The sequence below is a fragment of the Anabrus simplex genome, chromosome 6 (genome assembly GCF_040414725.1).
Source record: "Anabrus simplex isolate iqAnaSimp1 chromosome 6, ASM4041472v1, whole genome shotgun sequence".
NCBI lineage: Eukaryota > Metazoa > Arthropoda > Insecta > Orthoptera > Tettigoniidae > Anabrus > Anabrus simplex.
The window spans coordinates 63439153-63511241 of record NC_090270.1 but is presented as its reverse complement, the minus strand read 5'-3'; the positions used below and the strand labels follow the sequence as shown (position 1 = coordinate 63511241).

General features: G+C 40.9%; 1 long non-coding RNA gene across 1 annotated transcript; it reads right to left on the bottom strand.

Moving 5' to 3' along the window:
- Window positions 1–12106: 12106 nt before the first annotated feature.
- LOC137501178 (uncharacterized) lies at window positions 12107–54114 on the bottom strand. The gene is made up of 2 exons (XR_011018398.1): window positions 53997–54114; window positions 12107–13167 (listed from the first exon to the last, which is right to left on the bottom strand). It is a non-coding gene; the product is annotated as an uncharacterized lncRNA (long non-coding RNA).
- Between the last annotated feature and the right edge of the window lie 17975 nt (window positions 54115–72089).

The window sequence follows — 72089 nt, the reverse complement described above, 5'->3', positions numbered from 1 at the left end:
TGATTTCTGTTAGAAAAACGCAACTCATTGCACCTCGGAGATTTTATTAGGTAATTTTGATAAGACGAGACCCCTAGGTTCCATTCCTTGTTCTGAACACAAAACCATTTACCAAAAAAGATTAATTTGCTACACTTAACAAAGTAGAAGCGTTCTTGCTGATAGCGATCGATTAGGGTGTTAAAAATGTGCCTACTTCAGCTAACTCCTTCTAGGAGGAGGGCGTGGTACGGTAATAGAGGAGCACTATTGCCCTTTAGCCCATTAGCACTTTAGCCCTTCAGACCATTAGCCCTTTAGCCTATTAGCCTTTAGCTCTACAAGGAATCTGCGGTAGGGAGGATGGAGAGTCCTTTCATCCTTTTTGCCCTTCTGATAAGACGTAACCCCTGGGTTCCATTCCCTATCATGTGTGTAGCACGATTATTTTTCGGTTCAGTATTTTGCAGAGTATCCCTCGCCTGCACAAGCTACATGCTTGTAACCCACGCCAACAGATTAAAACAATAATATGTTTCCGAACCGATATTTTATGTTACATGTTTATGCGATAACGTGTTCAGCTGCTAGGGACTTAAATGTAAGAGGTGTATTTCTTATAGCATAAGTGTTCTGTTTAATTTTACTTTCCGCATGAGCTGCATGCTTGTAACCCATGCCAACAGATTGAAACAATAGGTTTCCGAACTGATATTTCATGTTACATGTTTATGCGATAACTTGTTTGACTGCTTTTCGCACAAGACAAATGATAGAAGGCAAATTATTTGAAGTTGTACTTTTGCTCTGTCGTTTACCGAGCGAGTTGGTGTTTGTGAAGGGAGGCGATGGTGCCTCGTGCGTAATGATGTTATCGCTTCACACTCTTGCCCTCGCGATGCATCGTCGAGAAGTCCATCAGTTCAAGGTACTGGCAGTGCTGGTTTAAATAAGTGATAATCTCTGAAAGCTAGCTGGAGGGGAAGGTTTCTAAACTTTAATAATGTAACTTTAATTTTCTAAAGTGTAAATTTCACACTTTCAATGTAAAATTCAAACTATTAATGTAAATTTCGCCGCTACTTGTTGTTTTAAGGGGCCTAACATCGAAGGTTATCGGCCCAATGTAAATTTCAAGCCATCCGAAGGAACTTAACCGTAATCAGGGAATAGAGATTGAGCGACCCTCTCCTGCTCCCTATGAAATTGGTTTTGAGGTAACTATGATGTTGTAACGTTTTTCAGTTTGTAATCTTTGTAACTTAAATATTTTCTCCTCCTAGTCACCTCAGTAGTATAGGCTTAGCCTCTGTAACTTTGGCCCATAAGCAAAAATAGGGTTTTAAATTTTTCATTTCAATTTTTAAGGACCACAAGTGTCCGCCTCCTTACCATTTTAATTTTGGGCCATTAACTCTAATCTGTTGTTTTTCACAAAGGTCCGGTAGAATGGGTAGTCGATACCCCTGTGAAATTCTATTTCATTCCTTTTTATGTAAATATGTTAGACTGTTGAGCATACTAGACAGTGAATACTGCTTGAATTTGTAAAATGTAGGTTGTGCCTTTGACAGGCCTGGACGTTTCTGGAAAAAGGTTCTAAAGTGTAAATTTTATACAGCATAGATGCTCTTTCTATTAATCTTTGAAAGGCTGAAATGGCGTGATGTTTGGAGAGTGTTGTCCTAGATAAATTCCCTGGAGCAAAGGTGCTCTTTTCTATTATATTACTTCTATATCCCATTATTGTACCTGAAATCTTGGTTTCGCTTAGCGAATTGTTTGTGAAAATTTAACATCTGAAAAGGAACCAAAAATTAACAGAGAAAAATGTAGCTCTAACTTTAAAGTTTTAAATGAATCTTCTGATTGTCTTATATCGATTCATTCATGCCCGCACATTCTTTCACCTCTCTGCTCCACAAAACAAGGTAACACAATCAATCAATCAATCAATCAATCAGTCAATCGGGTTTCAATCAATTGAAGTTAGTTTTGCAGCCAAGCGGCCCTCGCCGATCCACATTGTGGATGTTGTCGAAGCCCTGCATTTACTCTACTATGGCAGTACCTCAACATCACGCAGACAGTTCATAGAGATGCATGCCGTATGTGGACGAGCATTGTCCTGTTGAAAAATTGCACCACGATATTGTCGCATGAGAGGTAACACATGAGGACTTAGGATATTCGTGATGTACCGTTGTGCCATCAGAGTTCCCTCAATCACTACTAACCGTGACTGTCTAAAACACTGAAAGAATGCGACCTCTCCCCAGGTCAGCGTCATAACGGCGGACTTCCCGGTCACTGCGCCACTACAAACGCAGACGTATATGTCCCATGGAACGGTAATTCCCTATTCCACCTGCTTCTAGCTCCAGCCAATGATATGGGGAGACACATAATGTTGCAGGGAGTTCAATAATTGTTCTTGAATGTTAGGCGCAGATGTGAATGCGTTACGATGTGCTCGGTGCACCTCCGATATGGTTGTCACACGTGTTCGACCGGAACCTTTACGATGAGTATGCCTGCCCTCACGTTCACGTGTAGTCCAACATCGTGCCACTGTCACATCCGAATACTCCACAAATCTGGGCATTGCACGATTCGACCAACCAGCCAAATAGAGACCCGCAATGACGCCAATTTCAAATTCTTTCAGGAGCTGATAACGCTGTCTTTTACGAGTATGTGTCATCTCCGTGTCCTTCACGGCGATCACTATACATCTGACGCTGTTCACGCCGCGTATATACCCTGCCAGGCCTGGTAACAACAATGATGCACTCTGGTGGCCGTTCTATCTGTCACAGAGAATTGTAACTATTAATCATTTACATAATGCCGATCATGTGTATGTGAACGAAGTAACATTGGCATCTGACCATTTCTTCCAGGTACTTCAATATTTTTGTCAGGTTGAGCATTTTTTATAAACATGTCTATCATTTTCTCAAAGTATAAATGTGTCGATTCGTTTCCTTGTAGGAGCTCACAAACAGCACTTAACGCATTAAATATTCACTAATTTATTGACACATCATCATGGATACAAAGCGACAGGATTACCGTATTTACGCGAATAATCCCCACCACCGAACAATCCCCGCACCCTAAATTCAGGAAGGCTCACTTTGAAAAATGCCAACATTGACGCAAATAAAACCCGCACCACAATTTCGTACCCCGTTTTTTTTAATATGCGGGGATTATTCGCGTAAATGCCGTACTTGAGAAGTGACATCACCCGATATACCCCTGAAGCTACTGTATATGTGATTATTTACACTTCGAGATGTTACAACTTGTGGGTTGCTGCAAGCGAAGTGAACAGGGCCTGGTTCTTAGCACGGAGGACGCCACAACACCAGCTCAAAGCAGTGATGGGCGCCACTAGAGTTTCACACATCACAGCAGCAGCACACAAATGCAGGCGCTCCACTACGACTCAGAGGCTGTGAGTAGAATCAAGTGGGTGTAGTGACAATAATGAACACGGTGTGAAACAAACAATTGTCAGTGAAAAATATTCGAAAATTATTTTATTCTTACCAATAAATTACTTCCCCCTTTTTTATTTAGTCTAGGTTTATTTCCCAATTAGAACGTTAACTAATACAAACTTAGCTCACTACAGAAAGATATTATTTTTCAACCTAATTTCAGCTGAGTATTGAAGTCAGTACTCAGTTGACCACATGCTAGCTTGATTCAGGACTCGTCGAGATACAAAGGATGTGGCTCAACTGGTTTGTTCTTCAGACGATATACACATAGGCCCTCGTCATTTACTACACATTTCTCACTCGTTGAGAAGACGAATGCTGAAGCTATCAGGGAATCCACACACACCAAATGTTGTACACCTGGGAACACACTATCAATGTAATCTACAGAAAGATTATAATGTTCATCGCAAGGAAAATCTTCATATCCATAACAATACGTGAATCCATCTGGAAACCGGATTTCCACTTTAATTCCCAGTCCCTCGGGCAGTTTAGCACAGGGAGACGGTAAGCACTGACCTTGGCCGAAGTTCACAAGATCATATACTGGTACAAACAATGACCCTCTGGCGCAAGGACCCTGGGTATACAGTGTATGGCACTCTTTCTTCTTGCTACCCAACAAGGTAGCGTCCCGCTTAAGACAACTGCAAAAGGTTTCTCCAAAGAGATTCTCCTTCAGAAACAGTTTTTCAGAACAAAAGGCACCTCGAATGTCGTCAGATTTGTAGCATTTTTTATATGGGAGAAATAATCTGTATCCGGCCGGACAAGGAGGCGGTTGGCAGACAGGTTCTAACGAATTATTCGAATGCAGTACGTCTCTCCTATTGTACAAATACAATTCTCCTTTCTGGCACGGACCCTGCTTTCCAACGGAATTATACCAGGGGCATCTACCTGAACCATCTTGAATGCACTTTTTCCACTGATCACTGAAGTTGAGTCCAAATTGATGATACACAAACGCCTGAATATCTGCTAAAGTTGCTAGAGGCACTGCAGCATCATGTGAGGTACTTGCGGTTGAAATAATAGGCACCAGCAATACCAGGAGGAGGCAAGGGAGTACTGGCGCCATGACACTTTTAGGCCCTTCCTTAGTAGTGCAGATGGGACTTCCTCTTACGATTCAGTGAGGGACCCTATAACACAGACAATTGGGGTTTGAACAAAATTTACAATCGCACAGCAATATTCATTGTTGGACCAATAAACAGCAATGATGAGGATCATTGGAGAAAATCTAACAATAGTAATTGAAAAAAAGGAGGGAGAAAAATACGGGTTGGGATATGTGAGAGTCTGTTCCACAGGGTTTTCGTGACGAAGTCGATCGACGTAAGTCTGGCTGGACAAAATTAAAGGCACGTTAAATAGTCAATACAGTAAATTTGCATTCAAAAGTAGATTATGATAAATTCAGACAGAGACGAATGGCATCGTATGGGACAGCAGGCAGTCAAGAAATGAATAAACAAATAGATAATAAATAAATAGGTAATAAGTAAATAAATAATAAAATGTATTTGGGCACCAGTCATGGTTGGTAATTTGGTACGTCATTTGACGTGTGTGTGTGTGTGTGTGTCAGATATATGCTTCAGGATGTACGAGAACCAGTTGGCAAGGAGATTCCACGAGGTGCAGAGCTATCGCACTTCGATATGGGAATCATTGTGAGCTGCCTAGCAGGGTAGTTGTAGTGAAGATACACATTGAACAGTAGAATTCGACCTGCGTAAGTGAAAGGTGGACGGGGATTTTGCCCATGATGCACATTCTGGACGACCGTCAATTAGACCGACAGAAATCGTAGATTCCTGAAACGTGACATTTTCAAAAAGAGGGCTAATCCGATAAGAGTTTCACGCAGCAACAGGAGCATCTCTTTCCATTTAAACATTATGTTCAGAGGACCACCAACTCGGATATTCCGTAAGAGCAGACGAACATAAGCTCCAACTGGACACTGGAAATCGATTATTTCCACTTCATTTCTCTCCGATGGGCGAGTATGGGTGTGGTTTCTATCCAGGGAACAGGTTATGCCGGAGTGAACAGTGTCAAGCTCAAAATTCAATCATGATGGAGTGATGGCTTGGGGCAGTTTCTTTTGTGCGGAACAGCAGGTGATTTTCCATTGCAGCACCGAACACAGGGGCATATTACAATGATATGAAATGCTCCCAACATTGAAGCTTTTCAAGGGAATGGATTCTCGTTACTTCTAGGCTGACAGTGCTAGATGTCATATTTTGGAGGCTACTATGTAGTAGTACTTCGACAACAATGCTTGCCGATTGGTCTCTCATGCCCCTCGTACTATGACTTACGATGCGATGTCTTTGACATTTAGGATAATGGATTAATAATCCCCTTTCTAAAATGGAAGGTTTAAATGATAGTGAAAACGTTAAAATCTACATCAAAATTTTTGAATGGTAAAAATATTGTAATGGTTATAGCGTCCGCCATGCTAACTGGCAGCGGGCCGAGCTCGTCGCCCATCGCCCCACCCCCTTACGCTCGACCGCGCCAATCGCGAGCAATATTTAAGTACTGGGCCGGCCCTTCTCTCTTCTATCCGTGGTCGCGCCGCATGGGACGACGGAAATTACTCGACTATTAAACTGGAGTGTTCCATCTCGCGAGGTTCCTGGATCCATCGAACATCCGGACTGCTCTGGAAGGACCAGAGCAGGTAGATAAGGAGAGGAGGAGTAACTTGGAGTGTCAGTCAGTGAGAGTGAGTTAGAGAGTGAGCGAGCGAAGAGCGCCGAGATGTCAGCCTGATCGAGTATCTGCCTGTTAGAGCCGAGGACTCGTTCCTGTTTTCCTGATGTCGTGTGTGTGTGTGTGTGTGTGTGTCCCTTGAGGATGGCTGCTGGAGGAGAACCTGGAGTGTTCTGGAGCAGCGCGAAGGGAACACTGGGTGCTGACGTGCGCGGACCGCGAACGGAGTTCGACGGATTGAGCAAACAGCGGATACTATCCCGACCTGCGAAACTGACGTGTAGGCTGTGGACCGTGACAGCGCTAACGAGTGTGACTGAGTGGCTGAGTGAGTGTACTGTAAATAATCGATGACTCTGTGTGTGTGTGTGTAATGTTAGATGGAACATAAGAGAAACTAAGAGAGAGCGCGCGCGCGAACAGTGTAAGTGTGTGACCGTGTACGTGTGTAAGTTGTAAGCTCGGCTATCGTCTGTGTGAGTGTAAATCTGTAATTGTAGTGCCAAGTTAATAAATCTTAGAAATAGGACGCTACCAGGTTCTGTACTCATTTATTTATTTACCCCGCCAATACGTTACAATATTTTGAAATTTGTCTAGAAATTAACCGTAATCCTAACTCAAATTAGTCTCCGTTCTTGCAGTAGCAGTTCGTTTTCTCGGCCTATCATCTGTTTCTCTTCTTTGATGGCTTCCTGGATATTTTCCCCGCATTCATCAGGGAGATCCATTTGTCTCTGGTCTTCCTCTTCTTCTGCAGGGGTATCATCTGCTTGAACCATAATTTTCACTTGCTGTGGACGGTGTCTTCTTACGGATATTATATCTTTAAATTCATGTTTGTGGCTCAAAGACGTTCATACCTTTCCTTCTTATTCCAAACAATTGAGTGTGGTGGTGTTGCAGTCCTCTCTTTGTCTACGTATTTTCTCATGCCCTGGTATTATTATTATTATTATTATTATTATTATTATTATTATTATTATTATTATTATTATTATTATTATTATTATATATTATTTATTGTCCTTTTTTATATGGTGGGACTCAGGGTACGAAGCCTGCTATTCGAAGCCTTCGTCTGATTACATGGTTGATGGTATGTTGAAGCCTTCGTCTTCAGGGTCGAATGCTAATGGTTTAATCACTCTTTTACTTCTGGTAGTGGCATATTCCTTCTCTCTATTCTTCCCAGCTTGGCGGGTACCAAATTTACCTTTCTCTTCTTTATCATCTTCGTCATACTCATATCTCGAGCAAAACTGGCTTCACTCTTCTGCTTCTTCCTACCATCCGTCCGTTCCTTTGAGTTCCCTATACTCCCCTGTACATGACCAATCATATAAATATGGCTGCTGTTCTGCACTTGAACACCACCATCTACGTTAGGAACCGTCATTGCTTCATTCAGAACCTTATCTCCCTTAGCCTGAACGTTGATTACGCTACTGATCCAACTGCTCACCTTATTCTTATTAACCCAACCTTCTTATGCCACAGTGATGTCTCTTAATTCATCTTCAATGATGTTCATCCTGTCTTGCGGTTCTCTATAGATCATTCCATGCTAAAAAGCAGGATTGCTCTTATGGCAACAGGGTTGCCATATCGAACCGCTCTGCCCAACAGCATCTGGGAAAATCGGCGGCACATATATTGATGAAACTCAGCATTTAAGTGCAAGATAAAAGGGGGAAAACTGAGATCAAAATTATTTTTAGGAAGACTAGATTTTACAGCAGGCTCATTTTTTTGTTTTCACAGCAATGCGGGAAAACGGTGGCACCCACATTTTTGAAACTCCGTATTTAATTTCAAGTAAAAGTGGAGAAGAAAATAAGCCGCAAATTTAATGAACTCAAGGGTACAGGTGATTTATAGGGAGATCATTTAAATTTCCAGGGCATAATGGTAACGGGTTCGATTCCCGGCTCTGCCACAAAATTTGAAAAGTGGTACGAGGGCTGGAACGGCGTCCACTCAGACTCGGGAGGTCTACTGAGTAAAGGTGGGTTCGATTCCCACCTCAGCCATCCTGAAAGTGGTTTTCCGTGGTTTCCCACTTCTCCTCCGGGCAAATACTGGGATGGTACCTAACTTAAGCCCACGGCTGCTTCCTCCCCTCTTCCTTGCCTATTCCTTCCAATCTTCCCATCCCTCCGCAAGGCCCCTGTTCAGCATAGCAGGTGAGGCCACCTGGGCGAGGCAATCGTCATCCTCCCCAGTTGTATCCCAGACCCAGAGGCTAAATCTTCAGGACACTGCCTTTGAGGCGGTAGAGGTGGCGCTGAGTCCGAGGGAAAACCGACCCTGGAGGGTAAACAGATAAAGGAGGAGAAGGAGAAGAAGAACTGCTGTACACTACAAAATATAAGAACACACACACAAATAAACACAGTAGATGACTTTTCGACAGTGATAAGCCGTCGGTGATTCACAGTGTAACGGATTACGCGTTGCATGTACCTGAGCGACTCAGAAGGAAAATGAATGAAGGCAACAAAGCGATGGCTCTTACCGCCATTGTGATCCCTCCCTGCAATTTTTTAATGAAATATTGCATGTTAGGTAGTTATTTTGTTAACTCGCGAGAAAAATTATGCATCATCCTTGTTTCCTACTTTCATAATATACATTAATAAATTCTAGTAGGTTTGGAGCGATCTACCGGGTGAGTCAGCCGCGCCTGACGTTTCTACTTTTAGGCATCCCAACGAACATCAGTGGGCTTGATGGTCGATATTCTTCTGCCGTGTACCAAGCTACAGTCGCCTTTAAAGCACTTACTTCGTCATCACTGCACGACTTTTGCAAAAAACATGTATGCGACAGGTATTTACACAATACAACAAACTGTCATGCGGTTATGTAAGATGTACGTGCCAATCATAAGCTTTCGATTAGTTATGAAATTATCACTAAAAGCGATGGCATGCTGATAAAAAACGTGTGTGAGTATGTGAAGCGGGACATAGTTTTACACCAAGTAAACTTTCTGATAAACTGGCGGTAACAATCACCGTGGTGTAGTGGGCCAACCACAGACGTGTTGACGCAGGTTGCGTTGGTAAATGGGTTCGAAATCCACAAGTAGTAAATATTTTTATTCACATTTTAAAATTTGAGAATTTTTTATATTTTTCTTTACTTCGCACCGACATAGATAGATCTTATGGTGACGATGGGATAGGAAATTGGGAAGGAAGCGGCCGTGGCCCTAATTAAAGTACAGCCCCATCATTTTCCTGGTGTGAAAATGGGAAACCACTAAAACCATCTTCAGGGCTGCCAACAGTGGGGTTCCAACCCACTATCTCCGGATGCAAGTTCACAGCTCCACGGCCCTAACTGCATGGCCAACTCGCCCGATACTGTGAGGGTCAAATAAGAGGTCATTCGTGCCACATTCGACCAATAGCATGCATGTTGAATGTGTAGTGGCCTGACACTTGGTGTAGCCTAGCAGTCATGGTCATGCATTCAACAGATGAGTATGTTGACATGCTCCTCATCTATGGTGAAGCAAGACAGAACGTGAAATATTTCCACCCAGATAACAACCAAACGCCAATACGTTTAGGAGAGTGGAGTGACGTTTGCGTACAACATTGTCACTTTCCCGAACAGATCCTGTTAGTGAAGCACCAGCTACGTCCAGTGAAGCTGCTGAGATGGTGTTGGACACTTACCGGGAGAATCCTCACACGAGTACCCGGGCAGTAGCACAGCAGGCCAACATCAGCCAGTCGTCCGTTGTAAGGATAATGCATTCCAGTTTCTTCGTCCGTATCACCTGCAACTAAATCAAGAACTCCACGGACGAGATTGTGAAACTCGTGTTGATTTATGTGCGTGGATACTTACGCAAGTGGCAAATGATCCAGTGTTTGTATTTCACATTTTATTTTCGTAATAGGCACGCTTTCATAATAATGACTCTGTGAATCGTCATAATATGCACTACTGGAGTGTTGAAAATCCCTGAAAATCCCCACTGGGTAAGACATGCAGCATTTCAGGCACGATGCGGAGTAAATGTCTGGTGTATGTCACACAGTACTGACACACACTCCATGGCTCTTGGCACGGAGGGTGCCACTAAACTAGCTCACAGGGTGGTGTGAGCCACTCCAGTAATACACAGTAGTGACACACACCCCAATAGCTCTTTGCACGGAGGGACCAATTAAATTAGCTCACAGAATGGTGTGAACCACTCCTGTGATACACAGTACTGACACATACCCCAATAGGTCTTAGGACGGAGGGACCCATTAAACTAGCTCACAGAATGGTGTGAACCACTCCTGTGATACACAGTACTGACACATACCTCAATAGGTCTTAGGACGGAGGGACCCATTAAACTAGCTCACAGAATGGTGTGAACTACTCCTGTGACACACAGTACTGACACATACCCCAATAGGTCTTAGGACGGAGGGACCCATTAAACTAGCTCACAGAATGGTGTGAACCACTCCTGTGATACACAGTACTGACACATACCCCAATAGGTCTTAGGACGGAGGGACCCATTAAACTAGCTCACAGAATGGTGTGAACCACTCCTGTGATACACAGTACTGACACATACCCCAATAGGTCTTAGGACGGAGGGACCCATTAAACTAGCTCACAGAATGGTGTGAACCACTCCTGTGATACACAGTACTGACACATACCCCAATAGGTCTTAGGACGGAGGGACCCATTAAACTAGCTCACAGAATGGTGTGAACTACTCCTGTGACACACAGTACTGACACATACCCCAATAGGTCTTAGGACGGAGGGACCCATTAAACTAGCTCACAAAATGGTGTGAGCCACTCCAGTGACACACAGTTCCGACAGCACACCGCAACCATTAACGCCGACTTTGGTGTTTGGACGGTGCTGGAGGACCTCTCCCCCAAACTCTGAGAACTTTTGTTGGGCTGCCCACCATCCCGCTACAAACGGGGAAAAGAAAGATAGGAAAAGACGTAATAACAGAAACAATTAAAAAGGAGGGAATCTTAATTTTTCGTCGTAGTTCTCGACTCTAATCAAGATGTTTTTGTCCAACCGTGGAGGGGGGGCGGGGACTGCCTGAAGTGCCCTGTAAGTAAGAAATGTATGTTTACGTTATTTGTAATCAGAAATGAGGGATATTGCTGATTTTACAAGAACACCAGAACGTACTTTTTTCGCCCTGTGAAGGTTTGAAACTTACCTGCCCAATACTACGATGCAAAGAAAATTGAATGGCTACGCAATCATGTATGTCCATAACAAGAAAAACAGAAACTCGAAACTGTGGTGATCATTTTCATCAAACAGTCGACTGTTCGTAGAAACACATTCTAAACGAGTGAGAATTAGAAATCCCACAATGATTTTAAATTTGGGGTGATGACTTGAGCCTATCTTTCATTATTATACTAACAATAAGCGCCAAATTTGAGGCATTATACTTTTTAAGATTTTAGAGGCACAAATTTGTATTTCTTCACTTTCCACCCTTTTAAGTCACATATATTTAAAATGAAAAATTTCTAACTTGTTCGTGATCAAAGCACACCTTTAACTCTTATGTGGATTTTATGTGGATTATTATGGACTTCTGTCGTACTCATTCGTTATTGTTAAAAAGATCGGCTAATAAAAGAACAGTTTAGATTGTAAATTCAAAAACGCCTTAAACAATATTTTCATGAGGGTTAAATTTCAAATTCTCCGAGGCCCTTCCACTTTTATGTACTTTGGATTAGTTCACACGCGCTAATTTTCAAACCCTGGCACCCCTGACCACGACACGGGATAAGGGACAAAAGGAAATGTTCCAATACCGACTCAAATGCTGCAGCTAGGATGTAGTGAAAATAAAATAATGCTGTGTCGGAATTATTTGTATTTGTTTAGTCTACATTTAGAATTTTAACCAGCCACAGTTCAGAAAGATAACATTTTCATCATAATTACAGCTGAGTTTCGAATACAGTACTCATCTGAACACGTCAGAACAAAATTCAAGTCTCTAGTTCCACAGGATGTGGGTCAGTCATCTTTTGCTTGAGAGTTGGGTAACATTCTCCCTCGTCATTTGCTACACATCTGGCACTAACTGGGAAGCTTACCGTTATTCCACTATACGGAAATTTAAAAATCTTACACTGCAAGTAAGGTACACCTGGGAAATAATTACCGTTAATTTTTAGTCTATAATTATTTCTACAAGGACCCTGTTTCCCAAGCTCAAAACATTCCGTGAGTCCATCTGGCAACGTGATTTCCGCCATAGAGTTATTTCCATTGAGGTGTTTAGCACACGGAGAAGGTAAGCATCGGCCTTGGCCGAGGTTCACAAGATCATATACTGGTACAAACAAAGATCCTGTGGCACAAGGACCCTGTGTAAACAGTTTATGGCATTCTTTCTTCCCGCTGTTCAACAATGTAGCCTCCCTATAATCACAACCGCAAGAGGTCTCTCCAAACAGATTCGTATAAAACATCTCAGAACACATATCCCTTATGTGATCATCAGGGTAACATTTATTTTCTGCAATCAATAAACTGTGTTTGGGTGGACAGGGCGGTGGTTGACAGACGAACACAAACGAACCGTTCACACGTAATGCTTCTGTCCTATTGTACACAAGCCATTCTCCGTTTTGGCACGGGCCCTGTTTTGTAACGCCACGTAACCAGGGGCATTTATCTGACCAAATTCCAATGCACTTCTTGAGCGAACCACTGAAGTTGCGGCCAAATTGATAATATACAAACGACGGAAGATCCGATAAAACTGCTAGAGGCACTGCAGCATCAAGAGTGGTACTTGTGGTTGAAATAATGAGGACCAACAGCAGCAGGAGGAGGCAAGGAAGTACTGGTGCCATCTCTTAGGTCCTCCCTTAGTACACTTCTTCTAACAAACCAGCGATGAACCCTATAACAAAGACAATCCAGATTAAAACAAAATTTACAGTTGCTCACCAATGTTCATTGTTGGAACAATAACCATAATCTGTTAAGTTAATTGGAGATGGAATGAGAGAGAAAAATCAGGTTGGGGCAGGTTCAACCGTCCAACTGGGCATACCTATATGCAAACTGTTCCAAGATCGAGAGATCGCGTCTGGCGATTTAAAACAAGCTGCTATCATGTTGTTCACACATAGAGACCGTATGTCAGCTGGGCGAAATAAAAGACACTTTAAATAGTCATATCAACACAATATCATTTACAAGTTATCGGTGATAAGTATAGCTAGACACAAATAAGTGTAGTGCAAAATGGGCAGTCAATACATTAATACCTTTCAAAAACATTTAAACAAATATAAACCGACTAACTCTGAAGCAATTGATATGCCTAGAGATTTTTTCGTAAACTAACTGGTCGCCAAGAGACTGATTGTTTACCCTGAGTGTATGTTCAGTGTATTATAAATTTTTCAATATACCTTACGCCGTGAAATGTATTTCCTTTTTGTACTAATGACATCATTACGTCGGAATTTACAATCAGATACCGATGAATCAAATCTCAAAGTCTTACCATTGTGTCCCCACAAAAAATTTGTCCCCAAATGTCGTAGCAGAGCCGCCGTAATAACGTAATCTTGAGATTAAAGAGAGATCTGTAATGATACTTCATACACATGGTCAAATCATACATTATTATAAACTTTTTGTTTCAATTTTCAGTGTTCAGAGCCACGTATTACTCCTCTTCCCTATCATGTCCCATATTTATTTAGTTATATGTGAACAAAATGAGAGCTGAAAATTTTAAATAGCCAGACGCGATCTCTCGCTATGGCAACAATTTGCGTGCAGGAACTCACTCCTTTCAGCACAACAAAGAACGTTGTGTTGAGGTGGCACGTGAATTTTAATATTTTCGTTTGGGCTGTATTGTCCTTTGCATGAGTCTTTGCCGGCAGGATTCGAGCGAACTAACAGTTGTGTGTGGCGCTTTAGGATAAAGCATAGCACGTCAGAGTCTATACACGTGTATCCATGATGCAAGTATAATGGTGTGTCAGTGCGCATCCAGCCTACCGCAGTGACGTCACGCTGGTAGCAAAGCAGGGAAGGCGGTTACATTTCTCGCTTTGTGGAGAGCGCATCGTTCAAAATGTATTCGTTTACAATCGAGAGACCACTAATATGTTACTACAGCCAGTTTATTATTGTCATTAATATTCTAAGTATTTTACTCTTACATTTATGTAATGAATGCCTTACACATAAGCGTTATACGGTAGCTCTAGCAGTTTATAATGTTTGACATTTTCTTGGACGTTTATCTAATTTTCTTCCTGCTTAACTGTTTCAAGCGAATACAAGATCTTGTGTGCGAAGGTTAAACTCACTTCTCGAGGAATTTTCACCGCTGGCGGTAATTACTTCATGGTTCTCTCAGTTTGTCAAATATGTAGGGTTCCCCGTAAAGGTAGTTACCGTGAAGGTCATTAAATTCTTTCTCCAGTATATTTGTAACTTTCAGTAACTTGTAACTGGGTCTCATTAAATTTCCTCTTGAGACACATTGGAGCCAGTTTGTTTGTTTGTTTGTTTGTTTGTTTGTTTGTTTGTTTGTTTGTGGCTGCCGAACAGTTGTACCTTTCTTTCTTTCTTTCTTTCTTTCTTAATCTGTTTACCCTCCAGGGTTGGTTTTTCCCTTGGACGCGACGAGGGATCCCACCTCTACTACCTCAAGGGCAGTATCCTGGAGCGTGAGACATTGGGTCGGGAGATACAACTGGGGAGGATGACTAGTATCTCGCCCAGGCGGCCTCACCTGCTATGCTGAACAGGGGTCTTGTGGGGGGATAGGAAGACTGGAAAGGATAGATAAGGGAGAGGGAAGGATGAGGATGGGGCCTTAAGTTAGGTACATCCCGGCATTTGCCTGGAGGAGAAGTGGCAAACCACGGAAAACCACTTCCACGATGGCTGAGGTGGGAATCGAACCCACATCTACTCATTTGACCTCCCGAGGCTGAGTGAACCCCGTTCCAGCCCTCGTACCACTTTTCAAATTTTGTGGCAGAGCCGGGAATCAAACCCGGACCTCCGGGGGGCGCAGCTAATCACACTAACCACTACACCACAGAGGTGTACTTGATTTTATTTTCACGGTTCATTAATAAAATTGGTTTTCCCTGGAGAAAAAGATATATCTGAACACTGAAGTAATTATATCAGAAATGCCATTTGCCTTTTTTAGTTGTTTTAGTAATTCCCATTCATTCTTCAATAGCTCTTCATATTTTTTCGTAAGTCACTATTTTCTCTTTCCAACAGTATCTTTCTTCTCAAATCATCCAACTCGTTAGTTCCATTTTCTCCTTTATAGTCCACCTTTTCTTCAGTTTCATCTTCCCTAAGATTAACATATTCGCGGCTGTGAGCTTGCATCCGGGAGACAGTAGGTTCGAATCCCATTGTCGGCAGCCCTGAAAATGGTTTTCCGTGGTTTCCCATTTTCACACCAGGCAAATGCTGGGGCTGTACCTTAATTAAGGCCACGGCTGCTTCCTTCCAACTCCCAAGCCTTTCCTATCCTATCGTCGCCATAAGACCAATCTGTGTCGGTGTGACGTAAAGCCCCTAGCAAAAAAAAAAAAATTAACATAGACAAGTTATTTATTCTTTCAGTTGAAAAAACATGGAATGTCATATAACATTTAAACATGTACCGGTATTTATTGTGTTTCTTCACTCACTGTTGAAATCAGCAGCCAGCGATCTTAGAAGTTCAGCTAGATCCTTATGTCGATTTCTCTGTTTATCCCTCTCAGCCCTCCTGCCACTATTAGGAGTTAATCTATTTCCTCCTAGTGGTAGTCTCATACATCCGGTTTTAATTCACGGCTGTTTTTATTCCGATAATTTAGAAGTTGTTGTCTTAAAGGAATTTAAAAGCACGTCACATCGAAATAAAGCGAACAAACTCGACCTAAAGTAATAAGGTAATAACAAACTTTGTATTAACTTAACACAGCATGTATGGAATAAAGACATTAATAATTTATCGTGTATTATAAATACGTACCGTATTTCACACTAAATTTATCATTGCGCAGACAAGCATTTTCCCACAGTCTGGCAAGATCTTTATTTTTCGGGATTGAAAAATACTTTGGGTATAATCCTTTGGTTTTCCTGTAGTAGCTTAAACAGCCTGCTACTGCACAGCCCGGCATTTTCAAAAGCGTGATCCGTGCAGATTAATGAAAAGAATAAAAGAGCTTCAAATTATGTACGGCACGTATTTAATACATAACGTATGTTAATCACATTAAAAATACAACAGCGACAAGCCATGTAGCCGCAGTGCTCCCCGCGTGACGTCACCTGCGCAGAAGCAACGCGTTTTCGTCTCTCTTACTGACACACCATTATACTCACATCACGCGTGTATCCTCGTGCTACTAACATTGTCGTAGGAGGTATGAAGAATGCAGTGTCGCTATTCCGTTATACCGGAATAAGTTACAGAGAATCGGACATTTCATTGCATTGTCTTTAGAATGACACGATAAGGGCTCCGATCTCAGAGCAACAAGTGAATATATAAGGGGCGATCAAAAAGTTTTCGTTCGACGACCGTACAGTCCTGAATCGGGATGAAAATCAGGCAAAATCGCAGTGAGCATTGACGCACTCATTCACCCGATGCACCCGGTTGAAGATCCCCGTGTGGTTCAACACCATGTCCTGCTGCACTTCCTCGTCCGACAGGAAGCAACGACCCTTTAAAGCATTTTTGAGGGGACCAAAGGCGTGCTAATCACATGGGGAGAGATCAGGTCTATAGGCCCCATCCACCGCCCGCTTTTTGTTGTCCGTAATGGGTGAGGGTGTCCTCCCAGATCGACTGGTGTTTTGTGTCGAAACTTGGTGCACCTATCCACGACGGTGGTTTCCGACGGTCATGCTACCCAATACACAATCTTCAGTCTCCGATGGATGTCCACCGGTGCTTGTCCTTTGGCAGTCAACAACAGAATAACAGCACGTTGGTCCTGTTTGGACGCATTTGGTAATAAGCAACGTCCTCAAACGGACACTTTTTTTATCACACCTTATATAATGGAAATAAAAACCCACAGCCTGCTTCCAGTCATTCGACCACGTGAGGAATGGAATGAAAGAAGTCTCCATCTAGCAGCGAGAATGGGAATTGTGCCGGCTGCCGAAGCTTGTCGCACTCCTCAGGGGCAATGATTAATGACTGACAGATTAAACGAAATGATACTGGAGAGCGTTGATGGAATGAAAGACGACAGGGAAAGCCAGAGCACCCGGAGAAAAACATTCACACCTCCATCTTTTTCAGCGCAAATGACAGATCTTGTAAACTTGATTTGAACCATGGGACCCAGAGTTGAGAGTTCAGCGCGCTGCCGTCTGATGCACGGAGGCACCTAAATATACAATATTCTATAATTTCGTAGAGGAAAATCCGTTGAAAGTACTACTAAAACTATCGGTAGATGTGTAGGGACTAGGCAGTGCGAAAAATCCGCTGAAGTTTGAACGGTGACTCGTATCTCAGGTAAAAGTCGTCCTCATTGAAACAGGACGGAAGTTGACGAATTCGGCAAGAGAGTTGTGCGCCTCCACCTTTAACGCCCCCTCCTCCTAAGCCATCCTGGAAGTGGTTTTCCGTGGTTAAACATTTCTTCTCCAGGCAAATCATTACATGATCTGATTTTACTTCACCTGCTCTAATTCTCAGAGTCATGTTTAATAGTAAGGCAGCCACCCATCCTACAACTTTCTTCCCTAGTCCAATAGCCCGCATTCTCATCCGTAATCTCCCATGACCTACCTAGTCAAAAGCCTAAGATAGGTCAATAGCGATACCCTCCATTGCTTTACATCAAACCAATCGGGAAGGATGAAGAGAGGGGTCCCACAGGGCACTATTATTGGACCTTTGTCTTTTATAACATATCACATGGCCGCCAGAGCCGCACATTCTACTCCCGCACTAATGGCGAATGAAATATCTAATAACTTATTTTTCACAGGGTTATTACGCCTGCAAGAAGGTTATGTCAGAATACGAAGAGTTAAGAACTGGACGGCCGCTGGTTGGTATGTCCCCAACGCTATCTGCATACCATCTGCGAGCCATTCCGGCCAGATTCTCCACATACACAAATTATTCGTGTACTCTTCGTTGCTGAACACGCCAGACATTTTTGATTAGTTGACAACAAATATAGGGCTGTTATACCAAATACCAACCTACTACTCTGCGTTCGGAAACGACGCTTATAAATCGCAGATATGCCAAAAATATTTTTAAATAGATTCATTATTTTATGTTATAGGCCTATAATTAACGTTAATGCATGAGTTAGTGAATGTAAACCTCAACTTAGAAGAAAAAAGTTAGACATAAAGAGGGGTAGGCCTGTATTAGTCACATGTGCATATGGCGAATAAGGTAACAAGTATAAAGTTGTCAGATGTTTAAGGCACGGTATTGTGAACAATAGTGAAATAAATAGTATTTGTGTTTTTCACACACACACACACGCGCGCGCGCATACAAATATGCATAAAAATGAAAAGAACACCTATGGATATTTAAAGAGATTTTAACATTATTCTCATAGAAGTCATCGTTCATTGTAGCACTGAGCAAAACCTTTGATGTCTAGTGTAAAATCATTTCTCACACGACGAATGAAAACATCACCCGTCTTAGTTTTTTTTTCTTTTAGTATGGTATTGCGCAAAGCATCTATATATAAAATAAGAGTTTTGTCTGTACATTGCTCAGAATTTGAAAATAATGGTATTTCTGTATCGGTCATGTCCATAGTAACAAGAAAATGCACTTTTTGCTTTTCCGTAATGTCTGTCTGTCTGTCTGTCTGTCTGTCTGTCTGTCTGTCTGTCTGTCTGTCTGTCTGTCTGTCTGTCTGTCTGTCTGTCTGTCTGTCTGTCTGTCTGTCTGTCTGTCTGTCTGTCTGTCTGTACACGCATCGCGAGAAAACGGTTGAAGAGAATTTAATGAAAATCGGTATGTGAAGTCGTGGGATGAGCCTCTACAATCTAAGCTATAAATCATTTTACTCACGCTGAGTGAAATGGTAGCTTAGGGGAAGGCCTAAAATTGAATTCTCAACTATTTATGTTATTAGTGGTCTAATGAAAATCGGTATGTGAAGTCGGGGGATGAGCCTCTACAATCTAGGCTATAAATCATTTTACTCACGCTGAGTGAAATGGTAGTTTAGGGGAAGGCCTAAAATTGAATTCTCAACTATTTATGTTATTAGTGGTCGTATTTTAAAGAAAATGGGTATGCAAAGTTGGGGAATAAGTTGTTACAATCTAGGCTATCAATAATTGTATTCACGCTGAGAAAAATGGTAGTTTAGAGGAACGCCTAAAATTTAATTCTCGAATATTGTTATTAGTAGTCCTATCGTGATGAAAATCGGTATGTAGAGTCAGGAAATAACTTGCTATAGTCTAGGCTGTAAATTATTTTATTCATGCTGAGTGAAATGGTAGTTTAGTGGAAGGCCTAAAATGTAATTCTCAAATATTTCTTATTAGAGGTGTAACCGATGAATGCTACATAACTAAGGTTATATAGTATTAAATTTCCTATTATTCATGTCTTATACATTGTTACCGTACTGGCTATGATCGCAAAGATATTCATGAATTTGGATTTTTGTTACAAGTCCATATCAGCACCGAGTAACGAGAAAATGGGTAAACAGTATTTAATGAAAATCGGTGTGTAAATTTGGAGAATAAGAAACTACAGTTTACGGTATAAAATGTTTTATAAATCACAGAGTTGAAAGAAAACTAAATGTGAAGGCCTTCAATATACACTGACTGACAGAGCAAATGCAACACCAAGAAGGAGTGGTCAGAACTTTATGCCAATTGCAGGGTAGACTGACGTCACTGAGGTATGCTCATGATGTGAAATACGCCGCTGTGCTGCGCACGTAGCGAACGATAAATGGGACACGCCGTTGGCGAATGGCCCACTTCGTACCGTGATTTCTCAGCCGACAGTCATTGTAGAACGTGTTGTCGTGTGCCACAGGACACGTGTATAGCTAAGAATGCCAGGCCGCCGTCAACGGAGGCATTTCCAGCAGACAGACGACTTTACGAGGGGTATGGTGATCGGGTTGAGAAGGGCAGGTTGGTCGCTTCGTCAAATCGCAGCCGATACCCATAGGTATGTGTCCACGGTGCAGCGCCTGTGGCGAAGATGGTTGGCGCAGGGACATGTGGCACGTGCGAGGGGTCCAAGCGCAGCCCGAGTGACGTCAGCACGCGAGGATCGGCGCATCCGCCGCCAAGCGGTGGCAGCCCCGCACGCCACGTCAACCGCCATTCTTCAGCATGTGCAAGACACCCTGGCTGTTCCAATATCGACCAAAACAATTTCCCGTCGATTGGTTGAAGGAGGCCTGCAGTCCCGGCGTCCGCTCAGAAGACTACCATTGACTCCACAGCATAGACGTGCACGCCTGGCATGGTGCCGGGCTAGAGCGACTTGGATGAGGGAATGGCGGAACGTCGTGTTCTCCAATGAGTCACGCTTCTGTTCTGTCAGTGATAGTCACCGCAGACGCGTGTGGCGCGTCGGCGTGGAGAAAGGTCAAATCCGGCCGTAACTGTGGAGCGCCCTACCGCTAGACAGCGCGGCATCATGGTTTGGGGCGCTATTGCGTATGATTCCACGTCACCTCTAGTGGGTATTCAAGGCACGTTAAATGCCCACCGCTACGTGCAGCATGTGCTGCGGCCGGTGGCACTCCCGTACCTTCAGGGGCTGCCCAATGCTCTGTTTCAGCAGGATAATGCCCGCCCACACACTGCTCGCATCTCCCAACAGGCTCTACGAGGTGTACAGATGCTTCCGTGGCCAGCGTACTCTCCGGATCTCTCACCAATCGAACACGTGTGGGATCTCATTGGACGCCGTTTGCAAACTCTGCCCCAGCCTCGTACGGACGACCAACTGTGGCAAATGGTTGACAGAGAATGGAGAACCATCCCTCAGGACACCATCCGCACTCTTATTGACTCTGTACCTCGACGAGTTTCTGCGTGCATCGCCGCTCGCGGTGGTCCTACATCCTACTGAGTCGATGCCGTGCGCATTGTGTAACCTGCATATCGGTTTGAAATAAACATCAATTATTCATCCGTGCCGTCTCTGTTTTTTCCCCAACTTTCATCCCTTTCGAACCACTCCTCCTTGGTGTTGCATTTGCTTTGTCAGTCAGTGTAGAAAGCTCATAACATTGATCAACAATACCATTACATTGACCATTGTTTGTCGTGATGTGCTTTGTGTTTTCTGTTGCCCCTCATCTCCGGTAGATAGGATTACTGCTGCGTACAGAGTACTTTTTATTTGATTTACGTCGCACCGACATAGATAGGTTTTATGGCGACAATGGGATAGGAAAGGGCTAGGAGTGCCTTAGGCCTTAATTAAGGTACAGGCCCAGCATTTGACTGGTGTGAAAGTGGGAAACCACAGAATACCATCTTCAGCACTGCCGGCAATGGGGTTCGAATCCACTATCTCTCGGATGCAAGCTCACAGCTGCACACCGCTAACCACACAGTCAACTCGCCCAGTCGTACAGAGTGTAACAGCCTGCCTGAATATTGATGGGAAATAGCTGTGGAGTTCGATAACTTTCTTCTTTAGCATGCCATTCCCCTGGTTTATAAATTTTCTGATACTACTGGTACGTAACACACTGGATCATAATAGCATTCGGGCTATTCAATCCCTACTCTGAGGCACTGATTGGAATGAACAGTGTGCATATTTAACGGAATAATAGCAGATGAGTGTTCATGGTAATCTGCAGCCTGGTCATCCCATCTCTGGAATTTTGGACTATTAGATTGGCAACGCAATCTAACCGCAGCACTGTTCGTTAAAAGTGATAAAATGTGCGGCTTTCCATTTGATCGAGTATTTTATATGACAGCATTGCTTTTAATCGTTACATTAATACTTACGTTTTTGTAATGACCTATGTTGATTTCAGTTAGGAAAACCACAAAGTCAGTCTTTCTGAGAATCCCGTAGAGAAGCACGGGTACATCAGCTAGTTTGATATACAATGCAACATCACACTTCCCACATTTCATGGATGCCTTCTTGTGACCAATTCTGCACCGCGTTTCCTTGCCTTGTGCTATGATGATACGGTTTCTTTCATCATACCTGGAGAGTGCGTTCTCAAGAATACGAAGCCGACATATCTTCCTGGCAGTAGTCTGCTTGCTTGTTTCTAGAAGGACAGTTACAACCCGTCTGCGGAAGATCAGCTGGTCTAATTTATCTTTATTCAGTCTGTACTATTAACACGCATTTTGTTCACACACATCAATACAATGAGTTATAAGTGGAAAACACCATTCCTTTTACGAATGAAAATTATGTAGAGGCTAACAATCTGGTTACCACTATCTACTAGTCGCATTCTAGATTTGTACTCATAGAAGAAGTGTGGTTGTTTCAGAGAGGTTATTTTCGCGACCTATGCAGCAGAAACTTGGACGATGAAGACGGCGGATCGCCGCAGGATTGATGCTCTAGAAATGTGGTGCTATAGGAGACTACTGCGAATACCATGGACAGCACACCGTACTAATGAATCGATCCTGCAACAGCTCGGCATCAGAACAAGACTGTCGACCCTTATCAACCAAAAACAACTCGGATATTTTGGTCATATTGCCAGAAGGCAGGAGGCAATGGAAATATTTATCATAGAGGGAAAAGTCGAAGGCCGAAGACCTAGAGGACGTGCGCCGTTACGATGGATGGACCAGATCAAGAACTTAACCAGGATGAGCTTACAGCAAGCAAGTCACCATGCCCAAAGCAGAGACTCCTGGAGGAAGATCACCAAAAGGATTGTCGCGTGATGCCACTACACCCTTACGAAGGGTTGGACTAAGAGAGAGAGATTTTCTTCTCTTTACGAGACATCTCAGTTTTACTAAGATCGTCATCATCCTCCTCCGGTGCACACACTAAACCTGAAAACCAAAACGAAGGTTGTTATTGACCCACATTTGCCTAAAGGACACCATTAAACTAAACAATTTGGTGATTGCATGCCAAGAGAATATACGGTATGAAAAAAAGAATAGTGAGGTACTTGTAAAATTAATCTTATTACATTTAAATTCGTAGGCGCACGTTGTCTTCCATGATTGTAAAATGTGTTTTCTTTAGAGCCGCACACCACACACACGTAGGCTCACTAAACTAAACTAAAATGTGTAGTGTGCAAATTCATACCTTTCCCTCTAATACTGCAATATTATTAAACCGAACTCATTATACAGGGGCTGACAAATAATAGAAGAGGGTCAGCTGTCTTTTCAAAAGGACGGTAGGCATATTTGGGTTAACGCAAGGGGGCGCATTAGACGAGTAGCACTGTGGACATACCAGCCAGCGGCCGTCCTGCTGTTAACTCTTCGTATTCTGACGTAACCTTCTTGGAGGCGTAAAAAAATCAGTTATTAGACATTTCATTCGCCATTAGTGCGGGAGTAGAATGTGCGGCTCTGGCGGCCATGTGATATGTTATCTATATATATAAAAATGAATGTTTGTATGTTTGTATGTTTGTATGTAAATGACACATCTCCTCCTAAACCACTGGAGCAATTTCAATCAAATTTTGAACACTTATTATTTGCTATCCGGAGACGAGCACTGTGGGGGTAAGCCACCTCTAGCCCCCCTTAGGAGTGGGGGGTTAGGGGGGTCAGGTAAAAAATAATCGAAAATGGTGTCGAATCCATAGTTTTTGGGGTCGCTGAGGTGAATAGTGACACTCCCGATTTTTTAAAAGTCAAAATTCTGCTCCCATTTGGGTGGGGGGTGAGGGGGGACTGATGATGAATGTATGTGTGTAAATGACACATGTCCTCCTAAACCAATGGAGAAATTTCAATCAAATTTTGAACACATATTATTTGTTATCTGGAGACGAGCACTGTGGGGGTAAGCCACCATTACCCCCCTTAGGGGTGGGGTGTTAGCGGGGTCAGGTAAAAACATAATATAAAATAGTGTCGAATCCATAGTTTTTGGGGTCGCTGAGGTGAATAGTGACACTCCCGATTTTTTAAAAGTCAAAATTCTGCTCCCATTTGGGTGGGGGGCGAGGGGAGACTGATGATAAATGTATGTGTGTAAATGACACATCTCCTAAACCAATGGAGAAATTTCAATCAAATTTTGAACACATATTATTTGCTATCTGGAGACGAGCACTGTGGGGGTAAGCCACCACTAACCCCCTTAGGGGTGGGGGTTAGGGGGTTCAGGTAAAATTCGAAAATAGTGTCGAATCCATAGTTTTTGGGGTCACTGAGGTGAATAGTGACACTCCCGATTTTTTTAAAAGTCAAATTTCTGCTCCCATTTGGGTGGGTGGCGAGGGGGGAGTGATATATAAAAATAAACGAAAATGGTGTCGAATACATAGTTTTCGGGGTCGCCGAGGAGAATTGTACACTTCGGATCAGGAGATAAACCACGTGGGGGCAAGACAGCACAGGAAACCTTAGGGGGGGGGTAAGGGGGTCAGATACATAAATTAACGAAAATAGTGTCGAATCCATCCTTTTCGGGGTCGCTGGGATGAATAGTGACACTCTGGATTTTTTTAAAGTCCAAGTTCAGTCCCCTTTCGGGTGGGGGCAAGGGGGGAGTAATATATAAAATTAAACGAAAATAGTGCCGAATATATAGTTTACGGGGTCGCTGATGGGAATTGTACAGTCCGGGTTTTTAGTATCAGGAGACAAACCACGTGGGGGTTAGACAGCCCAGGAAACCTTAAGGGCGGGGGGGGGGGGGCGAGGGCGGTGAGATATTAAAATAATCGGAAGTAGTGTCGAATACATACTTTTCGGGCTCGCTGAAACGAATAGTGACACTCCGGAATTTTCAAATGTCCAAGTTCAGCCCCTTTCGGGGTGGGGGGCGATGGGGGAGTAATATATAAAAATAATAGAAAATAGTGTCGAATCCACAGTTTTCGGGGTCGCTGGGATGAATAATGACACCCCGGATTTTTTGTATCAGAAGACAAATCACGTGGGGGTAATACACCCCAAGAAACCTTAGGGGCAGGGGGGCAAAAGGGCTCAGATAGAAAAATCATCAAAAGTAATGTTGAATCCATACTTTTCGTGGTCGCTGAGATGAATAGTCACACTCCGGAATTTTTTTAAGTCCAATTTTAGCCAACATCGTGGTGGGGGAGATGGGAGAATGTTATATAAAGTTAATGGAAAATAGTGTCGAATCAATAGTTGTCGGGGTCGCTGAGATGAATAGTGAGAATCCGTTTATTTTATAAGTCCAAGTTTATCCCCCTTTGGGATCGGGGGCGAGGGGGTATTGATATATAAAATTAATCGAAAATAGTGTCGAATACATAGTTTTCGATTTCGCCGAGGTGAATTGTACACTTCGAAATTTTAGTATCAGTAGACAAACCAGGTGGGGGTAGGACACCCCAGGAACCCTTAGGCACCGATGAGCGAGGGGGCTGAGATATAAAAATCATCGAAAGTAGTGTAGAATCCATACTTTTCGGGGTCGCTGAGATGAATAATCTTCTCTTCTTAATTCTTCTTAATTCTCAATCCTAAGATTGGTTGGCAGCAATTCGTCTTCTCCACTCTTCTCTGTAATCCGCTAATCTCTTCATTTCCACATATGAGCCTGTTCCTACGTCATCTCTGATCTGTCTTGAATATTGCAGTCTAGGTATTCCTCTTCCTCTTTTACCTTGAATCTTTCCTTCTATGACATTAACTATGAATCCATTGTGCCTAAAGGGATGGCCAATTAACTGGTCTCTTCTTTTTCTTATTGTTGCTAAAAAGGTTCTTTTTTCACTTATTCGTCGAAGAACTTCTTCATTGGTGAGTTTTTCTGTCCATGAGATCTTTTCCATCCTCCTCCAGCACCACATCTCAAATGCTTCCAAACGTTTCTTATCACATGCACTAATAGTCCACGTTTCTGAACCATACAAAGCCACACTCCAGACATAGCACTTAATAAAACTCCTCTTGGTCTCCACATTTAAATTCCTTGACGTAAGTAGTATCCTTTTCTTGTAAAAAGCAATTTTTGCTTGGGAAATTCTGCTCTTTATGTCGACTGAACTTTTTGCCATCTGGCACTCCGCAATTTTTTAAAGTTCAGCCCCCTTTGTGGTGGGTTGAAATTGGAGAGTGATATATAAAAATAAATGAAAATAATGTTGAATCCATAGTTGTCGGGGTCGCTGAGATGAATGGTGAGACCCCGGATATTTTACAAGTCCAAGTTCATCCCTCTTTCTGGTGGGGTTGAGGGGGATTCATATTTAAAAATAATTGAAAATAGTGTCGAAGCCATAGTTTTCGTGGTCGCTGAGATGAATAGTAACACTCCCGGTTTTTTTAAACTCAAAGTTTGACCCCCTTTAGGGGGGAGGGTAATGAGATATAATAATAATAATCGAATATACTGCCTAATCCATAGTTTTCCGGGTCGCTGAGATGAATAGTAACATTCCGGATTTTTAAAGCCCAGCCCCTTTGGTATAGAGGGTGAGAAAGGGTGAAATAATAAATTGTCAAAAATGCCCCCCTTTGGCATAGAGGGTGAGAAAGGGTGAAAAAATAAAGTGTCAAATATGCCCAAGGTAATAGACGTGTATATGTTTCAGTATGACTTACTACCTGGAAAACACACTGTGGGAGTAAGACGCCCCTAGAACCACTTCGGAAGCGGGTGAAATATAAAATCCATATTAATAAATAAACGTCAGTTTGGCGCGATCTATATATACTGTACTATACATATATAAATTAAGGCATAAAAATGAAAACAGACGTGAATTAATGAGACCATTTTAGGCATCCTAGAAACTTAAAACTTGGTACCAGACAAGCTGATGACTTCAGGTTCCCTAGACAAATCTAAAATTCTCAAAATTCTCTAAGAGGGACACGTTGGGAATTTTCAAATCTGCATAAGAACACAGTCGGTGATATTTATCCTGAAGGATGACCTATACGTTTCATGGGCTTAAACGTTTCCTGAAAATCCTAATTTTTAACCCCCTCCCCATATCAAGATGGCAGCACAATCTCCCAGACGAGTTAGAAATTAGAAATTTGGCAAAATTAAAGCTTTTTGCCTGTAATCGATGGAAGATTTACGAGATGTTTAAAAAATAATTTTTACCCCCCAAAAATATCGAAATATGGAGGCAATTTTAATGACGGTGCAGACTTTCCTTTCGAGGTGTTTGGTGGCTAGACAGTAAGTCGTATCACAAAACGGATGGCACAATCTCCGTTCAATTTAGAGTGATCTACAACTTTGATCCTATAACATTTGTTGTGTCTCTATCCCTTATGTTAAATTTGGCTCTATTTCTGGAATTACCTAAATTTTGCACTCTGTACACGTAAATTGATGGTTTGATTCACTTATAGGAAAGATGGGATCATCAAATTCTACACGAATTTTGGCCCACCCAGCCAAATTCTATGTTTGAAGCTGTCGCATAAGTATCTGAAAAGTAATTCACTGTGTGAAAACCTTACACAAATTTCACCCTATTCAACGGTTCTAAAATAATCTTGCCTTTAAATAGATGAGATACGAGGAAATACCATAGGGCCAGCCATTTAGATAGCTCAATGAGGCCAGAGTCGTCTTTTAATAAAATCCGTTTTTCAATATGAATGCACCGTTTAGCAGCAGTCATTCTGTAAACGAAGGTGAACATGCATATACTTCCGTATGTCGATCTACATTTATTAACTTAAGTCGATTTTTAGCGATCTAGAAAGGGGTGTGTCTTACATTGTAATTAATACTTTACAAATCAAAAGTGACTCTCAGCAGGAGGGCGTCTGCTGTTGTAATCAGTACTCCCCACATCGACCTTAACTAGCAATAGGAATGGGGTAGTTCTCCAACCCCTGTGTACCGTTGTAATGTATAATTCCCTTCTTGATTTGACTAGCAGAAGGCAAGGGAGCGTGTATTTTTTTAAACTCTTTTACCTGATTCTCTTTATCATTAGGTATAGATGCACCCGATTATAAGCAAATTTACCCATCAAAATGTGACTGACGTTACGCATAGTGAGTTGCGGCAGACAAGTGGACCTGTCGTTATCATCACAACTCTGCAATTCGCACTTTGCATTGGAAACAACGTCTGCGGACCTCCCCATACTGTTTCTCGGATAACGCTAAGAGACATGCAATTTTAAAACAATCTTATTTACTGCATGTACAGTATTTACTTCGGTATTCGGATACAATGTAGAATACCGTTGCGAAGCACGGGTACATTTGCTAGTAAAATATAAAGGTCCAATAACAGTGTCCAGTGGGACCCCTCCCTTCATCATTACATGATCGGATATCACTTGACCTACGTTAATTCTCAGTGTTCTCTTTCCTAGAACGGTAGCCACCCATTCAACAACTTTCTTCCCTAGTCCAATAACCCGCATTCTCATCAGTAATTTCCCATGATCTACCTAGTCAAAAGCCCAAGATAGGTCAAAAGCGATACACTCCATTTGAATTCTTTCAATCTGCTTTACGTCAGACCGCCCGGCAAGAAACCGACCGTGGTCTTAATTAAGGTACAACCCCAGCTTTTTCCTAGCGTGAGAATTTGAATCTACGAAAAGCAATCTTCAGGGCAGCCAAACGTGGAGTTGGATCCCAATATCTCCCAAAAGCAAATTGATAGGTACGTGACTCAACCCGCACTGCCACTAGCTCGGCAGTCCATTTGACCTCCTAAATCTAAAATATCTGAACCTCACTTAAATAACCTTCCGTGAAGTCGAACTGCCTTCTATCAAACCAATTATTAATTTAGAAAATGTGTCTCATATAACGAGAAAGAATGTTTTCCCAGGGCTTACAAACAACACATGTCAAACTGATTGTATGCTTTCCATTTATTCGGTATCCCTCATTCATGCCACAATAATCAGGTAAGTATTTCAAATATGGTACTGAATCCCTACGAATATATATCCAGAAATCGTATCAATCCCAGCTGCTTTACTAAATTTCGAACTTTGTTCCTTTCTGTAAATGCGTTAGTATCAGAGGTAAATTTCAGTAACTCACCTGTATTAGTCACCTCCTCCATATCGACGTTATCTTTAATCTGCATTAACATTCTGCTGACAGAATATTTCGGTGTTCTGTAAGTCCTCATAAACACTCCCCTGGTTCATTAATGACCACTCGAATGTCCTTCCTGAAATCTCTTTCTGCCAAAGAGATTCCGGTAGTGTGTACATCTCTGATAAAAATTGAACCTATGATGGTTTTCTATTACTTTAACACACGGATTTCCAAAAGTACTGTTTTGTTTGGCTGATTTTTTTTAAATACTCCAATTTATTTGCTGTTTTGGAGGTGCTGTACCGTCATTAATTCGCACACTATGAGGTAAAATTCAATATACTCACAGAAACAGACTTTCAAGGCTGCACGAGTTTCAGGAAGTTCGTGCAGGTAGTTTCCGAGGAAAGGCGCACTAAGTCTTTCAAAAAAGTAAACTTACGAGAAACTGCTGTCAAAGTTCCAGTGCATTCCAGAACCATAACTTGGGTCATCTGGATCGTCCTGATAGGTTTCTTCCACCCATCTCTTTAGTTTTCTTCTCTTCTCCCGTGCCTCGTTTTCCACTTCCCTCAATACTTTCTCTTTTTCTTTGTCAAGCTTGTACATGGCTCGTATGGTGTGATACCCAACACTAAGTTTCTTCATTGCCTCACAGTTTGACAAGTTAAAAGTAATTACAGAATCGTAAACACAAAAATGAAAAATGGACAGCATAATTTGCTACAAATACTGTTTCTGGAATTCTTGACCAAATAACACTGTTGATGCACTCATTCTGATTTTGGGTACGACAATGTAAACACTTTTTCAGTAATTCTACATCAGATAAGTCTCTGAAAATATTCCTCTATGACAGCGTATTGTAAACCCTCCTTGTTTACAAATATTTTCGCTGCCGCGTGGGCTGTGTTGTGATTGCATCATGTATCAGTTCCTTTGGGACAGAGTCCGTGGTTCGGTGCAGAATCAGTTGACGCAACGCTGAAAAGACTGCTACACTGCTTCCTCTTAAGCATTTCTTGGTTACAAAAACGTATGTATTATTCGCCAAATTAAAGAGGACATTCCAAACATCAATAATCAGCAAAAAAATGATAAATTTCTTCATATTCCACCATACCGGAGCCTTTCTTATTTTAATTTTTTTTTTTTGCTAGGGGCTTTACGTCGCACCGACACAGATAGGTCTTATGGCGACGATGGGATAGGAAAGGCCTAGGAGTTGGAAGGAAGCGGCCGTGGCCTTAATTAAGGTACAGCCCCAGCATTTGCCTGGTGTGAAAATGGGAAACCACGGAAAACCATTTTCAGGGCTGCCGATAGTGGGATTCGAACCTACTATCTCCCGGATGCAAGCTCACAGCCGCGCGCCTCTACGCGCACGGCCAACTCGCCCGGTATATTTTAATTTTAAAGTACAGTATCTATACATATGTCTGGCCCCGCAGTGTAGGGTTCAATGCGTCCGCCTGTCAGCGGGCGGCCCCGGGTTCGATTCCTAACTGGGTAAGGGGTTTTTAATTGTAAATTATTAATATCCCTGGCCTGGGAACTGGGTGTTTGTGTCGTCCTTAACGCGCCTTTCCTTACATTCAACACTCTACACTTTGGCAATTACAATTACACGCAGGTTCATATCATATGGTGCAAGTAGTGGCAAAAGATCTACAGAGGTCAACGGCACTACGAATATCATTTTTAAAATAAAAAAATTACACATATCCTTCCATTCCTCTCTAAAAATTACATGGTTGACAATTATATTTGCCATAATATATCAGTATCTTAAGCTGATATTGTAAAAAATTATATTTCTTAGAAAATTCCTTCCGTATCTCCTTATCCCTAAAATCATTACTAAATCTATTCCTTTCCTAACCTTTTTATTTCACTTTTATGTTATAATAGGACGTTATCACTTTTAAAAGTACATGTCTGTTTTCGCACTCCTCATTAATTGCTTTAAATCTATCCCATGGCCCGTTTACATTTTTTGCCATTTTCCATTGATCACATTTGATTTTAAAATATTCCGCCATGTCTCTGTTGTCAACCATACAGTCTTGCATAATAATCCTAATTTTACAGCCCTCATTTCTGTCACAATTTTTAACGACAAAGAGTAATGTTCACTTATACCATCTGTCACATCAGTTTCTCTATTGAGCTCATCTGGTTTTATCAGCACTACATCTAGAATATTTTCCCTCTAATTCGTTCCAGTACTTTCTGATTCAGATGTCCTTCCTTATTAACTTTTTCATCATTTAATGGTCATACTTTCTGTCATTCGCATTCCCTTCCCAGTAAACATTTGGCTAATTCAGATCACCCGCTGCTGTAATGTTCCTTTGTGCCGTTCTCCACAAAACGATTATTTTTCAAAAAATTCCGCACCAGCGCTAGTCGTGCAAGGTCTGTGCACCACCAAAAACATCAAGTTTCCTATTATCTTATGCCTACAATTTCATGTTTCTCATCCTTAACTTCTTCGTAACTCACAAATTCATCTTTCAGCAGTATGAATACTCCCCCTTCTATCGTCCCTAACCTGTCCTTACGATAAAAACTCCGGTTTCGGGAGAAAATGTCCGCATCAAAGTTAACATATCTGAGCCACTATTCAATTCCTGTTTGAATATCTGTTAAATATACAGTATATCTGCACCAGGGGCACACCTTCTCCGGTCAGTTAAAATCCGGGCCTTCTATAAGGCCATCTATGTAATCTACCTTGAACAGATGTTATTAAGATATTTGGGTTTTAACCGTTAGATACCACTGTCATCGGTTTTGTTACTCCCTCTAGCGGATCGAGCTCTAATTGATTTATTAAGAAACTAGCAAATGTATCTGTGCTTCGCTACGGTATTCTACATTGTATACGGGTATCGAAGTAAATTACTGTAAATTACAGTGAAAATGTTTTTTTTTAATTGCATGTATCTTAGCGTTATCCAGAAACAGCAGGGGCAGGTTCTTTCTAATGTAAAGTGCGGGTTGCGGAGTTGTGATGATAACAACAGGCTCATTTGCCTACTAACATTCAGAATGTACTAGGGATGTCTTCATTATAATGGCTGGCCCCATTACCTACTGCTGGGTCACAATCGATTTGGGAAGTTTTCGTTAAAATGGCAGGCCCCCTTTCCTACTTCCTGATAGATTACAATTGTGGACTTTTTGTTATAATTGCAGGCACCTTCCCTACTGCCAGTCAAAACTGAGTTGTGCTGTTATCATTATAATAACAGGCCTTTTCCTAAAAGCTTTTCACACCGAGTTAGTGAGTTTCCATTATAAAAGTAGGCCACTATGCCTAATGCCAGTCATATTTTAGATGGGCAAATTAGTTTATAATGGGGGACACACATACCTACTCCCAAACACAATCGCTTAGGAGGAGTTTTGAACAAAATTACATGCTGCCTTGACTTCTGCGAGTCAAGTCGAGAAGGGCAATTATTCATTACAACGGTAGTCCCTCCTTACTGCTGCCATTTACACAGGAGTTGGGGGATCCCATTCCTATTGCCAGTCAAAGTCGATGTGGAGAGTACTGAGTCACTATTGATTTGTAAAATATTAATTATTATTGCAGACACACTTTTTTCTACATCGCTACAAGTCGACTTCAGTGAATATATATAGTTCGACATACGAGATGTTTGCTTCTTACACTATTGCAAACCTTCATTTACTGATTAACTGCAGTTAAACGATACGACATATCAACAAACGGATTGTACCATAAGACGCCTCATTTAGCGGTCTAAATGGCTGGTCTTATGATATTTTCTCCTATCTCATCTATTTATGGGTAAGATTGAGTTTGAAACATTATACAAATCTAACGTATAAGGAATAGAGATACGATAAAACGTCATAGGACCAAATTTGAAGATCACACCAAATCGAACCGAGATTGTGCCATCCGTCCTTTCATACGACTTACCGTTCACCCGCAAAATACCTCGAAACGAAGGTATGCACCGACATTAAAATTGCCTGAATATTTCGATATATTTTGGGGGCAGAAAGTGAAATAAATAAAAATCTTGATAACTTTCCGTCGCTTGCAGGCTAAGACATATAATTTGTCAAATTTCAATATTCTAGCCAGAGGAAAAAGGTTCAGAAATGTGTTTCCATCGAGGTTTGTCTATTTCGAGTCTTGTATATATTATGGAAGAGTAAAATCACTGTTTCGTTCCTATCAATCCCCAGTACATTCCGGAAATTTGACATGATATGGACCTAAAAAAAAACAGCTCTGGACAGGTGGATGCGAAATATGAAGTTTGGTTGAAGTATCTCCAGTAGTTATCAAGTTATAAGAAATACGCTTTACACCCACCCGCTCTTGAGTTAAGTCCGCTGAGATTTGTACCGAAAAACGGTCCGTTAATGACATCTCCCTCATTAATCAATCAACAAATGGATTGTACCATAAGATGCCTCATTTAGCGGTCTAAATGGCTGGTCTTATGATATTTTTTCCTATCTCATCTATTTATGGGTAAGACTGAGTTTGAAACATTATACAAATCTAATGTATAAGGAATAGAGATACGATAAAACGTCATAGGACCAAAGTTGAAGATCACACCAAATCGAACCGAGATTGTGCCATCCGTCCTTTGATACGACTTACCGTTCACCCGCAGCTAATGATGGATCTGTTGAGGATCCAACTAGCCTTCGGGCTGAATACCCCACATACAACACACATATCGGAATGATGCACATGAGAAAAAAGGTTTAGAAATTGATTTCCATTAAGGCAAGTGGATTTCTATGAAGTTCGGTTGTGTATAATTTGTGGGAGTGCAAAATCGCGCTTTCGGTTTCATTAAATCCCCAGTCACTTCAGGGATTTAGAAACAATATTGGCTCTAAAACCCATCCAAGGACAGGTGGATTATAAATAGTAGGTTTGCTGGAAATATTTCCAGTAGGTTTCAAGTTATAAGAACTCAGACAAACAAACAGACGAACAGACACCAAAGTTTAAGAAATATGCAGATTGTCATTATTACCACCTGAAACGTCTAACTCAATGAAAATTTCGCCAAAATATTCAAGGTACAGACACACGGTCGTTACTGTACCGAGAGGTACACCTCAACACCGCGCATTTAAAAGAATCGCCTTGGAGACCGTTATCTATCATACAAAACTTGAAACAGTTAGTGCACGATGTTGGGACATTGTTCAGAAGATGTCACTACTGAATGACAGAGTAATATGTTATTTTAAAGTTTCCTAAACTGACTATATTTCGTTGTTTTGTTGTATAACTTGGTTCAAGAAATTTGGACGTTTCTCCATAGATGTCTCTATGAAAGAACTGATGGTCATGCACTCTGGTGCAAAGTGAAATAACTAGAAATCTAAAGAAGTTTTTTGTTTATAGGTTTTCTCAACTGAGTGGACTTTCATTATTTTTTCAAGGTTTGCAACACTTCGTTCTCATCCCGCCAGCTTTGGAGTCTGGCCAATCACCAATTTTCTGTATTTATTTTTCAGCCAATCAAACGTTTCTTGTACCTATTTTATCCGCCAATAAAAATGAGAGGGTGTGTCCGGATTTAGTCCAGAGCCTCCTCGAATCTTCCCCTCGTTTATAAAAGCTGTAGCTTTTCGAGCTAACTTGTCTTATTGATCGTCGACTTACTGAGTGTGCGGGTTAAGACAGGAGGAGGCGGCCGCAATCTTCGGCAGGCAGAACATCAGCTAAGGTAATGGCCAATAGTTTTTCCATCTAAGTGGTTATCTCCGCAAGCTGATCCGAGGGGAAGGTTCTAATCCTTAACTATGTAACCGCCTGTTTTCTAAAATGTAAATTTTCTTCCTTCTAATGTAAAATTTCATGTGAATACTAAGGACTTAATCTGTAAATCGGGGATAGAGAGTTCGTTACCCTCTTGAATTTCCCTTCAATTAATATTCAGGTAACTACGACTTTTGTAACGGTTTTTCTCTTGTAAATCATAAATTAACTTGTCATCCTAGTCACCTCAGTAGTGTGGGATTAGCCTCTGCATCGTCAGGCCACAAGCCCAAGTAGGGTTTTAATTTCTGATTTCGAGGAGCGCAAGTCTACGCCTCCATATATTTTGTGTTTGGCCCAGTAACGTAACCTGTTTCTTTTCATGAAAACCCAGTAGTATGGGTAATAGACACCCCTGTGTCATATAAAAGGTAAATAATCTGGCGTTTTAAACTGTACATTGTGCCTAGAGAGGCCTAGAAATGTAATTTTATTGAGCAAAGAAGCTCTAATCTCAAATGTAACTTAAAGGTTGCCTGAATCAGGCTGTAAAGATTGGGAGCACAGTTTCCTTTTTGAAGTTGTAGAGCCTTTAAGCTCTTTTCTGGTTCTGTAATAGATTTCTGTGTACTATTGAATGGTGCCTTTGGAAGGCCGTAACTTGTAATTGTTGGTAAGTTATGAGCTTGAAGCTCAACTTGTAACTAGTCTTTTATGTTTTATGTTTTTCTACTTTGTACCTGACTACCTCTACCTGATATTTTGTAAAAATTTAATTTCTGAAAAGAAATAAACTCTTTATTTTAAATTTTAAATTCATATTTGACTATCGTAGAGAGAACCATTCCAGCCCGCACCTTCTTTCACCCCTGCGTTCTACAGATAACCCCAGAACAGTTACGATTGTATTGATATAGACAGTTTGTTTTGTTAATGTGTAAACGTTGTCATCACTTCTGCTGGTTCCTGATTCAATACTAATCAAACAATCAGAAATTTGTAATCATTTTCGCTAGACAATTAAACTTGGGGGTGTGTAAGGGAATCCAGCCTATCTGTAAAGAAGTTCTGGAAACCTCCCCTCGAAATACTATAAAAGTTGAACTCTTCAGGGCCGTGTTGTCATCTTCATCACTCCAGTTTATGAGTGCGGCACCTCCAAACGGAGGCAGGGGCTGCGGGTGTCTTTCGGAAGGCCCAGCAAAGCAAGGTAATGACATGTGATAGCTCCGGCAGATCGCTTGGGGGGAAAGTTTTAAAACATTTTTACTTATGTAAAGTTCCAAATTTGGTGGTTTAAACATAGAGTTTCTGAAAATACGAGGATACTGTTCTATTCCCTGTTGCGAAACGTGTAAACTAAGGGGAAAAAGAGTGATTTCCCTTTGTTGATTAACATTAAGATTGCAATGGAGTGACTAAGATTTCTAATCCTCAAATTATTTTTTTGGTTTATTTATTGTCGCTTTAACTTAGAAAGTCATATCGCGACATTTTTAATTATACATAAAGGAATAATTGCGTTGATTACATAGAGTTACAATTGCAAAAATAACAATAGTACATATCGATCAGGTAGTGATTACATGTCATTGAATAGATTTGTTTGTCTAAAAATCTTAATGATGTTTTTACACTAAGTATCTTTGTTCAAGATGTCACATACACTATTATTCTGGTTAAATATACACAATTGTTTTTGTTGATCGTATAGATGGCATTCCAGTAACATGTGGTCAGCAGTTTTTCTTTTTTGAGAGGTGTCACATATTCGTGGAGGTTTGTTAGAGAAGGTATGTATATGAGCCAGTTTGCTATACGTATTCTAGAAATGAGCACTTGTTCTCGACAATGGAGAAATGAAATCAAATTTATCTGTAGATCCACGCCCGATATCATGGATTTCTGTGGGTTTTTTCCGTGTCCAGTCAGTTAACCATTGTTTTCGGATCTTTTTAGTAAGAAAAGGAGCGAGTCTGTGTGGAGTGTTACAAAGTTTGGATCATATACAGGAAGACGAGTTGCTTCTTAACTGATATGTCAGCTTATTCATTGCCTTTTATTAACATATGTGAGGGTATCCATATTATGGTAACTTGCTGTCCTTTATTTTTCACAGTATTGTAAGTATGCAGTATGTCTTGGGCTAATGTATTTGAGGATGATACATTTTGAATCAGTTTTACTGTTGATAAAAAATCACTAAGGATTGAAAAAGGTTCCATTCTGGGGGAACTCTTCATGAATTCCATAGCTTTTAGGATAATATACAGTTCACATGTGAATATGGAGCATGGAGCTGGTAGTGCATACTTCACTGTGTGATCAGGGTGGACAACAGTACAGCAGCTACCATATTCGGTTTTGGAGCCATCAATGCATATAGGAACATGTCTGGTCAAACTTTCACACTTTTCAGATAGCATTTTCTTAAATACGGCAGTGACTGTTGTTTGTTTATTGAATTCAATTAATTCTAATATTATTGGTGGTGGTTCAGCTTTCCATGGAGGGAATGTGATGTCTTTTTCCGTTCTTGAAGCAGTCGAGGGGAACTGAATAATTAATTTCCTGTAAGTATTGCTTAAACCTAATGTGGAAGGGTATATCTCTCTTTTGTTGCGGGGAATAGCGTTGAGGCTGATAGCGTGGGAAAACATAAGCATGTGCTCTGGAGTGTGGAGAAGGCGCTGTTTTTACTGCGTAATTGATAGTCAGTTGTTTTCTGCGAGTCCGAAGCGGGGGTTCATTAGATTCATTTAATAAACTTGAGATCGGCCTAGTTTTGAATGCTCCCAAGGCAATCCTGAGAGATGTGTTTAGAATCGGGTCAAGCATTTTCCGTGAGGATGTTGTAGCTGAATTATGTATAATAGAACCACAATCCATTTTGGTGAGAATTATAGATTTGTTAGTGCACATTAATACATGAAAATCTGCTCCCCAGCTGTTAGCTGCCAATAATTTGAGTCCATTAATTCGATGTAGACAATATTTTTTACAGTTTTTAGATGAGAGTTCCATTTTAATTTTCTGTCAAAGTTCATTCCTAGTATTTTTATTTCAGTTACTATCTCAATTTTAATTTCCCTTGAGGTACAATTCTGGGCAGTTACTATCGCTCTTTTGTTTGGAGAATAAGATGCATTTAGGTTTGGTTGAATAAAAGGTAAAGACTGTGTGCTTTCCCCATTTGGCAATATCTGCATGAGAATTTTCTAAAAAAAAATTGGGTGGTTGACAGGTTGCGAACTCTACAAAAAATAGTCATGTCACCAGCAAAGAGGAAGGTCTTTACTGGAGGGTTAATGCATGATGTGATGTCATTTGTAGCTACTAAAATAGTTTTATACTCTGAACTGAGCCTTGTAGGACACCATTTTCTAAACTGATTTCTTGTGATCGAACACCATTAACTCGCACTGGAATGCGTCAGTCTTGCAGGAAGTTATAGATAAAACTGATCATATTTCCCCTAATATTATGTTGCAGTAGAGTTTTAATAACGTAAGTTTTCCACACCATAACATACACTTTATGTATATCTAGACAGACAGCAAGGAGATTTTGTCCGTAATGAAATGCATCCAGAATTTCTGACTACTAAGGTGTCAGTTGTTGAGTGAAATCGTTGGAAGCCACACTGTTCTGCAGTGAAGAAATTCTGTTGTTCCAGAACCCATTTTAGTCTTAAATTTACTATTTTTGGCATTAGTTTGCACATAGCGCAAGTTAGAGCTATTTTTCGATAGTTAGACTATCTGGTAAACTATTGTCGCAGCCAGGCTTAGGTACTGGAATTACTACAGCTTTTCTGCAGGCGACTGGAAAGACTTTCTGTGACCAAATGAAATTAAATATTTCAGTGAGGAATGCTAGGCTGTCAGGAGGATGTTCTTTCAAGAAGTCATACATAATATCATCAGTACCTGGGCTTGTACTTCGACAGGTACTGAGTTCAAGTAGTACTTCAGTAATACTTATATTACCGATGTAGCATTGTCTCCACTTACATGGATGTGTGACTGTAAACCAGGACAATCTTCACCAGAAGATCAAAATTCTTGTTCATAGTTGGAATCAATTGCATTTTTTTGCAAATTTTTCTGCTAATATATGTTCAATATCGTGATGTGTAGTTGTAACTGATCCAGTCGTTTTATTAAGGGTTATGATACGTAAGGATTTTTTTAAGTTCCCTTATTTTTGTAGGTGTTCCCAAATTGTGTTTTGTGGGGTCTGGTGAGAAAGAGATGACACATACGTCAGCCAAGATGGTCGTTTACTCCCTTTTATGACTTTTCTGGCTGCAGCACGACTGTTTTGGAGCAGTAATTTGTTTTGTAAAGTGCGATGGCGTTTATACTTTTAGAATGCTTGGTTCTTCTTTTTAATTGCATCTTTACAGGAATCATTCCACCAAGGAACTGATTTTCTGTAAGTTGTATTGTTGGTCCATAGAACAGAATTTTCTGCGGCTTTAAGTATGATATTGGTGAATTATCTTACGATATAGTAAATGTTGTAATTTTTGAAATAGGTAGGTGGTAGTAATCTGTATAACTCTACTTTAATATTTTCCTTGTATTCTTGACAATTGGCATGTTTAGTATTCCCTTTATTTAGGCGTACATTTGGGTGGGGCTTGTTGTTTCCATTTATTATGATAGAAAAATGATCACTTCCGAAAAGGGTTCTGCTAGCTGATGATGAATATATCGTTGCTGCATCTGGAGTGCTCAGATACAGATCTATAGTGCTAAAAGTTCCATGCTGGATATCGTAGTGAATAGGAAAATTAGAGTTTTTTGTGATAAAATTTTCAGAATCTTGCAACGAGTCAATTATTCTTCCCTTTGTGTTAGTGTAAAGACAGTCCCAAATGATGTTATGGGAGTAAAAATCTCCTAAGAGGAGGAATGGTTTAGGAAGTTGATTTAACAGATCTACTAATTCATTTAAATCCATGTTCTGGCTGCTGGGAAAATGAACATTATAGATGCACAGGGAGAATGTTAGAACGATTGTAACTGCTACTACTTCCAAATATCTTTTTAGTAGTATTTATCTTTGAGGAACATTGTCACGTATGTATGGAGCAACCCCTCTACTTGCATGAATTCCCATTCATGCTGTTTTTGTGATATGTTGTGAAATGTCTCATATTAGCTACGTAGTAATATCGAAAAGTAGTTTCTTGTAATCAAATTATTTCGGGTTGGTGTTCATTAATAAGTTGTTGTAGATATTCGTATTGAGGGTAATATCACTTAATATTCCACTGCAGTACCCAAGAATTCCTTAAGGCTTTTAAGAGATATGTACAGTATTTACTAGATGTAATCCTTATCAGTTATTGGGATGGTCTGATCCGGGGCAGAGCTATTGCTTTCTCCGTTTATGGCAGTGAGTAGTTTCTTTACAAGTCTGGTACTCTGGTTTTTAATTTTTGTCATAATAGTAGGACTATAGTTCATGCAGGGTGTTGATGAGATCTTCAACATGGGAAGTATAAGATAATGCAATAGGTAAGATCTTTGTTGTTGATGTTCCTTTAGTATTTTCAAATAAACTTTTGTGTTGTATGAAATTAAGAATAACATTTAAGGGATTATCTTCTATTACTTCCTTAACAGGAAGAAGTGGTTCTAGAAGACTGAGGGGATTTAATACCATTAGTTTCTTCTTAGATGGTTCTATTTTTTTCATATATTGGGCCTGAACTGTTCAAGTTCAAGGAGACGTCCTGTTCAGGGGGGTTTCTAGAGAAAGATGATGTGTCATTCGTACGTCATGCCATAGCTATCCTGGCTTAGACATCGACAGCGACCATACCACAGTATTAGCAAAATGTAGAATTAGAATCTCGCAAGTGATGAGGAAGGAGGAACAGGAGGAGTATAAACCTCGTTAAAAACCAGGGTCCATCTGGCTCCGGATGGTAACACCCTGTTATAGGACCCCTACCTAGGGTTACAGGTGAAGAGGACCAACGGCTTGAAAGGTGGATGAGGATATGTCGCAACAGCTGGAAAGGCGGAGGAGTGTCTCTCCTGGTAGTGGAAGCAGCGCTATCAGTATCAGCACAGTGCAGGACTAAAGGTGTCTACTGGACTGTCGCTGAAAATTTACTAGCATGGTCAGGAAGACTTGAATGGCGGTAAACTTCGATGTGGAAGGCAACGGGAAACCACCACATTATTTTTCCTAGTATAGCACCCATGGATAGTACGAATTGTAACTTAGACACTACTGATAATGGTACTCGGACACCAAGATCCGGCAGGGGTGTAACTGAGGTATCCCAGGTCGTCAGCAAGCGAAAACCTCAGAAGTTTGGAGAAAGGATTAAAATAGGAACATGGAATACAAGAACAATGCTAAGAACAGGAAGACTAGAAGAACTCAAACGAATTTTGGATGAAAACAAAATAGACACCCCGGGATTATGTAAAACTAGATGGTCTGGCAAAGGTGATTTCTACAGTGACCCATTCAGGATTGTGTAGAGTGGAAATGAAAATGGTGGACAATATGGAGTAGCTGTAATATTAGTAAAGAAATGGTCAAATATCGTGCTAAACACATATCATGTTGATGATAGAATAATGATGGTGAAAATGGCTGCCAAACCAATAGATATGGTAATAATACAGATATACTTCCCTACTGTTGGACATGACGACTATGAAGTTGAGGAAATGTATAATAAAATAGAAGATATAATTAAACTAAACAATTACAAAGATAATGGGAGACTTCAATGTTGTGATTGGCAGCAATATTACTAGAAACGTTGCTGGCAGATTCGGTCTAGGAAGAACAAATGATAGAGGAGTACGTATGATGACTTCTGTGAAGAACAGGACATGATCATAATGAACACTGCATTAGGCATGCCTAATAGAAGACTTACACATGGAAGGATTTCGGAGATAATAACAGATACCAAATTGACTACATTCTAGTTAAGAGAAGGTACAGATCTCAGGTAACGTCATGCCATAGCTATCCTGGCTTAGAATCGACAGCGACCATATCCCAGTATTAGCAAAATGTAGAATTAGGCTGAAGAAATTAAGGAAACCAAGAAGCAAGAAATGGAATCTAGAAAAGTTAAATGATCCATTAACACAAGTAGCATTCGAAGAAAAGACTGACATGATCAGGTACAACAACTGCAACGAAACAGATGGGGACACTGTCAAAGCTTCACTTACAACGGCAGCAGATGAAGTGCTAGGAAAAAAGACGCTTGAACCCAGAAAGAACTGGATGACTGAAGAAATACTACTGTAAATCTCATTCAGGAAAGAAATAAAGAACACCGGAAAAATACTCCAGAAGGAATGATAAACTATATAAAAAACTTAGTTACACAGAAGTGCCGAGAGGCAAAAGAAAGATGGATGGATGACATTTGTAAAAGTATAGAACATGATATGAAAATCGGAAATGCTGACAGAGTATACAATCAAGTAAAAAGAATGCAACTCAAAGCTAAAATTAAATTCAGTGTAATAAAAGATAAGGAAGGAAATCTGTTAATAGAAGATGAGGAGGTAATGAAGAGATGGAAAGAGTATTTGGAGGATCTACATAATGGAGAAGAAATTGACAATGTAGATGAGTACATCATAAAACAAGAGCAGGTTTCACAAGATGAACGAAGTCCTCCCATAATGAGAAGTGAATTCGAAACAGCACTGCAACAGCTAAAAAAGAAAAAGACTCCTGGACCAGACAAACTGCCTGCTGAACTGTGGAAAAACTACGGAAAAAAGCTGAAGGATGAACTCTTCAAAATCACCAAGTACTGCAATGAAAACGGAGATATGCCAGAGGATTTTGTAGAAAGCAAAGCAGTAATTCTGCACAAAAAAGGAGATTCAACGGAATGCTCCAATTACAGAATACTAAGCCTTGTTTCACATGCAGCAAAAATATCCACATGCATATTAAAAAACAGAATCAATACGAAAATTGAGCAGAATCTAGATGATGATCAGTTTGGGTTCAGGAAAGGAGTAGGAACGAGAGAAGCTATTATAGCACTTAAAACCATCTTGGAGAGAAGCCTAAGCGTAACAGAAATACATACATAGCTTTTGTAGACCTGGAAAAAGCTTTTGACAATGTTCAGTGGAAAAGACTGTTCAAAATTATGAAGGATATTCATTTGGACTGGAAAGACAGAAAAGCAATACTAAACCTCTACATCAATCAAAGAATAAACATCGAAAGTAATGAAAAAGTATGCAAGGTGAGGATCAGGAAAGGAGTAAGACAGGGGTGTTCCTTATCACAATTTCTATTTAATCTGTGCATTGAAGAGGCCATGAAAATTTTTAAATCAAAAACACCTGACATTAAAATAAATGGAACAACTGTGCACCGTGTTAGATTTGCCGATAATATTGCACTTCTGGCTGACAATGAGAAGAACATGCAGATCATGCACAACAAATTAACATCCATCTTAAAAGATTTCCAACTTAATATTGATGTAAATAAAACTAATGTTATGGTTGTAAGCAAATCTAAAATAAAGCCAGAGGCACATCTCAGAATTGGAAATATTTTAATAAAACAAGTGCACAAGTTCTGCTACTTAGGATCAGTTATTACGAAGACAACAGATGCACTGTGGATATAAAAAGAAGAATTTCCCTGTGTAAGAAAGCCTTTGAGGGGAAGAAGCAGCTCTTAATTAATAAATTCTTAAATACTGAACAAAAGAAATTGTTTATCAAAATATTCATTTGGAGTGTGCTGCTATATGACTGTGAAGGATGGACTCTCTTGAATGAGGACATAAAACGACTAGAGGCAGTGGAAATTTGACTATGGAGGAAGATGACAATAACTAGCTGGATTGAGAAGAAAACAAATGAAGCAGTGCTTAGAGAAATAAACACCTGGAGACATTTAATAATAACGATAAAAAGGAGAAAAGCGTCAGTTTTTGGTCACATTCACCGGCATAATGACTTCATAAAGAACTTGTTCGAAGGCAAGGTGATGGGAAAGAAAGGCAGAGGGAAACCACGGGAGAAGATCATTGAAGAGGTAGTTGAGATGATGGGATGCCAAGGCTATGGAGAGATGAAGAGGATCGCAGAGAGAAGAGATCAATGGTTGCAGCGACAAGGCAAAGCCTTTAGATAATGATGATGTACGAATGTTAGCTGGATTTTTTATCTTTCCTAGAGAAAGGACGTAGTCTCTTATAGGGATTCCGGCGTGAACATCAATAATAATAGCCTGTTCTTTTTTAAGTGTTAACTGCATTACAGTAGCATAACTTATCTGAGACTGATTAGGTACGTTATGGGTAGAACTGTTGGTAAGGTTAATTACGGACTGATTTCTTTGGTAAGAATCCATTTCTTTGGGTGTGGAAGGCTTTGAAGCATCCCTGAATTACGATGTTCAACTGTTGGTTATTGATGTCCTGACGGGTTGCTGCACGTAGAACAGAAAATAATAAAATTCACTCTAAGTAAATAAAATTATGACCAGTCCAGTCCTCGAAGTTTACACTGACTCGTAATACTCACATATAGGAATTGAAGTGTGTTTATTTAGATAAAAATCTAGCACACATCAGTAACAAGTCTGCATTCATTCAGTGCCACCTCGATTCCCCCTCGACATATCTTAACACTATGTTGGCATTTATTCACCCCTACCTATGTAGAACAGGCTTAGCCTCTGTTTCATTGGGCCATACATCCGTTAGGGTTTTTAATCATTTCTCTAAGGAGGGCAAGAGTTTAGCCTCATATCCCTTTGTTCGTAGCCGATTGCGTATAACCATTTCCTTTTACACTAAGGCCAGGTAGTATGGGCAATCTTGCCCCTGTTTATTATATGATAGTTTGTGGTGTGAAGTTACTTTTAGGAACAGTAATTTATAAAACTGTTGAACAGAAGATAAGCACAAACCAGGGCTACGTGACTGTAAATACCTTACTTGAAGATTGCCAGGTATGACCTTGTTCGCTGTAAGAAATGTATGCCTCTGAGAGGCTGGAGTGTATTATTTTTTTGGAGCTCAGACTCTTAGGCTATGTACGTATTCTCTTTAGTTTGTTATAGTCCACCGGTGTTATCGGAGATGACGAGCTCATTGTTATTCCATTTAACTGTTATTTGTTCCAAATCTTCTACCTTTTTCAATTTTAAACTAAAAACAGGAAAGAAATAAAATTTCGAATTCCGTTGTGTTAAGTCCTACTCCTGTTAATTACTTGTCCACTTTTCACCTCTCACGTTTCTTATCCCTCTGCGAGCTACGGAAACCCTGGAAAAATATCTAATAAATTAATTATATTCCTTCCTTTTCAATACTTTTACACTTTAATACTAGCAATTTTAGATCAATCTTACTTGATTTCCTGGTTTCTATTCTGTCATATTTTCATCACCGTTCTATAGTAAACCACGCTTACCTGAATTCATCTCCCTATAACACTTCTTTTTTTTTTTTTTTTTTTTTTTTGCTATTTGTTTTACGTCGCACCGACACAGATACGTCTTATGGCGACGATGGGATGGGAAAGGCCTAGGAATGGGTAGGAAGCGGCCGTGGCCTTATTTAAGGTACAGTCCCAGCATTTGCCTGGTGTGAAAATGGGAAACCACGGAAAACCACCTTCAGGACTGCCGACAGTGGGGTTCGAACCCACTATCTCCCGATTACTGGATACTGGCCGCAGTTAAGCGACTGCAGCTATCGAGCTCGGTATAACACTTCTAAACAAATCTATATGTACCATTGCGGTTCAAGTGAAGTTCAGCTGAATGTAGATCTCTATATTCTGCCCACCCATTAGGATCTACAAATCTCAGTCCCAATTTCCCACAAATCCACTTCATAGTCTCATTTAAATCCCCAATCACACTCCAGTCAGTATACTTCCTAAACAATATCCCGCTGATAATAACAATCTCCGCTTCATTAAATCTTCCGTGCTGCCATAACCAGGTCCCATTTTATGTCCTCAACTATGTTAGTACCTACTGTTGCTTTCCTGACCTTTTTTGTCCCAACGTGGAAAATTACTACCTTCTACTTACCCTCCTACTTCTATCCTATTTTACTAAACATCTGTCTTAACTCAATTCGCAGATGTCACACTACCCTTTTTTTGTTTCCTCAACACACTTTTCCCACATTGAATCACCCGTGACCAGAGCCTCAAGCCCACCTTCCTTACTACGTCAGCGCCCCTCGTCAAGAACCTTCTTCCTCCTAGCTTCTCCCCCTCCAACTAACCTGCTCCATTACCCTCTTCCTATCCACTACTCTGCATTTCCCTTTCCCTCTTTCCTCGCACCTCCTTTGTAACACTTCTACCATCTCATTCTTCCTTCTGCTGATCTAGCTGCATGGACTCATGCCTATTCCTCATCGATACTTCATCTGAGTTCACTTCCTGAGGAAAACCCTTAGCCTCATTTTCCTTCCCCTTAAAGCATTAGCCCACCTGTCTTTCACAACTTCTCTCTTTCCATCCCCTCTCTCCTGTCTGTCTACATTGACTGAGGGAGACCGATCTTCATTCTTGCCCTCCGTCACAAGCCTAATTATCTCTCTCAAATTCGCTTCCCTTTCCCTCATATTCCTTAATTCCGACTCATCCTCACAGTCCTTACACCTGCCTCCCTCAGCTATTCTTTTATCTCTTGAAATAAATGTGAAACAATACGCAAATATCAACGGAACTTTTTTCAAACTCAATGATGATTTAAAGAAAGAAACACACACACACAATCTTCCCCCTAACTTTAATATTATACATTTCGGCCTCTAGTGTTTTGATATACGGATTACTATAGCCATAAAAGGACCATATCTTACTTTACGTTTTTCCTTTCTTTTGCGTGGATGTTCCCTTCTCTCGTCAATAAACAGTAGCCCAAAGGAGAGAGATATTTTAAGGATATTTTCAGCCTGCAGCATGGTTAAATCTTCAAGCTTACACACGAAATGTATAGGATCACTAACGAACCAAGCTCAGAAACTAGGTCAGCTTTCAATTTCTCTAAAAGAATTGAGAATAATAATGTTATTGTTTTAACGTCCCAATAACTATTTCCACGGTTCTCAGAGACGCCGAGGTGCCGGAATTTCACCCTGCGACAGTCAGGAAATAACTATAAATCACTACCTTCTGTATTAATATGGAAGAAAATGTTTACGCAGCTTTCTTGGAATCCACGCTTACTTGGCGAGGAGTGTATTAGCAGAAAATACAGTCCGATGAGTAGAGTAGAGCCGATTAGGATTATGAGAAGAATGACGTTGACACTATGTGCACTTCCACTGGTGGGATTTGAAACTAGTCTATCGACGTCAAAATGGTATTCTTTCCGGGAAGTTCTACATTTTTATTTATGTTTTTCTTTAGAAGTTGCTTTACTCCGCACCCTCGCAGATAGGCAGTTGGTGACAAATGGATAGGAAAAGGCTAGGAGGGGGACGAATTGGCGGTGGTCTTAATTAAGGTATATCCCCAGCATTTGCTTGTTGAGAAATTGGGAACCCACGGATAAACATCTTCAGGGCTGCTAACAGTGGGGTTCAAACACCCTACCTCGTGGATGCAAGCTCACAGCAGCGCGGTCCTAACCGTAAGAACTTCTTCATATACTGTCTTCATTCTTGATACTGACTTATTTAATTCTCAGAAATAATTAGGTCCTTAAGAAGAATTTTCCATGTCCGAATTATGCATATTTGTAAACGACTTATTAGCTGAGCCTGCACAATTATCCCATGATGTAATACATCTTCCTGTGTCGTTTACAGTCAGTGCGTTCTCGCTCGCACGAATTCATCAGATTCAAGAACTTAATTAATTTGATTATTAATTGTAATTGTATCTTCATAATTTCTTACACGCTTCTAAATAAACATACTTAAATTTTAGTAGATAACGTACCAAAGACCGTTCTTATAATGTCATTCAGCTATTTGCACCTCGACAAACTTTTCTTACAAAACAGTCAACAGTTGTCAGCCATAACTGTGGACAACATTATGAAAAGTTGAAGGCCTCATTATATATGCATATGTTGCCACTACTTTTTTCCCATCGTCCACGGCTTGAACTAGTTCGGAATTCTCTAGTTCTGGAGAATTCGCTTCCAACCATTAACTATTCTTTTCGTTACACGCACTGATATTCCAGGTGTAACAGTTTGGTCATTCGTAAATGTCGTAACGCTTCTCCCACATTTCAAAAAAGTATTTTACTGAATCGCTCGTTAAAAGAAAAACGTCGCCTTTTTAGTGGAGAGGCTCGCGGCATGATGAATAGAACAGCCAGAAGAACAGGGAATTCCGTCGTGCATTTTCTTTCAAGATATATTTTTTAAAAATTCTCACACAGTTCCATCTGACAACACAGTAACTTGTTGTCCAACTATCTTGCGCGAATAAGAATATTAATGATAACAAAAATACTATCGAAATACAATATGGGCTATAGAATAACGTCGATCAAAATATTCAGTCAGTTGGCATTCGCAGGTTTTAACTCAGAGAGCTATCCGTGCCAATAGGTCTTAAAGATATCCATTCTGGGCAAAATTACGCTGTTCCGTAAAACCGAATGTAGCTGAAAGAAAGAGGGTAGAGTATACAAGAGTATTATTATTATTATTATTATTATTATTATTATTATTATTATTATTATTATTATTATTATTATTATTTTTATTATTATTATTATTCACAGCACCATATCAGGTCCCCCTGACGTTGGCGATCACTGTGGCGAATGCAGTACGATTCCTTGTTAGGTGGAAAAGTATTTCAACACTGTGACCACTGTTTCCAAGCCATGATGTTCGACACTTCTTCGACCCCGTATTTTGCCTTGTACAGTCCGCTGTAAGATGAGGTAACGGTCATTTCTAAGGATGTGACCAAGGTAAGAGATCTTCCGGTGTTTTAATGTTTGAACGAGTTCCCGACATGCTCTTGCCCTTCTGAGTACTTCTTGGTTCGTTAGTCGTGCAACCCACGAAATCCTGAGCATCCTACGGTGGATCCACATTTCGGAGGCTTCCAAGCGTTTCACTGATATCTTCTTGAGAGTAAATGTTTCCACACCATATAGCAAGGCTGACCATATATAGCACTTGACCATTACTATTATTATTATTATTATTATTATTATTATTATTATTATTATTATTATTATTATTATTATTATTATTATTATCGGTTCCATGGTTAAATTGCTGACATGATTGTTCTTGGTCCAGAGGATACCGGGTTCGATTCCCGACTTGGTTGGGATTTTAACTTGTATTATTTAGTTTCTCGGCTCCGAGGGCTGGGTGATTGAGCCGTCCTCAGCATTAGAATTCCTCCTCATAGACGCACAGGTCACCTCTGCAGGGTCAGCTCGAAAGACGAGAACCAGGCCTCTCCGGAGGCCACACGCTATTATTATTATTATTATTATTATTATTATTATTATTATTATTATACATTCAACTATTTATTTATTTATTTATTTATTTATTTATTCATCGTTACGGCTATCCCTATACAGAAGAGTGACTTCACCATTGTTGTTTTGTTCTTGTTTTACGTCGCGCTGACTTAGACAGGTTTTACGATGACAGTACGATAGGACTGGGAAGAAAGCGACCTCAGTCTGCCCCGGGAAGGACCTGCGGTACCATACGGTGCCAGCGCGTAATACTATCGAATTTATCCTTATTATCGAAAAGAGCGTCATGATTATGGCAACACTGCACGTTGAGAGAGAACTAAGAATTGTTGAGTACAGCTAGCGTACCTGTGTTGCGAGCCATGTTTAATCGCAAACGTGCTCTGCCTTGGTGCGATCTTTGTATGCAGCGACAATGACAGCTCATTTGAGGTAAGTAGCATTATTGACCGAACAAGAAAGTGTACTCGAACTTGTCAACGTGTGAAACTGTGTTCATAATAGATGAAAGGAATTTCAGAAACACCAATGAATACTATAAGTTTCCAGTAGTTTGATTTGGCACTTCCTTTACAGTGGAAGTTCTTGTTATCCTGTTATTTCCTTAATTTTTATGCGAAGAAGTGGATTACTGCGGAAGGTAGGTTTTATAAATGTATACATTATATTGTCACCTTCATAATGCAACAATTGCTCAAAAAACTTCTAAAACAATCCAAAGTTAGCTTTTCGATTCTATGTACAGTGCCTACCTAGACGAGATTAAGGCAGAAATTGAATGGGCTGATTAAATTGCACTTCAGGTCTATGAAACAACAGATGTGCCTTGCACAACTCAGTTTGTTTTAATTTTGAGGTATGTTAATGAAGAGAAGCCTGTGGAACGCTTCATATGCGTTTAGCGGTTTCTGGTGTAACAGGAGAGGACCTAAGTAGTGCAAAAGTTAAAGAGCTGGAACAATTTAACATCAAAGACAAGCTTGAGGCACAAACTTATGATGGAGCGGCTGTTATGCGAGGGTGTCACGTGGACCCAAAATAATGTTCTTATGAAGGAGACATTCCCTTGTTACGCACACCAATTTAACTTGATACTCAAACGCTTATATTCAACAGTTGAACGTGACAGAATTAACGCTTAATATGCGTTTAGCGGTTTCTGGTGTAACAGGAGAGGACCTAAGTAGTGCAAAAGTTAAAGAACTGTGTAATTGACGTCCATGTGATACTCGCTGGAATTTTAATTCAAGACTTATTAACTTTGTGCATGAAAAAAAAGTTGATTTGGTTGAGTATTTCGGTATATTACAAGAGAAAAATCACTGGTATAAGTATAAGAAATGCGGCCAGGTTCCAGAAAATGCTGGAAGACAAAAATGTATTCTTCTTCCTGTCGTTTATTACGTCTACATTTTATTATATAGACATTCTTTAAAATATTTTACAGTGAAGGAAAGTTGATGCTGTAGGCAGAGATACCTCCCTTACGAACTGGTTTTTTTTTTTTGCTATTTTGATTTACGTCGCACCGACACAGGTAGGTCTTATGACGACGATGGGACAGGAAAGGCCTAGGGATGGAAAGGAAGTGGCCGTGGCTTTAATTAAGGTACAGCCCCAGCATTTGTCTGGTGTGAAAATTGGAAACCACGGAAAACCATTTCAGGGCTGCCGACAGTGGGATTCGAACCCACTATCTCCCGGATGCGAGCTCAGAGCTGTGCGCCCCTAAACGCACGGCCAACTCGCCCGGTCCTCACGAAATTTAGTAATGCTGTTTCTCAGATAGGGGACAATTCAGGACAGTTCCACGAACGCACTTGCGAACTCCTTCCACTAAAAAAAGATTAAGAGCAGACGATGACATTGATGCTAAGCATGTATGTGACATTATTACAGCACAAGTGAAGGATAGACGTCAGAGTAAAAACGTCTTACGTGCTTTTCCAATTGTTGATATTCAAATGTCCAAGTCACGTAAGTAATGTTTCCCCTCTTCAGAATTCAATTCAATTTGCTCGACATATCCTGTTCTAAATAAAACAAAACTAAGATCATAGTTGTCTCTAATTTATAACAATGATATTTTATTTGAACTGAAAGCCACTTGTGCACTCATGCTGTATTGCGCGACAATGACTTAGAAGACACTTTTCAGAATTAAAAATATTACTGAACATTGTTCTCTCCAACCCTGTGACTGCTGATGAAGAATTTAGACTGACTAGCGTAATTCTACGGGACAAGCCGGGCTTAGTACACTGGCCATGCATTTTATCATCTAGGAGTACTTACTGGAAATCGAGAATTTCAACACTAAGGTGATAGGCAAATTTGCTTTATCCGAGCACACGAGAGGAGAATATCTACAAATAAGAAGCCATGTGAGCCACCCTCCGTGGCTCAGGCGACAGCGCGTCGGCCTCTCACCGCTGGGTCCCGTGGTCCAAATCCCGGTCACCCCATGTGAGATTTGTGCTGGACAAAGTAGACACGGGAGAGGGATTTTCCGGGTACTCCGGTTTTCCCTGTCATCTTTCATTCCAGCAACACTCTCCACTATCATTTCATCTCATCTGCCAGTCATTAATCATTTCCCCAGAGGAGTGCGATAGACTTCGGCAGCCGGCACAATTCGCATCCTCGCCGCAAGATGGGGCTTGATTCATTCCACCCCCGACACGGTCATTGACTGGAAAACAGGTTGTAAGTTTCCATCATTCAAGAAGCCATGTGAGTACAATTTATAATGCGCGAACTATTTATTAAAATTTGTTTCAAATTTTGCCTTGTGTGGAATGTTAATGGCAATATTGGCAACGATAAATGTCAAATTAAATAATGTTTAATATGAAACAACAATAATATCAACAGGCCCACCCTACATTTTAGTCAGGAGCCGCTCCTAGTTGAATACATACAACACAGAACACTACTGACTACCACATAAGGACGCAGTAGTGAATATCTTTCATTCCTCCGCATGGCTCCCTCTACGGGTGAGGGAGGTACAATAACAGCCGCGGTATTCCCTGCCTGTCTTAATTATCGACAACGGGCTCTTAACGTGACACTCTGTGTTGGCGACCACGGTTCAAACTTACTTCCACTTACTTGTGCCAGCTCACTTGGTCAACAATGAATTGTTCTTCTCCTACCCGGACGGTATTCGTGGCCCTTTTCTTTCTTTGGCCGATGCATGCATTTTTCGAAGTCGGACCCCTTACAAATTATCGCTCTGGTTAGGTTAATAGAGAATGGTTGCCCAAATGCGCTTCCTCTTAAAACTGGCGTCAGGAAGGATATCCGCCCGTAAAACTGGGCCAATTCAGATCAAGTGCCAACCCCAATAATTTTTATTATGTTTATGAACAGACAATGTTATTAGAATTCATTTAGCATTTGTGCTATATGCAGTCACAACAGGTGTAAAGTAGGAAATAACATTTTTCCATGTATACTGTATATAATCATGATGCCCCATATATAGACTATCGATAGACATAAAAAGATAGTATTAATAATGATGATAATAATATTTTAAGCCACCTAATGTCCAGATTATCGGCGTTGATAAGGTAATGAATTCTTAAAAAGTAATGTTTTCCAGAAGAACAAATTTGACACAACGAATGTTTTCCATGGAAAGTATTGCAGGTCCTGAAGGGTTGTATAAAGTTTATGGCCACTTGGTAGACATTTCTTGTCTTATTCAGTTTGCAATCCTCTATAGATTAACTAAAGGCCTCGGCTATCTCTGTTTGTAACCAGCTCTGTGCACTAGTATTGTTCCACACCTCTGACTCTAACCATCTTCACCTTGGTCCGCCTCTAACTCTCTTACCCCCCATTACTTTCCTACGTAACCGTTTCTCCATCATTCACCTAACATGACCGTAAACTGAAGCTGGTTTTTGCGTACAGCTTCTTCGATCTTGTTTATTCCTTACTTAGACTTCATCTACTCATTCCGAGTACCGTCTTGCCATACTTCCAACCTGTGTTTACCAGCAACGTCTCACTACTTTAATGTCTTTTATATCCGAATTATGTGTAAGATATCCCGAGTCCACCTAGCGTTCACTGCTGTACAGCGAAGTCGGCACGAAAGCAGACCAATTTATAATAATTTCGTCCGACAACTCATTCCTCTCTTAGAGAATAACGCTAATCGCAACTGAGAGCTCACTGCATTACCCCTGCTACAGCTTGAATTTACTTAATGTTCTACCACATTGCTGTACAGCAGTAGTTTTAACTCTTTAATTACTAAATACACTTGAATGTAATCACCTGTTGTGTTGTCTTGTGGCGAGCCTTCAGAAAAGACGGAGTAGAGATGCGTGGTAGGACCAGCCAGTGTCGACCTCAGGACTGGCTTGAAAGAGAACGAGTCGATCTCTATTTATTCGGTATCAGAAAGCCAGTCTCCAGCAATGACAACTAACTCAGTAATAAATATTCTCATGGCCAACGAGACGTGTCCCTTTTTAGATGTAACTTGTAGACTTTGCACAATTGTTTTCCTTATTGTGGCCTTGCTAAACATCCTTGTCATCAATCTTTACCTTATACTACATATCACTTCAGAAACAACAAATAATAATAACAAAAATAGTAATATCCCTAACGATCAAGAGAAATAAGAAGGAAAATCAATATACAGAGTCTCTTTCCTGTCATTCAACCGGGATAGGAATGGAATGAATGAAGTCCCTATCGAGCAGCGAGAATAGGGATATTGCCAGCTGCCGAAGCCTGTCGCCCTCCCCTGCGACTAGGACTGATGACTGACAGATGAAATGAAATTATATTGGAGAGTTTTGCTGGAATGAATGATGACAGGGGAAAACCGAAATATCCGGAGAACAACATGTCCCGAATCCGCTTTGTCCAACACAAATCACAACTGTAGGGAGCGGAATTTAAACCAGGGAACCCAGAGTGCGCACTCCCGCCTGGGCTACGGATGTTTAATAATAATAATAATAATAATAATAATAATAATAATAATAATAATAATAGACACGAACAACTAGAGAACTGTCCCTAATACAGGTCGTGCACGAAATTCTCTCCAAAGCCTCCTGAACCGATAACAAGAGACGAATAATTGAATCGCCGAGTACAAAACGGGTCCGATCGTGTGCGAACACATCTGTAACTTGAAGACTATATTCAAGATCCGCAGATGAAACTATTGGATCGTCATCTTTTTGAACGTTGAGATGACATACAACTCTGCAAAAGATTAATATAGCTCTCTTCAGTTTGATATAGCTGATACAGCTGAAAAGTGTCGCGAATGTTATGTTATATAGCTTTAATAAGTCACTATCATTTTTTTTTTTTTTTTTTTTTTTTTTGCTGGTTGCTTTAAGTCGCACCGACACAGATAGGTCTTATGGCGACGATGGGACAGGGAAGGGCTAGGAGTGGGAAGGAAGCGGCCGTAGCCTTAATTAAGGTGCAGCCCCAGCATTTGCGTGGTGTGAAAATGGAAAACCACGGAAAACCATTTTCAGGGCTGCCGACAGTGGGGTTCGAACCTACTATCTCCCGAATATTGGATACTGGCCGCAATTAAGCGACTGCAGCTATCGAGCTCGGTTATATCATTTTTCTTAACAGGACATTTTTGTTTTTGTTTCTTAAAGTATAACCGTTTTACAGTTGATTTAAAGCTTAGTTCATTTTTTTTCAGATAGTGGGAAGATATTCCTCGCTGTATGTACATAATTTGCGAGTATTTACTTAATTAATGTGGCAAATATTTTACGAAGTATATTCTAATGATTTGAGATCCTGCATTTATATTCTACAGGGAAGCCCAAACAACAGTTTATTTATAGACATGATATTGTATAGGCTTTTGGGCTTGTGCCGTATCAAGAAAATAAGGTAAAATTCTTAACGTTTTGCAGAAACTGTGCTCTGCGTCCTCAGAAGAATTCTCGACTGTCCAGTGGAAATAATACGTTCATTCACCATCAGATGGCCCCCAGGACGTGGCACAACGCTAGCGTTCGAAGCGGAAGCTGGCCGAGGAGATGGGGTAGAGAGAGACATAAAAATAATCGAAAATAATGTCGAATCCATGGTTTTTGGGGTCGCTGAGATAAATAAAAACACTCTGGATACTTCTAAAGTCCACGTTCAGTCCCCTGGCCATTCCAGTGGTCATATGTGAGCTATATTCTGTCTCTAGCTGTCTCATATTGTGACGTACCGATAGAGCCCATCCTCGCGCGAAATCACGCCAACTACTTAGGGTAGGCCCCGATCTAAACACAAGTAACAGGACTGGGAAGCGATGGAATCCGGGCAGATCCACAAATTCACAATAGGGTTCATGTCGGGAGAATTTGAGGCCCACCATAACCACTCAATACCCAGATCTGCGCAACACTCCTGGACAACCCTGGCACACTGACAGCTAGCATTGTCATCTGGGAAAATGAAAAGTCCAAGATTTTCGCCCTTGCTGTATTTAATACTTCATTTTAAGGATATAAAAATAATCGAAAATAGCGCGAATCCATAGTTTTCTGGTTTTTCTGAGATGAACATAAACACTCGAGATGTTTTAAAGTTAATGTTCAGTCCCATTTTGGTGGGAGGCGAACGGGGAGGGAGAAATAAAAATAATCGAAAATAGTGTCCAATACATAGTTTTTGGGGTCGCTGAGATGAATAGAAACACTCTGGATACTTTTAAAGTCCATGTTCAGTCCCCTTTTGGGTAGGCGCGAGGGGGGCAGTGAGACATAAAAATAATAGAAAAGAGTGTTGAATCCAAAGTTTTCGGAGTCGCTGAGATGAATAGTTCAGGCCCATTTGGGGTGGGAGGAGTACAAATATCACCAACTACCTGGAAAAAATACTTTGGGGCAAGACACCCCTAGATCCCCTAGGTCGTCGCCGTAAGACCTATCTGTGTCGGTGCGACGTAAAGCAAGTAGAAAAAAAAACATCCCCTAGGAAAGGGGGAGAAATATAATCTACATTGATAACTGGAAGTCGGTTTGTAGCGATCTATATATACTGTACTGTATATACATAACTTAAGGTATAAAAATGAAAATATACGTGAAATAATGAGGCACTTCTAGGCATCTTAGGAACTTAAAACTTGGTATCAGAGAAGCTGGTGACTCCAGTATCCCAAGAAAAATCGAAAATTCTCAAGATTCCCTGAGTAGGCCCCGCTGGGGTTTCAAATTTGAGGCACAGCTTAAGAATGCAGTCGGATATATTTATCCTAAACGATAACATATAGGTTTCATGGGCTTAACATTTTCCGGGATGTCCTAATTTTATCCCCCTTCCCCAAATCAAAATGGCTACACAATCTTCTAGACGAGCTAGAAAATTGAAATTTTCAAAATTTTAGCTTTTAGCTTGTAATCGACGGAAAAATTACGAGACGTTTAAATTTTTCATTTTTTGCCCCCGAAAAATATCGAAATATGGAGGCAATTTTAATGACGGTGCAGACCTTCATTTGGAGGTATTTGGTGGCTAAACGGTAAGTCGTATCACAAAACGAATGGCACGGTCTCGGTTCAATTTGGAGTGATCTACATCTTAGTCCAATGACTTATTGTCGTATCTCTATCCCTTGTACGTTAGATTTGACTGTATTTCTCGATTATACGTAAATTTTGTACTTTTTAAATGGAGGTATAATTGATAGTTTGACACACTTATAGGCAAGATACTAACATCAGATTTATCGCAAACACCGGCCCTTCCAGAGGTCATATGTAAGCTATATTCTGTTTCTAGGTGGCTCATATTGTGACGTACCGACAATTGAATACAAGGAGCACGAAACAACTGACGGCACAACATCGCAAATATTCAGTTTCGATTGCCATTACTACCCAAGAGATACTAGAGGCCATCCCAGCGCGAAATCACGCCAACTACTTAGGGTAGGTCTCGATCAAAACACAAGATGCAGGACTGGGAAGCGATGGAATCTGGGCAGAAACAACGGTCAAAATGAATCTCAACAGAGGGTGGATCCAGGGAAATAGGCTAGAACAATTCATGTGAAATACCATGAAACACTAAATATTCTTAACCACATAAACATTTAATAAATAAGAATATTTAAAAAAGGAGAGTAACGCCAATAAATATTGCATAAAATGTTAAAAACAACAAAATTTAATAAAGAATAAGAAAAAAATCCATTCATTCACTGAAACCATTTTAAATCACAAAGCATTTAATATATTTTTAAAATATTATGCACGCGAACGGCAGTTCTTTTTTGTAAAACGAAAACTTTAAATCGACTGTTAGTTGACTATAATAGTTTGAGAGCTCTCAATAAACCTTTTTAAAGAACGGTGTAAACCTTTTAAGTAGACAAATTTTTCATACTAGAATACTCAAGTGCATTAAAAAATAACACCATTTAAAGGCCACACAAGAAAAACTAAAGAAAATAAACCGGAATTGAAGGTAAAAAATCTCAGCCAACAAATTCAAATGCCACAAATGGTAGAAGGCGAAGTAGGAAACTAGAAAATTTACCAAGTCGGTGACATGTCAGAACACGACATATTCACGCCAAAAATAATTAATTTCACCAAATCATGTCACAAATTAAACCAGAGAAATATCGTAGAGATCACATGGACAATGTTACTTAATATGAAATACAATAAACCACAGTCATCATGAATCAGGTCCACCACACAAGCGTCCGATCCACAACCCTTCCCGAAAGACAATGCAGTCGTAACGGTGATGCAATGCATATCAAGTCATATCTCATCTATACCCATCATCTTTACACAACAATTACATAATCGATGTAAGATGATGCAACAACAACAATAGCAAGAATAAAGGTTACAAGAAACAGAATAAAACTATAACGTTAAAGACAGATAAGCTCCAAAAAGATAATAGCACCTTCAATATTCTATAGAAAATAAATGAGTTAGCTACCATGACAACCTATTATTAATAATAATAATAACAAACCAAGAAAATTAAGTTAAGTAGTACACATCTGAAAACGACAAATTTAAATATTAACAATGATAATAATATGCTATTAGGCCTTAGCTGTCCCAAGAACAGCCCTTAAATATAATACTAGACAATAACTATTACGGAGACCACAGGTTTGTTTTGGTTTTAAGGCCGTCAAAGTACATACCGGATACCACCTTGAAATTTAGAAGGAACACTTTTAAACTGCTTCAAGTATTATTTTGACCTATGAATACAAAATTTGAGGCATTTTCACACAACACCACAGGAGCTATCGACGTATCGCCTTTGCGCAGTATAGCAAATATTAATTCGAGGGAACTCCTTGTGTTAACAGTCACGGTAGACGAGCTACCTTCACCAAAGTATGAAGTTTACTAAACTTACCGACGAAGAGGTCCGTAATTAATCCTTTCCGGCACATTTTAAAAAATAGTCTTACCACACATTGTTAGTTTACAGAAGGAATTTATATTACACTGTACTAATCAGCCACATTAAGAGTAAATTAAAACAAACAAATAACTTCGGTAGGTTCTAATAAGTAAGAGGCCCCACAGCCAATTCAGTCCCTTAACTAGGGTGGACGGTAATCATTTCCCTTAACCATAATGGATAGACAGAGCGTCTCTTCAAATAGCCATCTTTGAGATGACCAGCTGCCGACTCCCAGTTCACAGAGTAGGTCCACAAGTCAACGCGCGTCAACAGTTGACAAACGCACAGTGGAGTCAAGGAACAAAAACATAGAAATTACTCCACGTCGTCCAATCAAGATATTAGATGTACCACAATTAACAAATTACAGTCAATTGTTGTCTAGTAGTTCATGGGGCATTGTTAAATTTAAAATTCCACACATACTAACAGTCATAGATGGCAGTAGTTATACTAATCCCCTTTAAATTATAGCGCCACAATATATATTGGAAAACGAAGCGATCGAAAACTCTATCCAATTTTTTCGCCATTAAAGTTACTAACTCATTCTAACCCATGGACTAGATACAAGAAAATGTCATAGGATCAACTACTTATACCGCTAAAAGTGGCGTCTTATGGTGCAATCCGTTAGTCGATATGACGTACCGTTCAGCTGCAGTTAATATGTAAATAAACGTCTGCAATATTGTAAACTCCATCTACTTTTGTATGTCGATCTACATATATTCATTGACGTCGATTTGTAGCGATCAAGAAAGGGGATATCTGCCATTATAATTAATACTTTACAAACTGATAGTGACTGTCAGTAGGAGGGCATCTGCTATTGTAATCAATAATCTCCACATCGAATTTGACTGGTAGTAGGAAAGGGGTCATTCTCCAAATTCTGTGTAACTGGTATTAGTAAGGAAGGCCTACCATTGTAATGAATAATTCTTTTCTCGATTTGACCGGGAGAAAGCACGGAAGCGTGCAATTTTGAGTAAAACTCCCCCACCCGATTATATCTGGCAGCAGGCAAGGTGGAATGCTATTATAATCGAAACTCACCAACTCGAGTATGTCTGCCAATAAGCTGACTGACAAATGGAAAAGGGGCCTGTCTTTATAATGATAACAGCACAATTCAATTTTGACTGGCTTCAAGGAAGGTGCCTCCCATTATAATAAAAACAACTCAACTGTAATGTGCCTGGACGTAGGAAAGGAGCCTGCCAATGTAACGAAAACTCCCAAAATCAGTTGTGACCGCGCAGTAGGCAAGGGGGCCTTCTATCATAATGAAAACTTCCCAAGTCGACGGTGAATAACAGTAGACAATTGAGCCTGGCGTTATCATCACAATTCAGCAACTCGCACTTTACTTTGGAAGCAACGTAAGGGTCCCTCCCCATGCTATGTCCCGGATAACACTAAGCGACATGCAATTTAGAAAAATCTTATTCACTCCGTGCACAGTAATAATTTACTTCGATATTCATATACAATGCAGAATGCCGTTGCGAAGCTCGGGTACATTTGCTAGTATATATATAAAACAGTCATTATATGTACTCGTATGTGGTTATGTATTACATCTCCTCCTAAACCACTGGAGCGATTTGAACCAAACTTGGTACACTTACGACTTAGTATCAGGAGACAACCCGAGTGTGGGTACGACACACCAAGCACCGGATGGAACGAGCGGGGGCGCGAAAGGGGTGGCATACAAAAATAATCGACAATAGTGTCGAAACAATAATTTTTGGGGTCGCTGCGATGATAGATAGATAAAGAATGGGTGAGCCCTGTCTTCGCAGGGCTCCACACGTAGGTCTGTGAAGACCCTTTGTGTCCTTTAAACGGGTTTGTCTAGTCCAGCCCTTGTGCTCTTATAAAGGATACCAGTGTCCGGACGTTGACATTCCTGATGTCTTCCAGGCTCACAAAATGTGAGCCAACATATTGTCTAGTACTTGCAAAAGCCTCGCACTGACACAACACATGCGCGGTGGTCTCTTCCACACTACCGCATCTTCTACACATCGGATCCTGACTGATTTTCATGATGTGTAGGTGTCTCTGTAAGGTATTGTGGCTTGTCAACAGTCCAACTACCATTCGCATTCTGGTCCTATTCAAATTTATCAGGATCTTTTTATAACTTTTTATAAAGCTAGGCCCTTTGATAACTTCACGTGCCTGCCTTGCTATGGTTAACCTCTTCCAAATGTCTAAGTGAGACTGGTTTGTCCACTGGGATATTACCAGTTTCACACTTCGAAGTGACACTACTAGGAAGGGCTCTGGTCCTGTGAAAGGACCTTTTGAGCCTTGTTTCACTAGTTTGTCAGCTTCTTCATTTTCACTGATTCCTGTGTGCCCAGGGACCCATAATAGGATAACTGGGCTAAGTTCACACAGCTGATCTAACATCTTTTGGCACTCCCATACCATTTTTGATGTTGTTCTAACTGCGCATAGTGCTTTGAACGCTGCCTGTCTATCACTGCAAATGGTGATGCACCTTCTATGTCCAGGCATGTCTCATACTTACAACAGGGCAGTATTGCATATACTTCGGCCTGGAAAACAGTACCAGATTTACCCACGGAAAAGGAGAGCCTTGTCTTAGGCCCCCAGACGCTGGCGCCTGTACCCGTCTATGTCCGCGAGCCATCTGTGTACCATGTACAGCCCCCAGACCTAAGACGGGCCCCAGCATCCGCGGCCCACTCCTCTCTTGTGGGTATCCCCACTGTGAACTTATAATTCAGATTAAAACTAGGCTTCATCTGGTCCCCGATCAGCATTGTCGTAAGGCAGGTCTGGTGAAGCCTTGTAAGAATAAAAGTATGACCTCTATTCGGATTCTTGAAGGACCATCCTCCGAGTGACCAGAGACGGTAAGCACTCATTCCCGCTATTTCCATAACATATAAATGTAAGGTGGAAGACATAGGATGGCCTCCATTGCACATAATGGTGTAGTATCCAGTGCCCCTGTTATTCCTAGACACGCAAGTCTTTGAACACTGTTTAACTTGGTGGTCGCAGTTTTACTCTCCGAACCTGGCCACCAGACTAAAGATGTGAAGGTGATCGTGGGCCGTACAATAGAAATATAGAGCCACTGGACCAGCCTAGGTCCTAGGCCCCAAGTCTTTCCGACGGCCCTGCGACAGGCCCTCATAATCTTGCGAGCCTTATCCACCTTATGGTCTATATGTTTCTTCCGACAAGTCCGTGTCGTAGCACCATCTTTCCACCCTGCGCAGGGAGCTCTGTACGAGCTCTGAAACCGTACTGGGAAATTTCCCACCGCCATCAGGCTAATGTCATCTGCATAGCCTTGGGCATAAATTCCTCCAATATTTAACCTGGTAAGTAGTTCATCCACTACCAGACACCATAATGTTGGTGATAATACTCCTCCCTGTGGACACCCCCTGTCTATATTAGCTCTCAACATTACTGCGTTGAGGGTAAACAGAACTTGGCGGCCCTGCAGTGAAGCCATAATACATTTTATGAGCATCCTGCTCACTCCTCTTCTCTCTAGACTAAGTTCTATGGAGCCCGAATATGTGTAGTTAAAGGCCCCTTCTATATCTAGGAATACCACCATAGCAAGTTGTTGCTGATCCCAGGCGCTCTCCAGCCTAGAAACAAGCTGGTGTAGTGCCGCCTCAACCGACTTCCCTGGTTGGTATGCATGTTGATGTATGGGACAGTTTCTTAATACTTTCTCCTTGATATATCTATCCACCAGTCTTTCCAAAGTCTTAAGAAGAAAAGACGTTTAGACTGATGGGTCTATAATCCTTAGGTCTAGTATATGAAGACCTTCCGGGTTTAGGTATATACTGTACCAGTAAAAGAGCCCGACTCTCAGATCAAATTTTAAAGTAGCATGAAATAGAGTTCTCAGGGCGAAAAACTGGATTAATTGTAGCTAGGGCTGAAGAGATGGCTCGACGACATAAAGCTGTTAGCTGGAACACGCTGGTTCCAAGTGGCTCAAGACCGAAGACGATGGAAGCACATGGAAGAGGCCTATATTCAGCAGTGGACTGAAATAGGCTAGAAAAGAAGAAGAAGAAGAAGAAGAAGAAGAAGAAGAAGAAGAAGGGCTCGGTACAGGAGGTAGGGTCCTATCTACAGAAAAACTTTGACTCTGATTGTATAAGAGTTTATTCATGAATTTGCACATCACCTCTAAGTAGAAATGGACTGTCTTCCTCGTATTCCAATAGTATGGCTCGGGTTCTCCAGCTCACCAAGCCAAGCTGGTTGAAGCACGTTCCAGAAGACTCCAGGGATTCCGGGGACTCCAGATACTCCAGACAGAGGCAGGTGGACTGTCTGGATTGACGGCAAGTAGAGATGTCTCGAACTCTGAGGCCCGGGTTGAACCCCGATGATCCAGGCGATGTTGTAGATAGTCATGTACAACCTCAGCCCAATGAGACTGAGAGGATTGATGTTCCCAAGGCCACTAGTAGCACTGAGTCCATGAAAACCTTGGATGATCAACTTATAAGCAGAGTTCTTGATAATTGTACATCAAGACTTCCAACACTCCTAAAACGATATGAGTGGTATTAACAATTTAGAATTCATCACTAGGAAAATCCTCGTCCCTGAATAACTTCTGGTAACGAAAAATACAAGTCCCTTCTTGTGAAATTATAGTTAAACTCAAAGTTCATTACTGGCGAAGGTGCAAGTCTTTGCCTAAACTCGAATGAAAACACAAGTCCATTCACTTGGAAGTTTGAATATATTTAGTTAATCACTGGTGAAATTCATAAAGTCTTTGAGTGACCACTGACGAAAACACAAGTCCTTCCACATAAATAAATTCACTGAGTCTTTTAAACCAACACTGGCAAATGTACAAGTCTTTGAGTAAATGTAATTGAAATCCTAACTTCGTTTAAAGCCGTTGGAAAGTTAAAGTTCATCACTAGCAATGTTAATCAATCACTGTCTATTAGAAGGATGAGTTCCTCAACAGTCGCAAATATTCCACGTAAATAATACAAGTCCATTTCACGAACACTTAGAAAAATTCCAATCTCGAATACTCGTAAATAATACAAGTCCATTCAATGATCACGTAGAAAAGTTCTGGTCTCGAACACATGAAAATAATACAAGTCCATTCAGTGAACACTTAGAAAAATTCCAGCTTCGAAGAAGCGTAAATAATACAAGTCCATTTAGTGAACACTTAGAAAAGTTTCAGTCTCGAAGGCACGTTAATAATACAAGTCCATTCAATGAACACTTAGAAGAATTCTGGTCTCGAACCCATGTAAATAATACAAGTCCATTTCACAAACACTTAGAAAAATTACAGCTTCGAAGACACGTAAATAATACAAGTCCAAACACTTAGAAAAGTTTCAGTCTCGAAGGCACTAAATAATACAAGTCCATTTAATTAACACTTAGAAGAATTCTGGTCTCGAACCCATGTAAATAATACAAGTCCATTTCACAAACAATTGTAAATATTCTAAGTTCAATTACGAAGACTTAGAAAATTTTCTACAACACTCGAAGTCTTATAGTACTTGGAAGAATCGCCTTCCCACACTTGTATAATGACAGAGTTCCACGATGATAGTAGCAGCAAGAGTGTCCCCGCTGACTACTCAGCTGAGACTGTCTGAATAGGCTACAGTAGGTCCTCCTTTTATTCAATCCGGGATGTCTACGTCATAATACGGTTTGATTGAATATCTCCCGAATCCCTCGATGGATTTGCTTGAAACTCGAGCATTGGGACGTTTAGGTGATCCCAAACAAGATGACATATCGCTCGATTCGCTAGCATCATTATTATAGAAATTTCAAAATTTTCTCCATCGAACTCTCTAGAATCCAGAAAATACCAGTCAAGGCTGGTAACACGTGTTGGGACGAGCGGGCGGTCTAGCTAGCCCCTGTGGCTACGTCACAGCTCACAGTCGTCATACACTCGCTAGCTGGTCCTCGCTGCTGGTAAACAAACCAGGCGCGCTCGGAACATTACGCGTGGTAAATAAACGTAACTTATGCTCAAAAATACTTATGTACAGGTCGTAACCGGTACAATACACTACCTTCGCCTGACGCCACAAGGAGTACACGTACCCCAAAGTGAGACAGGCTCTAAAAATTCTGACCAGGTATGGTATAAGGACCGCGCCCGCTTCCTGAAGAAGTGCTGGGATGATCCCATCCATTCCTGGGCTTTTATAAGGGGCAAGAGATTCTAATGCCCACTTCACCCTTCTTGGGGTAACAATTTCTGCGGCTTCCTTCCAACCACTTCTATCGGGTCTGAAGGATCCGCTCGATTCTACTTCACTATTCGTGACTACTGAACCTGGAAAGTGGGCATCAAGCATTAAGCTCAGGGTCTCCCCCTCTGTGGACGTATATCTACCCGAAGGTGACTCCAATTAGCCCAGCCTTGCCCTTCCTTCCAAGGTTAGAATTTTATGAAGACTTGCCGCTTCATGTTGACTCTCGGTGGAGTCACAAAACTGTCTCCAAGATTTCTTAGAAGTCTTTTTGACTTCTGACTTGTACTTTCTTTGTGATTCTTTGTAAGAATCTAGACTTTCTTGATCTTGAATTTGCCTGTATTTATTCCAGAGCCTTCTTGTGTTTCTCCTCAGGTGTTCAAGATAACTGTTCCGCTTGAAGATTCCTGTCAATCTTTTTGCCTTAACAACTGGGCAGTTTAATTCATAAGAGGTAACTAGTGTCTGTGTGAGAAAGTTCACACAGAGCACCAGCTCCTCCTTGTTCTTGATTATATTTAATGGTCCTCCTTCCAGTCCCCTTCTCACGCCCTCCTTAAAAGACGTCCAGTTCGTTCGTCTGGGATTTATGTAAGATGGGATCTCGAAGGAGCCCTCTATATTAAACACAATGTGTCTATGATCTGACAAGGAAGGCTCCAAAGAAACTTTCCAGTCTTTAAATTCCTGTATGATTCCCATGGAACCCAGGGTAAGATCTATGATCCCCTCACTCCTATTATTGATGAAGGTAGGGGTATCACCTATGATAATGATCTCAAGATCAGTTGTACATAGAAATACTATGAAATTCTCTCCCCTTCGGTTTGTGTATTTGCTTCCCCAAATGCTGTGATGAGCATTGGCGTTACAACCTACTATGAGGTTAAGTCCTTGTTTCCTACAGTATATCACCAGTCTCTTGAACTCCTCCGGCGGGGGTGGAGATTCAGAGTCTCCTGGGAAATATGCAGAACAGACAACCAGGTCTCTTGGCTATCCGCCCTCTTCATATCTCACTAGGACTGCTACAAGGTCTCTAGTAATGAAGCCCGGTATAGCCCAAGCGTTATGATCCTGAACTAGTATACATGCTCTAGGCTTCTCCTCCGCTACTCCACTGAATAGAGTGAAGCCTGCACATTTTAGTCCCATGATATGCCCCTGTCTAAGCCAGGGTTCTTGTATCTGGGCGACCGAAAACCTACCTTTCTGGATACTTCTTATAAGTACCCTAGAGGCCGATATACAATGTTGTATGTTTACTTGTATGAAATTAATCATACCTTACCTTCATGCAATGCTTTACCTTATGCGGTCTCCGGAACATGCAGCTCCGTCTCCCACGATGAATCCTGAGGCATGGCTGGCCCCGGCTCCTGTCCAGGCTCCCGCTCTTTGCCCCTGCTGGTCTCAGTGTTGTCTGTGGTGGGGTTGGTCCCCTGCTTGTCGCGTTTGCCCTCCACCAGGGTGAAGGTAGCAACATGCACCCCGCAGAAGATCTTCTTCCCCACCACTTTATCCACATCTCTGGAGTCCATGCTGACCACAAGGCGGACACCTCTCTTTTCCTCCTTGCGGTCGTAGATTCTCCAGCTGTTGGGATTTAGGCCATGGTTCTGGCGTGCCATTCTTTCCAAAAGGACATTGTCGTCCTTTCGTTGTCCTGGTATCCAGACCATGACTCTCTTATAGGAAAGGAGTTTATCCATGCCCACAATTGTGAGCCTGGCTCCTTCCCACGGTTGCATATCTGTAACAAGGCTAGAAAGCCATGCTACATTCTCGTCGTTCTCTGCAATAATGATGGCCGCTCCTCTCGACTGATAGCAGTCCAGGAACTGAGGCTTAATGGGCCCCTGCTCTGGAAGCTCATCTATCATATTGGTGATAGCCTCCTCCACAGACTCCACCTGTTTTTCAGTTAGCTGCTGGTCAGGATATCCTACAGGCACTATGGCCATCCTGATCCCAGCTTTAGCTATCATGGCAAACTCCACCTTGGGTCTTTTGTGGGCTTGCCGATCTTCTTCTGGGGTTGCCCTCGACAGGAGTCGTTTTCCCACTGGCGTCTTGGTGGGTGGAGTCCTCTGTGCCCTAGAAGCAGAGCCCTTTTCAGGGTCCCGCCTCTTGTGCCCATTGGATCCCCCCCGCACTCGTCGCTGTCGTGGCAGTAGAAGGCCTCTTAGCTCCAGGAGTTAGGCCATCCTTGGCCTGCTCCCGGGCCTTTAAAGCCTTCTTGTACCTCCTCTTCTCAGCGCCGTAGCACTGTTTCTTCTTCTTCTGGACTAGAAGATTGCCCACCTCTAGAGTGAGCTCTCTTACTGTCGCGGTCATACTATCCGAGGGTTTCTCCGAAGAGCCTCCATCGTTTGTTGTTGAGCTGGTGTTTCTCTCGGAGGACCCAGAGGAGCTCTCCGGTTTTGGGTGGCGACGGTACTCATGCAGGTCCCACGAGTAGCTAGGGAAATATAATGTCCGCCTAGGCAGAGCCGCGCATACCCGGGTAAGGCTACTTACTTCTAGAGGGCGCCAAGTATCTCGAAGGCTCCGTTCAAGACACATCTCCCATGTGCCATGCACCCCAACGGCACGGGTCGCGTTACACCTTGGGGTTGGGTGATGCTTTAGCTTCCTCCACCTTGTATACCGAATGGTTACCCAATAGGGCTCCATTCGGCATCGCAAGAAAGGAGCTACTAGTCCCGCTCACCACGCAGAGGACCTTCAGTTGAAGAGGGTAACCGAGGTTAACCCCCTACAATTGTAGAAGCACACACGAGGGGGTCGCTGCGATGAATAGTGACACTCCGGTTTTTTCTAAGTCCAAGTTAGCCCCATGTGAGGTGAGGGCGAGTGGGGAGTGATATATATAAATAATCAAAATAGTGTCGAATCTATACTTCTCTGGGTCGCTGAAATGAATTGTGACACTCCGGATTTTTTAAACCAAGTTCAGGCCCCTTTGGGGGGGGGGCGGGGGAGATATATATATAAAAAATAATAGAAAATAGTGTCGAATCCATACTTTTTGGGGTCGCTAAGATGAATAGTGACGCTCCGGATTTGTTTAAAGTCTAAGTTCAAGCCTCTGTGGGGAGGGGGTGGGGAGGGCAAGAGGGGTGTGATAAATAAAAATGATCGAGAATATTGTCGAATCCATACATTTCAAGGTGTTCCGGCCCCATGTGGGGGGAGGGGAGCGAGGAGTATTGATGTATAAACATAATCAATAATAGTGCCATATCCACACTCTTCGGAGTCTCTGAGATGGATAGAATTTCTAAAGTCCGAGTTCAGCCCTCTTTCGGGTGGGGGCGATGGGGGAGTGATATATAAAATGAATCGAAAGTAGTGGCGAATCCATATTTTTCGTGGTCGCTGAGGTGAATAGTGACACTCCAGTTTTTTAAGTCCAAGTACAGCCGCCTTTCGCATAGGGGTGAAAAAGGGTGAAAAAATAAAATGACCAAATTGACCTATTTATATTTAAACTTATTTATATTTATATTAAAAAGGTAATTCAAATAAAGTTATTTCTAAAACAAGTATTGATTTATAGGAAGAAGGATTACGGACTGGGATAAATTACCAAGGGTGCCCACTACTACATCTACGCGAATTTGATAAATTTCCGACTTCTTCGAAGTCATTTAAGACAAGAATTGAATTGAATTGAATTGAATTGAATTGAATTGAATTGAATTGAATTGAATTGAATTGAATTGAATTGAATTGAATTGAATTGAATTGAATTGAAACTGTCACTCTTTAAAATGCATCAGGACTGTTATTTTAGAATGCAATCATATCTTACCTATTTCCTCCACCATATTAGTTGATAGAAAAGACTTATATTTTGAATTTTTCACATATTGCTTTCCCAGATATAGAAATTTCTAGATAGCACTGGTTCTATTACCCGGAGTAAAGTACTCTGTAGGCCATTATTACAACTTAGCAATTCAATATGATAATCAGAAGATTATGTTTATAAACACAGGGTTGTTTACATTCAACCGATGCGTCGGCCATGTTGATTTTATATTAAGGTCTGATACTACTTTATTGTCTACGAGAAAAGATCCGCACCTGGCCTCTCCGGAGGCCATACGCCATTATTATTACTACCATAATATTGTAATGGTCTTGGACCTGTTTGTACCGCAGGCCACGGTTTGTACGTAGACTTCTTTCTCTTAGCAGCATGTAAGTTATTAGGAACGCTCTGGCATCTGTTGAAGATATTTGAAAGCTGGGATATGTTAAAATATCAAGGAGTATCTAGCAGGGAATAGTACTCTTCCGTGATCAGAGAATGTGTATACTCTCTGGCTTGACAGGTAGCAATTAAACATGACTGCATACAATGACAATACTAAGGATAAAAATCATATATTTATATCAGAAAATGAATGAAAAGTTTTAGTCGCTTAGAAACCTGCTAAGTGCAGAATGTATAGCAGCCTTCGCCTGCAGTTATTGGAGTGATCATTTAATGAATTGATTTAATGATTACTTAAAGTTGGCTGAACTCAGAGACCTGTCAATGTCTCATGATTCACTGGGAGGTAATTCCGGATATAATAAAACAATAATGAAGCAAATGGGTCCAGTAGAACGGACGGACGGATTTGCCAAAACTGTTTTTTTTAGTAAACTCTTTTAATATACAGATAATAATAATGTGATACTATGTCACATTATTTTAACTTTGGGTATATTTTAGTGCACTTGGAATTGTGCTTAATTAATAAGTGGATGAGGATGTTCCGGAAGTAGAAAAAACATGTCCCACTAACTTTAATTTATTGAAAATGTGCAATTTCTCTCAAAATGTTTAAAATATACATAATCACTGTAAATACGGGAATTTAACCATTTATTTTAATAGTGTCCGAAAACTAGTTAAGGAATGAATATTTGTGCGCTGATACTGTTTGATTTTAATAATAATAATAATAATAATAATAATAATAATAATAATAATAATAATAATAATAATAATAATAATAATAATAACAATAATATAACACTCAATACTGTTTTTAACGAAATGGCTTTGATATTTTAGAATTATTATGTCAGTATCACATGTGTTGTATGTGGGGTATTCAGACCGAAGGCTGGTTTGATACTCATCGGCTCTGCCAACAGCAGTTATAGATAGCCTGAGCGTCACTGAGGAGGCATACTTGGGAAATGAGGAGTGAGGTAGTTCCCCGTTACTTTCCTCGCCGAGGCAGAAGTTGCTATTGCATAGCAGTCTGCTAAGTCCACTGAAGTGCACACACACCAACCAGACCCATCAGCAACAAGTACACATCATTCATAGCAGGGACTGGCTGCATAAGGAATGGCATTACTAGCATCATTCATACCTCCCGTAATTTATATGTAGATTTCTTCCCTAAGTTCGCGCCTTTATTTTTGTTGCAACTCCTTTTAATATCTCAATAAACTCAAACAATAACACTAAATCCTTGTATTCACTTTAAGTGTAGCAACCTGATCAGTAAGAGACAGCAACCGGTCTATAATATTGTACCGCAAACAATATGGCGGTCACGCGTGTTTGTTGGCTTCAGTTCTGGCTGCACATTGGTGAAGTATCTTATTCTGTGTTCCTTGGCTGGCACAGACGATGTTGCTAATATGGCGACGGGCGCAATTCTTGGCCTCAGCGAGCGAATGCATTGCGATATGATTCGTCATCTCTATCAGAGGCGAAGCGTGAACTAAGTCAGCGGGGAGACAGAGATGTTTTTATTAGAGATTTTTAAATTTAAACTATTTTAATCATATTATATATGGAATTTTGTTTTCGACGCATGCAGATCTGTATTCAATACTATATTAATGACTGAAACTAAGACAAATCCTATAATAACCTATAACCCTACATGCACTCGTTTTATCTTTAAATATAGACTAAATGGGCAGCGAGAGTTGTCAAATAACAACATACTTTTAGAATGAAAAAACTGATATGTACATTTAATAAGATAAATAAGAAATGAATAGATTTTCGTACAAGTCACCTAAATAATAGTCTTGTATTAATATCAACCCTGATGGCTGATATACTTCTGAGGAATGCTGGAAATTTGAAAGGATCGAACATTTATTTGAAGGCTGAGATAGAGAAAGAAGATAGGATGCGGTTGGAGGTCTATAAGCGGCATATGTGGCGTGCTAGAGCGGAGGGATTGCGAGTCAAGATAGTGGGGAGGTGTCTGGTTACTTCAGGCAGAAATTGGTCGCGATCGTGGACACAGGAGGAACTGCTGAGGATGAAAAAATGTGAGGAGGAAATGAGTTGCAGAAATCGAGAGCAGGGCGACATCAGTACGGAGAAGGAAGAGAGAAGAGGGGACTGCGGTGTCAGCGGGCAGGTAGCGAAGACAGCAGAGTCCTTGGTGAGTCAGAACAGCCCAGGAAGGAGTGAATCAACAAGTAGGACACTAGACCGAAGTGAAGTGGACACAGGTAGTGAAGAGGTGACGGGAAGGGAAAGGAGTCAGGGTAGTGACTTAACCTCCCCAAATAGGAATAATGCAGAAATAAACCTGGAGAGAAAGCAGGCGTTAAATAAGGCGAGATCCTTAAGTTTAAAAGATCTATGGGGTGGGAAAAAAGGCTC